Genomic DNA, 72,089 nt, shown 5'->3' on the forward strand with positions numbered 1-72,089 from the left:
GTGATAGAGTGTAGTACTACATGTCAGTGAAGTGTAAGGCTTTCCAAAGATGCCGATCGTGTTTCTTTCTATATTTCAATGGTATTCTGCCTTGTATAACACACATTTACCACTCTAGTTTCCTTTAAGGAAAGAATATAGGATTCATACAGTGTTTCATGTGATCTTAACTGGAATTAAGTATTTCCCTTATCTTACCTACCTTTTCTACACTAAGAACTGACTTGGAGATCTCTTTCAGCTGTTCTAAACAAGTTCTCATCTGTTTACAGTCATTTTCACTGAATTATTCATGTTTTCATGTAGTTTCCTATATTCTGCCTTCTGGCCCAAGTATAAGCTTTGCCCACTTTATCAAACAACTTCCTACACACTGTTATGAACTGAGGGAGCTAGGGAACATTGTCTCTCAACTGTGTTATATAAAGTGTAGTACTACATTTCAGTGAAGTGTAAGGCTTTCCAAAGCTGCCGAACGTGTTTCTTTCTCTATTTCAATGGTATTCTGCCTTGTATAACACACATTTACCACTCTAGTCTCCTTTAAGTAAAGAATATAGGATTCATACAGTGTTTCATGTAATCTTAACTCGAATTAAGGATTTCCCGGATCTTAGCTACCTTTTCTACACTAAGAACTGACTTGGAGAATCTCTTTCAGCTGTTCTAAACAAGTTCACATCTTTTTACAGTCATTTTCACTGAATTAATCATGTTTTCATGTAGTTTCCTATATTCTGCCTTCTGGTCCAAGTATAAGCTTTGCCCACTTTATCAAATAACTTCCTACACACTGTTAAGTACTGAGGCAGCTATTGAACATTGTCTCTCAACTGTGTTATAGAGTGTAGTACTACATTTCAGTGAAGTGTAAGGCTTTCCAAAGCTGCCGAACGTGTTTCTTTCTCTATTTCAATGGTATTCTTCCTTGTATAACACACATTTACCACTCTAGTCTCCTTTAAGTAAAGAATATAGGATTCATACAGTGTTTCATGTAATCTTAACTCGAATTAAGGATTTCCCAGATCTTAGCTACCTTTTCTACACTAAGAACTGACTTGGAGAATCTCTTTCAGCTGTTCTAAACAAGTTCACATCTGTTTACAGTCATTTTCACTGAATTAATCATGTTTTCATGTAGTTTCCTATATTCTGCCTTCTGGTCCAAGTATCAGCTTTGCCCACTTTATCAAACAACTTCCTACACACTGTTATGAACTGAGGCAGCTCGGGAACATTGTCTCTCAACTCTGTTATAGAGTGTAGTACTACATTTCAGTGAAGTGTAAGGCTTTCCAAAGCTGCCGAACGTGTTTCTTTCTCTATTTCAATGGTATTCTGCCTTGTATAACACACATTTACCACTCTAGTCTCCTTTAAGTAAAGAATATAGGATTCATACAGTGTTAGATGTGATCTTCACTGGAATTAAGTATTTCCCTTATCTTACCTACCTTTTCTACACTAAGAACTGACTTGGAGATTTTCTTTCAGCTGTTCTAAACAAGTTCTCATCTGTTTACAGTCATTTTCACTGAATTATTCATGTTTTCATGTAGTTTCCTATATTCTGCCTTCTGGCCCAAGTATAAGCTTTGCCCACTTTATCAAACAACTTCCTACACACTGTTATGAACTGAGGCAGCTCAGGAACATTGTCTCTCAACTGTGTTATAGAGTGTAGTACTACATTTCAGTGAAGTGTAAGGCTTTCCAAAGCTGCCGAACGTGTTTCTTTCTCTATTTCAATGGTATTCTGCCTTGTATAACACACATTTACCACTCTAGTCTCCTTTAAGTAAAGAATATAGGATTCATACAGTGTTTCATGTGATCTTAACTGGAATTAAGGATTTTCCTTCTCTTAGCTACCTTTTCTACACTAAGAACTGACTTGGAGATTCTCTTTCAGCTGTTCTAAACAAGTTCTCATCTGTTTACAGTCATTTTCACTGAATTATTCATGTTTTCATGTAGTTTCCTATATTCTGCTTTCTGGCCCAAGTATAAGCTTTGCCCACTTTATCAAACAACTTCCTACACACTGTTATGAACTGAGCGAGCTAGGGAACATTGTCTCTCAACTGTGTTATAGAGTGTAGTACTACATTTCAGTGAAGTGTAAGGCTTTTCAAAGCTGCCGAACGTGTTTCTTTCTCTATTTCAATGGTATTCTGCCTTGTATAACACACATTTACCACTCTAGTCTCCTTTAAGTAAAGAATATAGGATTCATACAGTGTTTCATGTGATCTTAACTGGAATTAAGGATTTTCCTTATCTTAGCTACCTTTTCTACACTAAGAACTGACTTGGAGATTCTCTTTCAGCTGTTCTAAACAAGTTCTCATCTGTTTACAGTCATTTTCACTGAATTATTCATGTTCTCATGTAGTTTCCTATATTCGGCCTTCTTGCCCAAGTATAAGCTTTGCCCACTTTATCAAACAACTTCCTACACACTGTTATGAAATGAGGGAGCTAGGGAACATTGTCTCTCAACTGTGTGATAGAGTGTAGTACTACATGTCAGTGAAGTGTAAGGCTTTCCAAAGATGCCGATCGTGTTTCTTTCTATATTTCAATGGTATTCTGCCTTGTATAACACACATTTACCACTCTAGTTTCCTTTAAGGAAAGAATATAGGATTCATACAGTGTTTCATGTGATCTTAACTGGAATTAAGTATTTCCCTTATCTTACCTACCTTTTCTACACTAAGAACTGACTTGGAGATCTCTTTCAGCTGTTCTAAACAAGTTCTCATCTGTTTACAGTCATTTTCACTGAATTATTCATGTTTTCATGTAGTTTCCTATATTCTGCCTTCTGGTCCAAGTATAAGCTTTGCCCACTTTATCAAACAACTTCCTACACAGTGTCATGCACTGAGGCATCTCGGGAACATTGTCTCTCAACTGTGTTATAGAGTGTAGTACTACATTTCAGTGAAGTGTAAGGCTTTCCAAAGCTGCCGAACGTGTTTCTTCCTCTATTTCAATGGTATTCTGCCTTGTATAACACACATTTACCACTCTAGTCTCCTTTAAGTAAAGAATATAGGATTCATACAGTGTTTCATGTGATCTTAACTGGAATTAAGGATTTTCCTTATCTTAGCTACCTTTTCTACACTAAGAACTGACTTGGAAAATCTCTTTCAGCTGTTCTAAACAAGTTCTCATCTGTTTACAGTCATTTTCACTGAATTATTCATGTTCTCATGTAGTTTCCTATATTCGGCCTTCTGGCCCAAGTATAAGCTTTGCCCACTTTATCAAACAACTTCCTACACACTGTTATGAACTGAGGGAGCTAGGGAACATTGTCTCTCAACTGTGTTATATAAAGTGTAGTACTACATTTCAGTGAAGTGTAAGGCTTTCCAAAGCTGCCGAACGTGTTTCTTTCTCTATTTCAATGGTATTCTGCCTTGTATAACACACATTTACCACTCTAGTCTCCTTTAAGTAAAGAATATAGGATTCATACAGTGTTTCATGTAATCTTAACTCGAATTAAGGATTTCCCGGATCTTAGCTACCTTTTCTACACTAAGAACTGACTTGGAGAATCTCTTTCAGCTGTTCTAAACAAGTTCACATCTTTTTACAGTCATTTTCACTGAATTAATCATGTTTTCATGTAGTTTCCTATATTCTGCCTTCTGGTCCAAGTATAAGCTTTGCCCACTTTATCAAATAACTTCCTACACACTGTTAAGTACTGAGGCAGCTATTGAACATTGTCTCTCAACTGTGTTATAGAGTGTAGTACTACATTTCAGTGAAGTGTAAGGCTTTCCAAAGCTGCCGAACGTGTTTCTTTCTCTATTTCAATGGTATTCTTCCTTGTATAACACACATTTACCACTCTAGTCTCCTTTAAGTAAAGAATATAGGATTCATACAGTGTTTCATGTAATCTTAACTCGAATTAAGGATTTCCCAGATCTTAGCTACCTTTTCTACACTAAGAACTGACTTGGAGAATCTCTTTCAGCTGTTCTAAACAAGTTCACATCTGTTTACAGTCATTTTCACTGAATTAATCATGTTTTCATGTAGTTTCCTATATTCTGCCTTCTGGTCCAAGTATCAGCTTTGCCCACTTTATCAAACAACTTCCTACACACTGTTATGAACTGAGGCAGCTCGGGAACATTGTCTCTCAACTCTGTTATAGAGTGTAGTACTACATTTCAGTGAAGTGTAAGGCTTTCCAAAGCTGCCGAACGTGTTTCTTTCTCTATTTCAATGGTATTCTGCCTTGTATAACACACATTTACCACTCTAGTCTCCTTTAAGTAAAGAATATAGGATTCATACAGTGTTTCATGTGATCTTAACTGGAATTAAGTATTTCCCTTATCTTACCTACCTTTTCTACACTAAGAACTGACTTGGAGATTCTCTTTCAGCTGTTCTAAACAAGTTCTCATCTGTTTACAGTCATTTTCACTGAATTATTCATGTTTTCATGTAGTTTCCTATATTCTGCCTTCTGGCCCAAGTATAAGCTTTGCCCACTTTATCAAACAACTTCCTACACACTGTTATGAACTGAGGCAGCTCGGGAACATTGTCTCTCAACTGTGTTATAGAGTGTAGTACTACATTTCAGTGAAGTATAAGGCTTTCCAAAGCTGCCGAACGTGTTTCTTTCTCTATTTCAATGGTATTCTGCCTTGTATAACACACATTTACCACTCTAGTCTCCTTTAAGTAAAGAATATAGGATTCATACAGTGTTTCATGTGATCTTAACTGGAATTAAGGATTTTCCTTCTCTTAGCTACCTTTTCTACAGTAAGAACTGACTTGGAGATTCTCTTTCAGCTGTTCTAAACAAGTTCTCATCTGTTTACAGTCATTTTCACTGAATTATTCATGTTTTCATGTAGTTTCCTATATTCTGCCTTCTGGCCCAAGTATAAGCTTTGCCCACTTTATCAAACAACTTCCTACACACTGTTATGAACTGAGCGAGCTATTGAACATTTCTCTCAACTGTGTTATATAAAGTGTAGTACTACATTTCAGTGAAGTGTAAGGCTTTCCAAAGCTGCTGAACGTGTTTCTTTCTCTATTTCAATGGTATTCTGCCTTGTATAACACACATTTACCACTCTAGTCTCCTTTAAGTAAAGAATATAGGATTCATACAGTGTTTCATGTGATCTTAACTGGAATTAAGGATTTCCCTTATCTTAGCTACCTTTTCTACAATAAGAACTGACTTGGAGATTCTCTTTCAGCTGTTCTAGAAAAGTTCTCATCTGTTTACCGTCATTTTCACTGAATTAATCATGTTTTCATGTAGTTTCCTATATTCTGCCTTCTGGCCCAAGTATAAGCTTTGCCCACTTTATCAAACAACTTCCTACACACTGTTAAGTACTGAGGCAGCTATTGAACATTGTCTCTCAACTGTGTTATAGAGTGTAGTACTACATTTCAGTGAAGTGTAAGGCTTTCCAAAGCTGCCGAACGTGTTTCTTTCTCTATTTCAATGGTATTCTGCCTTGTATAACACACATTTACCACTCTAGTCTCCTTTAAGTAAAGAATATAGGATTCATACAGTGTTTCATGTAATCTTAACTCGAATTAAGGATTTCCCAGATCTTAGCTACCTTTTCTACACTAAGAACTGACTTGGAGAATCTCTTTCAGCTGTTCTAAACAAGTTCACATCTGTTTACAGTCATTTTCACTGAATTAATCATGTTTTCATGTAGTTTCCTATATTCTGCCTTCTGGTCCAAATATCAGCTTTGCCCACTTTATCAAACAACTTCCTACACACTGTTAAGTCCTGAGGCAGGTATTGAACATTGTCTCTCAACTGTGTTATAGAGTGTAGTACTACATTTCAGTGAAGTGTAAGGCTTTCCAAAGCTGCCGAACATGTTTCTTTCTTTATTTTAATGGTATTCTGCCTTGTATAACACACATTTACCACTCTAGTCTCCTTTAAGTAAAGAATATAGGATTCATACAGTGTTTCATGTAATCTTAACTCGAATTAAGGATTTCTCGGATCTTAGATACCTTTTCTACACTAAGAACTGACTTGGAGAATCTCTTTCAGCTGTTCTAAAGAAGTTCACATCTGTTTACAGTCATTTTCACTGAATTAATCATGTTTTCATGTAGTTTCCTACATTCTGCCTTCTGGTCCAAGTATCAGCTTTGCCCACTTTATCAAACAACTTCCTACACACTGTTATGAACTGAGGCAGCTCGGGAACATTGTCTCTCAACTCTGTTATAGAGTGTAGTACTACATTTCAGTGAAGTGTAAGGCTTTCCAAAGCTGCCGAACGTGTTTCTTTCTCTATTTCAATGGTATTCTGCCTTGTATAACACACATTTACCACTCTAGTCTCCTTTAAGTAAAGAATATAGGATTCATACAGTGTTTCATGTGATCTTAACTGGAATTAAGGATTTTCCTTCTCTTAGCTACCTTTTCTACAGTAAGAACTGACTTGGAGATTCTCTTTCAGCTGTTCTAAACAAGTTCTCATCTGTTTACAGTCATTTTCACTGAATTATTCATGTTTTCATGTAGTTTCCTATATTCTGCCTTCTGGCCCAAGTATAAGCTTTGCCCACTTTATCAAACAACTTCCTACACACTGTTATGAACTGAGCGAGCTATTGAACATTTCTCTCAACTGTGTTATATAAAGTGTAGTACTACATTTCAGTGAAGTGTAAGGCTTTCCAAAGCTGCTGAACGTGTTTCTTTCTCTATTTCAATGGTATTCTGCCTTGTATAACACACATTTACCACTCTAGTCTCCTTTAAGTAAAGAATATAGGATTCATACAGTGTTTCATGTGATCTTAACTGGAATTAAGGATTTCCCTTATCTTAGCTACATTTTCTACAATAAGAACTGACTTGGAGATTCTCTTTCAGCTGTTCTAGACAAGTTCTCATCTGTTTACCGTCATTTTCACTGAATTAATCATGTTTTCATGTAGTTTCCTATATTCTGCCTTCTGGTCCAAGTATAAGCTTTGCCCACTTTATCAAACAACTTCCTACACACTGTTAAGTACTGAGGCAGCTATTAAACATTGTCTCTCAACTGTGTTATAGAGTGTAGTACTACATTTCAGTGAAGTGTAAGGCTTTCCAAAGCTGCCGAACGTGTTTCTTTCTCTATTTCAATGGTATTCTGCCTTGTATAACACACATTTACCACTCTAGTCTCCTTTAAGTAAAGAATATAGAATTCATACAGTGTTTCATGTGATCTTAACTGGAATTAAGGATTTCCCTTGTCTTAGCTACCTTTTCTACAATAAGAACTGACTTGGAGATTGTCTTTCAGCTGTTCTAGACAAGTTCTCATCTGTTTACAGTCATTTTCACTGAATTAATCATGTTTTCATGTAGTTTCCTATATTCTGCCTTCTGGCCCAAGTATAAGCTTTGCCCACTTTATCAAACAACTTCCTACACACTGTTATGAACTGAGGCAGCTTGAGAACATTGTCTCTCAACTGTGTTATAGAGTGTAGTACTACATTTCAGTGAAGTGTAAGGCTTTCCAAAGCTGCCGAACGTGTTTCTTTCTCTATTTCAATGGTATTCTTCCTTGTATAACACACATTTACCACTCTAGTCTCCTTTAAGTAAAGAATATAGGATTCATACAGTGTTTCATGTAATCTTAACTCGAATTAAGGATTTCCCAGATCTTAGCTACCTTTTCTACACTAAGAACTGACTTGGAGAATCTCTTTCAGCTGTTCTAAACAAGTTCACATCTGTTTACAGTCATTTTCACTGAATTAATCATGTTTTCATGTAGTTTCCTATATTCTGCCTTCTGGTCCAAGTATCAGCTTTGCCCACTTTATCAAACAACTTCCTACACACTGTTATGAACTGAGGCAGCTCGGGAACATTGTCTCTCAACTCTTTATAGAGTGTAGTACTACATTTCAGTGAAGTGTAAGGCTTTCCAAAGCTGCCGAACGTGTTTCTTTCTCTATTTCAATGGTATTCTGCCTTGTATAACACACATTTACCACTCTAGTCTCCTTTAAGTAAAGAATATAGGATTCATACAGTGTTAGATGTGATCTTCACTGGAATTAAGTATTTCCCTTATCTTACCTACCTTTTCTACACTAAGAACTGACTTGGAGATTTTCTTTCAGCTGTTCTAAACAAGTTCTCATCTGTTTACAGTCATTTTCACTGAATTATTCATGTTTTCATGTAGTTTCCTATATTCTGCCTTCTGGCCCAAGTATAAGCTTTGCCCACTTTATCAAACAACTTCCTACACACTGTTATGAACTGAGGCAGCTTGAGAACATTGTCTCTCAACTGTGTTATAGAGTGTAGTACTACATTTCAGTGAAGTGTAAGGCTTTCCAAAGCTGCCGAACGTGTTTCTTTCTCTATTTCAATGGTATTCTTCCTTGTATAACACACATTTACCACTCTAGTCTCCTTTAAGTAAAGAATATAGGATTCATACAGTGTTTCATGTAATCTTAACTCGAATTAAGGATTTCCCAGATCTTAGCTACCTTTTCTACACTAAGAACTGACTTGGAGAATCTCTTTCAGCTGTTCTAAACAAGTTCACATCTGTTTACAGTCATTTTCACTGAATTAATCATGTTTTCATGTAGTTTCCTATATTCTGCCTTCTGGTCCAAGTATCAGCTTTGCCCACTTTATCAAACAACTTCCTACACACTGTTATGAACTGAGGCAGCTCGGGAACATTGTCTCTCAACTCAGTTATAGAGTGTAGTACTACATTTCAGTGAAGTGTAAGGCTTTCCAAAGCTGCCGAACGTGTTTCTTTCTCTATTTCAATGGTATTCTGCCTTGTATAACACACATTTACCACTCTAGTCTCCTTTAAGTAAAGAATATAGGATTCATACAGTGTTAGATGTGATCTTCACTGGAATTAAGTATTTCCCTTATCTTACCTACCTTTTCTACACTAATAACTGACTTGGAGATTTTCTTTCAGCTGTTCTAAACAAGTTCTCATCTGTTTACAGTCATTTTCACTGAATTATTCATGTTTTCATGTAGTTTCCTATATTCTGCCTTCTGGCCCAAGTATAAGCTTTGCCCACTTTATCAAACAACTTCCTACACACTGTTATGAACTGAGGCAGCTCAGGAACATTGTCTCTCAACTGTGTTATAGAGTGTAGTACTACATTTCAGTGAAGTGTAAGGCTTTCCAAAGCTGCCGAACGTGTTTCTTTCTCTATTTCAATGGTATTCTGCCTTGTATAACACACATTTACCACTCTAGTCTCCTTTAAGTAAAGAATATAGGATTCATACAGTGTTTCATGTGATCTTAACTGGAATTAAGGATTTTCCTTCTCTTAGCTACCTTTTCTACAGTAAGAACTGACTTGGAGATTCTCTTTCAGCTGTTCTAAACAAGTACTCATCTGTTTACAGTCATTTTCACTGAATTATTCATGTTTTCATGTAGTTTCCTATATTCTGCCTTCTGGCCCAAGTATAAGCTCTGCCCACTTTATCAAACAACTTCCTACACACTGTTATGAACTGAGCTAGCTAGGGAACATTGTCTCTCAACTGTGTTATATAAAGTGTAGTACTACATTTCAGTGAAGTGTAAGGCTTTCCAAAGCTACCTAACGTGTTTCTTTCTCTCTTTCAATGGTATTCTGCCTTGTATAACACACATTTACCACTCTAGTCTCCTTTAAGTAAAGAATATAGGATTCATACAGTGTTTCATGTGATCTTAACTGGAATTAAGGATTTTCCTTATCTTAGCTACCTTTTCTACACTAAGAACTGACTTGGAGATTCTCTTTCAGCTGTTCTAAACAAGTTCTCATCTGTTTACAGTCATTTTCACTGAATTATCCATGTTCTCATGTAGTTTCCTATATTTGGCCTTCTGGCCCAAGTATAAGCTTTGCCCACTTTATCAAACAACTTCCTACACACTGTTATGAACTGAGGGAGCTAGGGAACATTGTCTCTCAACTGTGTGATAGAGTGTAGTACTACATGTCAGTGAAGTGTAAGGCTTTCCAAAGCTGCCGAACGTGTTTCTTTCTCTATTTCAATGGTATTCTGCCTTGTATAACACACATTTACCACTCTAGTCTCCTTTAAGTAAAGAATATAGGATTCATACAGTGTTTCATGTAATCTTAACTCGAATTTAAGGATTTCCCGGATCTTAGCTACCTTTTCTACACTAAGAACTGACTTCTAGAATCTCTTTCAGCTGTTATAAACAAGTTCACATCTGTTTACAGTCATTTTCACTGAATTAATCATGTTTTCATGTAGTTTCCTATATTCTGCCTTCTGGTCCAAGTATAAGCTTTGCCCACTTTATCAAACAACTTCCTACACACTGTTAAGTACTGAGGCAGCTATTGAACATTGTCTCTCAACTGTGTTATAGAGTGTAGTACTACATTTCAGTGAAGTGTAAGGCTTTCCAAAGCTGCCGAACGTGTTTCTTTCTCTATTTCAATGGTATTCTTCCTTGTATAACACACATTTAGCACTCTAGTCTCCTTTAAGTAAAGAATATAGGATTCATACAGTGTTTCATGTAATCTTAACTCGAATTAAGGATTTCCCAGATCTTAGCTACCTTTTCTACACTAAGAACTGACTTGGAGAATCTCTTTCAGCTGTTCTAAACAAGTTCACATCTGTTTACAGTCATTTTCACTGAATTAATCATGTTTTCATGTAGTTTCCTATATTCTGCCTTCTGGTCCAAGTATCAGCTTTGCCCACTTTATCAAACAACTTCCTACACACTGTTATGAACTGAGGCAGCTCGGGAACATTGTCTCTCAACTGTGTTATAGAGTGTAGTACTACATTTCAGTGAAGTGTAAGGCTTTCCAAAGCTGCCGAACGTGTTTCTTTCTCTATTTCAATGGTATTCTGCCTTGTATAACACACATTTACCACTCTAGTCTCCTTTAAGTAAAGAATATAGGATTCATACAGTGTTTCATGTGATCTTAACTGGAATTAAGGATTTTCCTTATCTTAGCTACCTTTTCTACACTAAGAACTGACTTGGAGATTCTCTTTCAGCTGTTCTAAACAAGTTCTCATCTGTTTACAGTCATTTTCACTGAATTATTCATGTTCTCATGTAGTTTCCTATATTCTGCCTTCTGGCCCAAGTATAAGCTCTGCCCACTTTATCAAACAACTTCCTACACACTGTTATGAACTGAGCGAGCTAGGGAACATTGTCTATCAACTGTGTTATATAAAGTGTAGTACTACATTTCAGTGAAGTGTAAGGCTTTCCAAAGCTACCGAACGTGTTTCTTTCTCTATTTCAATGGTATTCTGCCTTGTATAACACACATTTACCACTCTAGTCTCCTTTAAGTAAAGAATATAGGATTCATACAGTGTTTCAGGTGATCTTAACTGGAATTAAGGATTTCCCTTATCTTAGCTACCTTTTCTACAATAAGAACTGACTTGGAGATTCTCTTTCAGCTGTTCTAAACAAGTTCTCATCTATTTACAGTCATTTTCACTGAATTATTCATGTTCTCATGTAGTTTCCTATATTCGGCCATCTGGCCCAAGTATAAGCTTTGCCCACTTTATCAAACAACTTCCTACACACTGTTATGAACTGAGGGAGCTAGGGAACATTGTCTCTCAACTGTGTGATTGAGTGTAGTACTACATGTCAGTGAAGTGTAAGGCTTTCCAAAGCTGCCGAATGTCTTTTTTTCTCTATTTCAATGGTATTCTGCCTTGTATAACACACATTTACAACTCTAGTTTCCTTTAAGTAAAGAATATAGGATTCATACAGTGTTTCATGTAATCTTAACTCGAATTAAAGATTTCCCCAATCTTAGCTACCTTTTCTACATTAAGAACTGACTAGGAGAATCTCTTTCAGCTGTTCTAAACAAGTTCTAATCTGTTTACAGTCATTTTCACTGAATTAATCATGTTTTCATGTAGTTTCCTATATTCTGCCTTCTGGTCCAAGTATAAGCTTTGCCAACTTTATCAAACAACTTCCTACACACTGTTAAGTACTGAGGGAGCTCGGGAACATTGTCTCTCAACTGTGTTATAGAGTGTAGTACTACATTTCAGTGAAGTGTAAGGCTTTCCAAAGCTGCCGATCGTGTTTCTTTCTATATTTCAATGGTATTCTGCCTTGTATAACACACATTTAACACTCTAGTTTCCTTTAAGTAAAGAATATAGGATTCATACAGTGTTTCATGTGATCTTAACAGGAATTAAGTATTTCCCTTATCTTACCTACCTTTTCTACACTAAGAACTGACTTGGAGAATCTCTTTCAGGTGTTCTAAACAAGTTCTAATCTGTTTACAGTCATTTTCACTGAATTAATCATGTTTTCATGTAGTTTCCTATATTCTGCCTTCTCGTCCAAGTATAAGCTTTGCCAACTTTATCGAACAACTTCCTACACACTGTTAAGTACTGAGGGAGCTCGGGAACATTGTCTCTCAACTGTGTTATAGAGTGTAGTACTATATTTCAGTGAAGTGTAAGGCTTTCCAAAGCTGCCGAACGTGTTTCTTTCTCTATTTCAATGGTATTCTGCCTTGTATAACACACATTTACCACTCTAGTCTCCTTTAAGTAAAGAATATAGGATTCATACAGTGTTTCATGTGATCTTAACTGGAATTAAGGATTTTCCTTCTCTTAGCTACCTTTTCTACAGTAAGAACTGACTTGGAGATTCTCTTTCAGCTGTTCTAAACAAGTACTCATCTGTTTACAGTCATTTTCACTGAATTATTCATGTTTTCATGTAGTTTCCTATATTCTGCCTTCTGGCCCAAGTATAAGCTCTGCCCACTTTATCAAACAACTTCCTACACACTGTTATGAACTGAGCTAGCTAGGGAACATTGTCTCTCAACTGTGTTATATAAAGTGTAGTACTACATTTCAGTGAAGTGTAAGGCTTTCCAAAGCTACCTAACGTGTTTCTTTCTCTCTTTCAATGGTATTCTGCCTTGTATAACACACATTTACCACTCTAGTCTCCTTTAAGTAAAGAATATAGGATTCATACAGTGTTTCATGTGATCTTAACTGGAATTAAGGATTTTCCTTATCTTAGCTACCTTTTCTACACTAAGAACTGACTTGGAGATTCTCTTTCAGCTGTTCTAAACAAGTTCTCATCTGTTTACAGTCATTTTCACTGAATTATCCATGTTCTCATGTAGTTTCCTATATTTGGCCTTCTGGCCCAAGTATAAGCTTTGCCCACTTTATCAAACAACTTCCTACACACTGTTATGAACTGAGGGAGCTAGGGAACATTGTCTCTCAACTGTGTGATAGAGTGTAGTACTACATGTCAGTGAAGTGTAAGGCTTTCCAAAGCTGCCGAACGTGTTTCTTTCTCTATTTCAATGGTATTCTGCCTTGTATAACACACATTTACCACTCTAGTCTCCTTTAAGTAAAGAATATAGGATTCATACAGTGTTTCATGTAATCTTAACTCGAATTTAAGGATTTCCCGGATCTTAGCTACCTTTTCTACACTAAGAACTGACTTCTAGAATCTCTTTCAGCTGTTATAAACAAGTTCACATCTGTTTACAGTCATTTTCACTGAATTAATCATGTTTTCATGTAGTTTCCTATATTCTGCCTTCTGGTCCAAGTATAAGCTTTGCCCACTTTATCAAACAACTTCCTACACACTGTTAAGTACTGAGGCAGCTATTGAACATTGTCTCTCAACTGTGTTATAGAGTGTAGTACTACATTTCAGTGAAGTGTAAGGCTTTCCAAAGCTGCCGAACGTGTTTCTTTCTCTATTTCAATGGTATTCTTCCTTGTATAACACACATTTAGCACTCTAGTCTCCTTTAAGTAAAGAATATAGGATTCATACAGTGTTTCATGTAATCTTAACTCGAATTAAGGATTTCCCAGATCTTAGCTACCTTTTCTACACTAAGAACTGACTTGGAGAATCTCTTTCAGCTGTTCTAAACAAGTTCACATCTGTTTACAGTCATTTTCACTGAATTAATCATGTTTTCATGTAGTTTCCTATATTCTGCCTTCTGGTCCAAGTATCAGCTTTGCCCACTTTATCAAACAACTTCCTACACACTGTTATGAACTGAGGCAGCTCGGGAACATTGTCTCTCAACTGTGTTATAGAGTGTAGTACTACATTTCAGTGAAGTGTAAGGCTTTCCAAAGCTGCCGAACGTGTTTCTTTCTCTATTTCAATGGTATTCTGCCTTGTATAACACACATTTACCACTCTAGTCTCCTTTAAGTAAAGAATATAGGATTCATACAGTGTTTCATGTGATCTTAACTGGAATTAAGGATTTTCCTTATCTTAGCTACCTTTTCTACACTAAGAACTGACTTGGAGATTCTCTTTCAGCTGTTCTAAACAAGTTCTCATCTGTTTACAGTCATTTTCACTGAATTATTCATGTTCTCATGTAGTTTCCTATATTCTGCCTTCTGGCCCAAGTATAAGCTCTGCCCACTTTATCAAACAACTTCCTACACACTGTTATGAACTGAGCGAGCTAGGGAACATTGTCTATCAACTGTGTTATATAAAGTGTAGTACTACATTTCAGTGAAGTGTAAGGCTTTCCAAAGCTACCGAACGTGTTTCTTTCTCTATTTCAATGGTATTCTGCCTTGTATAACACACATTTACCACTCTAGTCTCCTTTAAGTAAAGAATATAGGATTCATACAGTGTTTCAGGTGATCTTAACTGGAATTAAGGATTTCCCTTATCTTAGCTACCTTTTCTACAATAAGAACTGACTTGGAGATTCTCTTTCAGCTGTTCTAAACAAGTTCTCATCTATTTACAGTCATTTTCACTGAATTATTCATGTTCTCATGTAGTTTCCTATATTCGGCCATCTGGCCCAAGTATAAGCTTTGCCCACTTTATCAAACAACTTCCTACACACTGTTATGAACTGAGGGAGCTAGGGAACATTGTCTCTCAACTGTGTGATTGAGTGTAGTACTACATGTCAGTGAAGTGTAAGGCTTTCCAAAGCTGCCGAATGTCTTTTTTTCTCTATTTCAATGGTATTCTGCCTTGTATAACACACATTTACAACTCTAGTTTCCTTTAAGTAAAGAATATAGGATTCATACAGTGTTTCATGTAATCTTAACTCGAATTAAAGATTTCCCCAATCTTAGCTACCTTTTCTACATTAAGAACTGACTAGGAGAATCTCTTTCAGCTGTTCTAAACAAGTTCTAATCTGTTTACAGTCATTTTCACTGAATTAATCATGTTTTCATGTAGTTTCCTATATTCTGCCTTCTGGTCCAAGTATAAGCTTTGCCAACTTTATCAAACAACTTCCTACACACTGTTAAGTACTGAGGGAGCTCGGGAACATTGTCTCTCAACTGTGTTATAGAGTGTAGTACTACATTTCAGTGAAGTGTAAGGCTTTCCAAAGCTGCCGATCGTGTTTCTTTCTATATTTCAATGGTATTCTGCCTTGTATAACACACATTTAACACTCTAGTTTCCTTTAAGTAAAGAATATAGGATTCATACAGTGTTTCATGTGATCTTAACAGGAATTAAGTATTTCCCTTATCTTACCTACCTTTTCTACACTAAGAACTGACTTGGAGAATCTCTTTCAGGTGTTCTAAACAAGTTCTAATCTGTTTACAGTCATTTTCACTGAATTAATCATGTTTTCATGTAGTTTCCTATATTCTGCCTTCTCGTCCAAGTATAAGCTTTGCCAACTTTATCGAACAACTTCCTACACACTGTTAAGTACTGAGGGAGCTCGGGAACATTGTCTCTCAACTGTGTTATAGAGTGTAGTACTATATTTCAGTGAAGTGTAAGGCTTTCCAAAGCTGCCGAACGTGTTTCTTTCTCTATTTCAATGGTATTCTGCCTTGTATAACACACATTTACCACTCTAGTCTCCTTTAAGTAAAGAATATAGGATTCATACAGTGTTTCATGTGATCTTAACTGGAATTAAGGATTTTCCTTCTCTTAGCTACCTTTTCTACAGTAAGAACTGACTTGGAGATTCTCTTTCAGCTGTTCTAAACAAGTACTCATCTGTTTACAGTCATTTTCACTGAATTATTCATGTTTTCATGTAGTTTCCTATATTCTGCCTTCTGGCCCAAGTATAAGCTCTGCCCACTTTATCAAACAACTTCCTACACACTGTTATGAACTGAGCGAGCTAGGGAACATTGTCTCTCAACTGTGTTATATAAAGTGTAGTACTACATTTCAGTGAAGTGTAAGGCTTTCCAAAGCTACCTAACGTGTTTCTTTCTCTATTTCAATGGTATTCTGCCTTGTATAACACACATTTACCACTCTAGTCTTCTTTAAGTAAAGAATATAGGATTCATACAGTGTTTCATGTGATCTTAACTGGAATTAAGGATTTCCCTTATCTTAGCTACCTTTTCTACAATAAGAACTGACTTGGAGATTCTCTTTCAGCTGTTCTAGACAAGTTCTCATCTGTTTACAGTCATTTTCACTGAATTATTCATGTTTTCATGTAGTTTCCTATATTCTGCCTTCTGGCCCAAGTATAAGCTTTGCCCACTTTATCAAACAACTTCCTACACACTGTTATGAACTGAGGCAGCTCGGGAACATTGTCTCTCAACTGTGTTATAGAGTGTAGTACTACATTTCAGTGAAGTGTAAGGCTTTCCAAAGCTGCCGAACGTGTTTCTTTCTCTATTTCAATGGTATTCTGCCTTGTATAACACACATTTACCACTCTAGTCTCCTTTAAGTAAAGAATATAGGATTCATACAGTGTTTCATGTGATCTTAACTGGAATTAAGGATTTTCCTTATCTTAGCTACCTTTTCTACACTAAGAACTGACTTGGAGATTCTCTTTCAGCTGTTCTAAACAAGTTCTCATCTGTTTACAGTCATTTTCACTGAATTATCCATGTTATCATGTAGTTTCCTATATTCGGCCTTCTGGCCCAAGTATAAGCTTTGCCCACTTTATCAAACAACTTCCTACACACTGTTATGAACTGAGGGAGCTAGGGAACATTGTCTCTCAACTGTGTGATAGAGTGTAGTACTACATGTCAGTGAAGTGTAAGGCTTTCCAAAGCTGCCGAACGTGTTTCTTTCTCTATTTCAATGGTATTCTGCCTTGTATAACACACATTTAGCACTCTAGTCTCCTTTAAGTAAAGAATATAGGATTCATACAGTGTTTCATGTAATCTTAACTCGAATTAAGGATTTCCCAGATCTTAGCTACCTTTTCTACACTAAGAACTGACTTGGAGAATCTCTTTCAGCTGTTCTAAACAAGTTCACATCTGTTTACAGTCATTTTCACTGAATTAATCATGTTTTCATGTAGTTTCCTATATTCTGCCTTCTGGTCCAAGTATCAGCTTTGCCCACTTTATCAAACAACTTCCTACACACTGTTATGAACTGAGGCAGCTCGGGAACATTGTCTCTCAACTGTGTTATAGAGTGTAGTACTACATTTCAGTGAAGTGTAAGGCTTTCCAAAGCTGCCGAACGTGTTTCTTTCTCTATTTCAATGGTATTCTGCCTTGTATAACACACATTTACCACTCTAGTCTCCTTTAAGTAAAGAATATAGGATTCATACAGTGTTTCATGTGATCTTAACTGGAATTAAGGATTTTCCTTATCTTAGCTACCTTTTCTACACTAAGAACTGACTTGGAGATTCTCTTTCAGCTGTTCTAAACAAGTTCTCATCTGTTTACAGTCATTTTCACTGAATTATTCATGTTCTCATGTAGTTTCCTATATTCTGCCTTCTGGCCCAAGTATAAGCTCTGCCCACTTTATCAAACAACTTCCTACACACTGTTATGAACTGAGCGAGCTAGGGAACATTGTCTATCAACTGTGTTATATAAAGTGTAGTACTACATTTCAGTGAAGTGTAAGGCTTTCCAAAGCTACCGAACGTGTTTCTTTCTCTATTTCAATGGTATTCTGCCTTGTATAACACACATTTACCACTCTAGTCTCCTTTAAGTAAAGAATATAGGATTCATACAGTGTTTCAGGTGATCTTAACTGGAATTAAGGATTTCCATTATCTTAGCTACCTTTTCTACAATAAGAACTGACTTGGAGATTATCTTTCAGCTGTTCTAGACAAGTTCTCATCTGTTTACAGTCATTTTCACTGAATTATTCATGTTTTCATGTAGTTTCCTATATTCTGCCTTCTGGCCCAAGTATAAGCTTTGCCCACTTTATCAAACAACTTCCTACACACTGTTATGAACTGAGGCAGCTCGGGAACATTGTCTCTCAACTGTGTTATAGAGTGTAGTACTACATTTCAGTGAAGTGTAAGGCTTTCCAAAGCTGCCGAACGTGTTTCTTTCTCTATTTCAATGGTATTCTGCCTTGTATAACACACATTTACCACTCTAGTCTCCTTTAAGTAAAGAATATAGGATTCATACAGTGTTTCATGTGATCTTAACTGGAATTAAGGATTTTCCTTATCTTAGCTACCTTTTCTACACTAAGAACTGACTTGGAGATTCTCTTTCAGCTGTTCTAAACAAGTTCTCATCTATTTACAGTCATTTTCACTGAATTATTCATGTTCTCATGTAGTTTCCTATATTCGGCCTTCTGGCCCAAGTATAAGCTTTGCCCACTTTATCAAACAACTTCCTACACACTGTTATGAACTGAGGGAGCTAGGGAACATTGTCTCTCAACTGTGTGATTGAGTGTAGTACTACATGTCAGTGAAGTGTAAGGCTTTCCAAAGCTGCCGAATGTCTTTTTTTCTCTATTTCAATGGTATTCTGCCTTGTATAACACACATTTACAACTCTAGTTTCCTTTAAGTAAAGAATATAGGATTCATACAGTGTTTCATGTGATCTTAACAGGAATTAAGTATTTCCCTTATCTTACCTACCTTTTCTACACTAAGAACTGACTTGGAGAATCTCTTTCAGGTGTTCTAAACAAGTTCTAATCTGTTTACAGTCATTTTCACTGAATTAATCATGTTTTCATGTAGTTTCCTATATTCTGCCTTCTCGTCCAAGTATAAGCTTTGCCAACTTTATCAAACAACTTCCTACACACTGTTAAGTACTGAGGGAGCTCGGGAACATTGTCTCTCAACTGTGTTATAGAGTGTAGTACTACATTTCAGTGAAGTGTAAGGCTTTCCAAAGCTGCCGAACGTGTTTCTTTCTCTATTTCAATGGTATTCTGCCTTGTATAACACACATTTACCACTCTAGTCTCCTTTAAGTAAAGAATATAGGATTCATACAGTGTTTCATGTGATCTTAACTGGAATTAAGGATTTTCCTTATCTTAGCTACCTTTTCTACACTAAGAACTGACTTGGAGATTCTCTTTCAGCTGTTCTAAACAAGTTCTCATCTGTTTACAGTCATTTTCACTGAATTATTCATGTTCTCATGTAGTTTCCTATATTCTGCCTTCTGGCCCAAGTATAAGCTTTGCCCACTTTATCAAACAACTTCCTACACACTGTTATGAACTGAGGCAGCTCAGGAACATTGTCTCTCAACTGTGTTATAGAGTGTAGTACTATATTTCAGTGAAGTGTAAGGCTTTCCAAAGCTGCCGAACGTGTTTCTTTCTCTATTTCAATGGTATTCTGCCTTGTATAACACACATTTACCACTCTAGTCTCCTTTAAGTAAAGAATATAGGATTCATACAGTGTTTCATGTGATCTTAACTGGAATTAAGGATTTTCATTCTCTTAGCTACCTTTTCTACAGTAAGAACTGACTTGGAGATTCTCTTTCAGCTGTTCTAAACAAGTACTCATCTGTTTACAGTCATTTTCACTGAATTATTCATGTTTTCATGTAGTTTCCTATATTCTGCCTTCTGGCCCAAGTATAAGCTCTGCCCACTTTATCAAACAACTTCCTACACACTGTTATGAACTGAGCGAGCTAGGGAACATTGTCTCTCAACTGTGTTATATAAAGTGTAGTACTACATTTCAGTGAAGTGTAAGGCTTTCCAAAGCTACCTAACGTGTTTCTTTCTCTATTTCAATGGTATTCTGCCTTGTATAACACACATTTACCACTCTAGTCTCCTTTAAGTAAAGAATATAGGATTCATACAGTGTTTCATGTGATCTTAACTGGAATTAAGGATTTCCCTTATCTTAGCTACCTTTTCTACAATAAGAACTGACTTGGAGATTCTCTTTCAGCTGTTCTAGACAAGTTCTCATCTGTTTACAGTCATTTTCACTGAATTATTCATGTTTTCATGTAGTTTCCTATATTCTGCCTTCTGGCCCAAGTATAAGCTTTGCCCACTTTATCAAACAACTTCCTACACACTGTTATGAACTGAGGCAGCTCGGGAACATTGTCTCTCAACTGTGTTATAGAGTGTAGTACTACATTTCAGTGAAGTGTAAGGCTTTCCAAAGCTGCCGAACGTGTTTCTTTCTCTATTTCAATGGTATTCTGCCTTGTATAACACACATTTACCACTCTAGTCTCCTTTAAGTAAAGAATATAGGATTCATACAGTGTTTCATGTGATCTTAACTGGAATTAAGGATTTTCCTTATCTTAGCTACCTTTTCTACACTAAGAACTGACTTGGAGATTCTCTTTCAGCTGTTCTAAACAAGTTCTCATCTGTTTACAGTCATTTTCACTGAATTATCCATGTTATCATATAGTTTCCTATATTCGGCCTTCTGGCCCAAGTATAAGCTTTGCCCACTTTATCAAACAACTTCCTACACACTGTTATGAACTGAGGGAGCTAGGGAACATTGTCTCTCAACTGTGTGATAGAGTGTAGTACTACATGTCAGTGAAGTGTAAGGCTTTCCAAAGCTGCCGAACGTGTTTCTTTCTCTATTTCAATGGTATTCTGCCTTGTATAACACACATTTACCACTCTAGTCTCCTTTAAGTAAAGAATATAGGATTCATACAGTGTTTCATGTAATCTTAACTCGAATTTAAGGATTTCCCGGATCTTAGCTACCTTTTCTACACTAAGAACTGACTTGGAGAATCTCTTTCAGCTGTTCTAAACAAGTTCACATCTGTTTACAGTCATTTTCACTGAATTAATCATGTTTTCATGTAGTTTCCTATATTCTGCCTTCTGGTCCAAGTATAAGCTTTGCCCACTTTATCAAACAACTTCCTACACACTGTTAAGTACTGAGGCAGCTATTGAACATTGTCTCTCAACTGTGTTATAGAGTGTAGTACTACATTTCAGTGAAGTGTAAGGCTTTCCAAAGCTGCCGAACGTGTTTCTTTCTCTATTTCAATGGTATTCTTCCTTGTATAACACACATTTACCACTCTAGTCTCCTTTAAGTAAAGAATATAGGATTCATACAGTGTTTCATGTAATCTTAACTCGAATTAAGGATTTCCCAGATCTTAGCTACCTTTTCTACACTAAGAACTGACTTGGAGAATCTCTTTCAGCTGTTCTAAACAAGTTCACATCTGTTTACAGTCATTTTCACTGAATTAATCATGTTTTCATGTAGTTTCCTATATTCTGCCTTCTGGTCCATGTATCAGCTTTGCCCACATTATCAAACAACTTCCTACACACTGTTATGAACTGAGGCAGCTCGGGAACATTGTCTCTCAACTGTGTTATAGAGTGTAGTACTACATTTCAGTGAAGTGTAAGGCTTTCTAAAGCTGCCGAACGTGTTTCTTTCTCTATTTCAATGGTATTCTGCCTTGTATAACACACATTTACCACTCTAGTCTCCTTTAAGTAAAGAATATAGGATTCATACAGTGTTTCAGGTGATCTTAACTGGAATTAAGGATTTCCCTTATCTTACCTACCTTTTCTACACTAAGAACTGACTTGAAGATCTCTTTCAGCTGTTCTAAACAAGTTCTCATCTGTTTACAGTCATTTTCACTGAATTATTCATGTTTTCATGTAGTTTCCTATATTCTGCCTTCTGGCCCAAGTATAAGCTTTGCCCACTTTATCAAACAACTTCCTACACACTGTTAAGTACTGAGGGAGCTCGGGAACATTGTCTCTCAACTGTGTTATAGAGTGTAGTACTACATTTCAGTGAAGTGTAAGGCTTTCCAAAGCTGCCGATCGTGTTTCTTTCTATATTTCAATGGTATTCTGCCTTGTATAACACACATTTACCACTCTAGTTTCCTTTAAGTAAAGAATATAGGATTCATACAGTGTTTCATGTGATCTTAACTGGAATTAAGTATTTCCCTTATCTTACCTACCTTTTCTACACTAAGAACTGACTTGAAGATCTCTTTCAGCTGTTCTAAACAAGTTCTCATCTGTTTACAGTCATTTTCACTGAATTATTCATGTTTTCATGTAGTTTCCTATATTCTGCCTTCTGGCCCAAGTATAAGCTTTGCCCACTTTATCAAACAACTTCCTACACAGTGTCATGAAATGAGGCAGCTCGGGAACATTGTCTCTCAACTGTGTTATAGAGTGTAGTACTACATTTCAGTGAAGTGTAAGGCTTTCCAAAGCTGCCGAACGTGTTTCTTCCTCTATTTCAATGGTATTCTGCCTTGTATAACACACATTTACCACTCTAGTCTCCTTTAAGTAAAGAATATAGGATTCATACAGTGTTTCATGTGATCTTAACTGGAATTAAGGATTTTCCTTATCTTAGCTACCTTTTCTACACTAAGAACTGACTTGGAGATTCTCTTTCAGCTGTTCTAAACAAGTTCTCATCTGTTTACAGTCATTTTCACTGAATTATTCATGTTCTCATGTAGTTTCCTATATTCGGCCTTCTGGCCCAAGTATAAGCTTTGCCCACTTTATCAAACAACTTCCTACACACTGTTATGAACTGAGGGAGCTAGGGAACATTGTCTCTCAACTGTGTGATAGAGTGTAGTACTACATGTCAGTGAAGTGTAAGGCTTTCCAAAGCTGCCGAATGTCTTTTTTTCTCTATTTCAATGGTATTCTGCCTTGTATAACACACATTTACAACTCTAGTTTCCTTTAAGTAAAGAATATAGGATTCATACAGTGTTTCATGTAATCTTAACTCGAATTAAGGATTTCCCGAATCTTAGCTACCTTTTCTACATTAAGAACTGACTTGGAGAATCTCTTTCAGCTGTTCTAAACAAGTTCTAATCTGTTTACAGTCATTTTCACTGAATTAATCATGTTTTCATGTAGTTTCCTATATTCTGCCTTCTGGTCCAAGTATAAGCTTTGCCAACTTTATCAAACAACTTCCTACACACTGTTAAGTACTGAGGGAGCTCGGGAACATTGTCTGTCAACTGTGTTATAGAGTGTAGTACTACATTTCAGTGAAGTGTAAGGCTTTCCAAAGCTGCCGATCGTGTTTCTTTCTATATTTCAATGGTATTCTGCCTTGTATAACACACATTTACCACTCTAGTTTTCTTTAAGTAAAGAATATAGGATTCATACAGTGTTTCATGTGATCTTAACAGGAATTAAGTATTTCCCTTATCTTACCTACCTTTTCTACACTAAGAACTGACTTGGAGAATCTCTTTCAGCTGTTCTAAACAAGTTCTAATCTGTTTACAGTCATTTTCACTGAATTAATCATGTTTTCATGTAGTTTCCTATATTCTGCCTTCTGGTCCAAGTATAAGCTTTGCCCACTTTATCAAACAACTTCCTACACACTGTTAAGTACTGAGGGAGCTCGGGAACATTGTCTCTCAACTGTGTTATAGAGTGTAGTACTACATTTCAGTGAAGTGTAAGGCTTTCCAAAGCTGCCGATCATGTTTCTTTCTATATTTCAATGGTATTCTGCCTTGTATAACACACATTTACCACTCTAGTTTCCTTTAAGTAAAGAATATAGGATTCATACATTGTTTCATGTGATCTTAACTGGAATTAAGTATTTCCCTTATCTTACCTACCTTTTCTACACTAAGAACTGACTTGAAGATCTCTTTCAGCTGTTCTAAACAAGTTCTCATCTGTTTACAGTCATTTTCACTGAATTATTCATGTTTTCATGTAGTTTCCTATATTCTGCCTTCTGGCCCAAGTATAAGCTTTGCCCACTTTATCAAACAACTTCCTACACAGTGTCATGAAATGAGGCAGCTCGGGAACATTGTCTCTCAACTGGGTTATAGAGTGTAGTACTACATTTCAGTGAAGTGTAAGGCTTTCCAAAGCTGCCGAACGTGTTTCTTCCTCTATTTCAATGGTATTCTGCCTTGTATAACACACATTTACCACTCTAGTCTCCTTTAAGTAAAGAATATAGGATTCATACAGTGTTTCATGTGATCTTAACTGGAATTAAGGATTTTCCTTATCTTAGCTACCTTTTCTACACTAAGAACTGACTTGGAAAATCTCTTTCAGCTGTTCTAAACAAGTTCTCATCTGTTTACAGTCATTTTCACTGAATTATTCATGTTTTCATGTAGTTTCCTATATTCTGCCTTCTGGCCCAAGTATAAGCTTTGCCCACTTTATCAAACAACTTCCTACACACTGTTAAGTACTGAGGCAGGTATTGAACATTGTCTCTCAACTGTGTTATAGAGTGTAGTACTACATTTCAGTGAAGTGTAAGGCTTTCCAAAGCTGCCGAACATGTTTCTTTCTCTATTTTAATGGTATTCTGCCTTGTATAACACACATTTACCACTGTAGTCTCCTTTAAGTAAAGAATATAGGATTCATACAGTGTTTCATGTAATCTTAACTCGAATTAAGGATTTCCCAGATGTTAGATACCTTTTCTACACTAAGAACTGACTTGGAGAATCTCTTTCAGCTGTTCTAAAGAAGTTCACATCTGTTTACAGTCATTTTCACTGAATTAATCATGTTTTCATGTAGTTTTCTATATTCTGCCTTCTGGCCCAAGTATAAGCTTTGCCCACTTTATCAAACAACTTCGTACACACTGTTATGAACTGAGGCAGCTATTGAACATTGTCTCTCAACTGTGTTATAGAGTGTAGTACTACATTTCAGTGAAGTGTAAGGCTTTCCAAAGCTGCCGAACGTGTTTCTTTCTCTATTTCAATGGTATTCTGCCTTGTATAACACACATTTACCACTCTAGTCTCCTTTAAGTAAAGAATATAGGATTCATACAGTGTTTCATGTGATCTTAACTGGAATTAAGTATTTCCCTTATCTTACCTACCTTTTCTACACTAAGAACTGACTTGGAGATTCTCTTTCAGCTGTTCTAAACCAGTTCTCATCTGTTTACAGTCATTTTCACTGAATTATTCATGTTTTCATGTAGTTTCCTATATTCTGCCTTCTGGCCCAAGTATAAGCTTTGCCCTCTTTATCAAACACCTTCCTCCACACTGTTATGAACTGAGGCAGCTTGGGAACATTGTCTCTCAACTCTGTTATAGAGTGTAGTACTACATTTCAGTGAAGTGTAAGGCTTTCCAAAGCTGCCGAACGTGTTTCTTTCTCTATTTCAATGGTATTCTGCCTTGTATAACACACATTTACCACTCTAATCTCCTTTAAGTAAAGAATATAGGATTCATACAGTGTTAGATGTGATCTTCACTGGAATTAAGTATTTCCCTTATCTTACCTACCTTTTCTACACTAAGAACTGACTTGGAGATTCTCTTTCAGCTGTTCTAAACAAGTTCTCATCTGTTTACAGTCATTTTCACTGAATTATTCATGTTTTCATGTAGTTTCCTATATTCTGCCTTCTGGCCCAAGTATAAGCTTTGCCCACTTTATCAAACAACTTCCTACACACTGTTATGAACTGAGGCAGCTCGGGAACATTGTCTCTCAACTGTGTTATAGAGTGTAGTACTACATTTCAGTGAAGTGTAAGGCTTTCCAAAGCTGCCGAACGTGTTTCTTTCTCTATTTCAATGGTATTCTGCCTTGTATAACACACATTTACCACTCTAGTCTCCTTTAAGTAAAGAATATAGGATTCATACAGTGTTTCATGTGATCTTAACTGGAATTAAGTATTTCCCTTATCTTACCTACCTTTTCTACACTAAGAACTGACTTGGAGAATCTCTTTCAGCTGTTCTAAACAAGTTCTAATCTGTTTACAGTCATTTTCACTAATTAATCATGTTTTCATGTAGTTTCCTATATTCTGCCTTCTGGCCCAAGTATAAGCTTTGCCCACTTTATCAAACAACTTCCTACACAGTGTCATGAACTGAGGCAGCTCGGGAACATTGTCTCTCAACTGTGTTATAGAGTGTAGTACTACATTTCAGTGAAGTGTAAGGCTTTCCAAAGCTGCCGAACATGTTTCTTTCTCTATTTCAATGGTATTCTTCCTTGTATAACACACATTTACCACTCTAGTCTCCTTTAAGTAAAGAATATAGGATTCATACAGTGTTTCATGTAATCTTAACTCGAATTAAGGATTTCCCAGATCTTAGCTACCTTTTCTACACTAATAACTGACTTGGAGAATCTCTTTCAGCTGTTCTAAACAAGTTCACATCTGTTTACAGTCATTTTCACTGAATTAATCATGTTTTCATGTAGTTTCCTATATTCTGCCTTCTGGTCCAAGTATAAGCTTTGCCCACTTTATCAAACAACTTCCTACACACTGTTATGAACTGAGGCAGCTCGGGAACATTGTCTCTCAACTCTGTTATAGAGTGTAGTACTACATTTCAGTGAAGTGTAAGGCTTTCCAAAGCTGCCGAACGTGTTTCTTTCTCTATTTCAATGGTATTCTGCCTTGTATAACACACATTTACCACTCTAGTCTCCTTTAAGTAAAGAATATAGGATTCATACAGTGTTAGATGTGATCTTCACTGGAATTAAGTATTTCCCTTATCTTACCTACCTTTTCTACACTAAGAACTGACTTGGAGATTCTCTTTCAGCTGTTCTAAACAAGTTCTCATCTGTTTACAGTCATTTTCACTGAATTATTCATGTTTTCATGTAGTTTCCTATATTCTGCCTTCTGGCCCAAGTATAAGCTTTGCCCACTTTATCAAACAACTTCCTACACACTGTTATGAACTGAGGCAGCTCGGGAACATTGTCTCTCAACTGTGTTATAGAGTGTAGTACTACATTTCAGTGAAGTGTAAGGCTTTCCAAAGCTGCCGAACGTGTTTCTTTCTCTATTTCAATGGTATTCTGCCTTGTATAACACACATTTACCACTCTAGTCTCCTTTAAGTAAAGAATATAGGATTCATACAGTGTTTCATGTGATCTTAACTGGAATTAAGGATTTTCCTTCTCTTAGCTACCTTTTCTACAGTAAGAACTGACTTGGAGATTCTCTTTCAGCTGTTCTAAACAAGTTCTCATCTGTTTACAGTCATTTTCACTGAATTATTCATGTTTTCATGTAGTTTCCTATATTCTGCCTTCTGGCCCAAGTATAAGCTTTGCCCACTTTATCAAACAACTTCCTACACACTGTTATGAACTGAGGCAGCTCGGGAACATTGTCTCTCAACTGTGTTATAGAGTGTAGTACTACATTTCAGTGAAGTGTAAGGCTTTCCAAAGCTGCCGAACGTGTTTCTTTCTCTATTTCAATGGTATTCTGCCTTGTATAACACACATTTACCACTCTAGTCTCCTTTAAGTAAAGAATATAGGATTCATACAGTGTTTCATGTGATCTTAACTGGAATTAAGTATTTCCCTTATCTTACCTACCTTTTCTACACTAAGAACTGACTTGGAGAATCTCTTTCAGCTGTTCTAAACAAGTTCTAATCTGTTTACAGTCATTTTCACTAATTAATCATGTTTTCATGTAGTTTCCTATATTCTGCCTTCTGGCCCAAGTATAAGCTTTGCCCACTTTATCAAACAACTTCCTACACAGTGTCATGAACTGAGGCAGCTCGGGAACATTGTCTCTCAACTGTGTTATAGAGTGTAGTACTACATTTCAGTGAAGTGTAAGGCTTTCCAAAGCTGCCGAACATGTTTCTTTCTCTATTTCAATGGTATTCTTCCTTGTATAACACACATTTACCACTCTAGTCTCCTTTAAGTAAAGAATATAGGATTCATACAGTGTTTCATGTAATCTTAACTCGAATTAAGGATTTCCCAGATCTTAGCTAACTTTTCTACACTAATAACTGACTTGGAGAATCTCTTTCAGCTGTTCTAAACAAGTTCACATCTGTTTACAGTCATTTTCACTGAATTAATCATGTTTTCATGTAGTTTCCTATATTCTGCCTTCTGGTCCAAGTATAAGCTTTGCCCACTTTATCAAACAACTTCCTACACACTGTTATGAACTGAGGCAGCTCGGGAACATTGTCTCTCAACTCTGTTATAGAGTGTAGTACTACATTTCAGTGAAGTGTAAGGCTTTCCAAAGCTGCCGAACGTGTTTCTTTCTCTATTTCAATGGTATTCTGCCTTGTATAACACACATTTACCACTCTAGTCTCCTTTAAGTAAAGAATATAGGATTCATACAGTGTTAGATGTGATCTTCACTGGAATTAAGTATTTCCCTTATCTTACCTACCTTTTCTACACTAAGAACTGACTTGGAGATTCTCTTTCAGCTGTTCTAAACAAGTTCTCATCTGTTTACAGTCATTTTCACTGAATTATTCATGTTTTCATGTAGTTTCCTATATTCTGCCTTCTGGCCCAAGTATAAGCTTTGCCCACTTTATCAAACAACTTCCTACACACTGTTATGAACTGAGGCAGCTCGGGAACATTGTCTCTCAACTGTGTTATAGAGTGTAGTACTACATTTCAGTGAAGTGTAAGGCTTTCCAAAGCTGCCGAACGTGTTTCTTTCTCTATTTCAATGGTATTCTGCCTTGTATAACACACATTTACCACTCTAGTCTCCTTTAAGTAAAGAATATAGGATTCATACAGTGTTTCATGTGATCTTAACTGGAATTAAGGATTTTCCTTCTCTTAGCTACCTTTTCTACAGTAAGAACTGACTTGGAGATTCTCTTTCAGCTGTTCTAAACAAGTTCTCATCTGTTTACAGTCATTTTCACTGAATTATTCATGTTTTCATGTAGTTTCCTATATTCTGCCTTCTGGCCCAAGTATAAGCTTTGCCCACTTTATCAAACAACTTCCTACACAGTGTCATGAACTGAGGCAGCTCGGGAACATTGTCTCTCAACTCTGTTATAGAGTGTAGTACTACATTTCAGTGAAGTGTAAGGCTTTCCAAAGCTGCCGAACGTGTTTCTTTCTCTATTTCAATGGTATTCTGCCTTGTATAACACACATTTACCACTCTAGTCTCCTTTAAGTAAAGAATATAGGATTCATACAGTGTTTCATGTGATCTTAACTGGAATTAAGGATTTTCCTTATCTTAGCTACCTTTTCTACACTAAGAACTGACTTGGAAAATCTCTTTCAGCTGTTCAAAACAAGTTCTAATCTGTTTACAGTCATTTTCACTAATTAATCATGTTTTCATGTAGTTTCCTATATTCTGCCTTCTGGCCCAAGTATAAGCTTTGCCCACTTTATCAAACAACTTCCTACACAGTGTCATGAACTGAGGCAGCTCGGGAACATTGTCTCTCAACTGTGTTATAGATTGTAGTACTACATTTCAGTGAAGTGTAAGGCTTTCCAAAGCTGCCGAACATGTTTCTTTCTCTATTTCAATGGTATTCTTCCTTGTATAACACACATTTACACTCTAGTCTCCTTTAAGGAAAGAATATAGGATTCATACAGTGTTTCATGTAATCTTAACTCGAATTAAGGATTTCCCAGATCTTAGCTACCTTTTCTACACTAATAACTGACTTGGAGAATCTCTTTCAGCTGTTCTAAACAAGTTCACATCTGTTTACAGTCATTTTCACTGAATTATTCATGTTTTCATGTAGTTTCCTAGATTCTGCCTTCTGGCCCAAGTATATGCTTTGCCCACTTTATCAAACAACTTCCTACACACTGTTAAGTACTGAGGCAGGTATTGAACATTGTCTCTCAACTGTGTTATAGAGTGTAGTACTACATTTCAGTGAAGTGTAAGGCTTTCCAAAGCTGCCGAACATGTTTCTTTCTCTATTTTAATGGTATTCTGCCTTGTATAACACACATTTACCACTGTAGTCTCCTTTAAGTAAAGAATATAGGATTCATACAGTGTTTCATGTAATCTTAACTCGAATTAAGGATTTCCCGGATCTTAGATACCTTTTCTACACTAAGAACTGACTTGGAGAATCTCTTTCAGCTATTCTAAAGAAGTTCACATCTGTTTACAGTCATTTTCACTGAATTAATCATGTTTTCATGTAGTTTTCTATAGTCTGCCTTCTGGCCCAAGTATAAGCTTTGCCCACTTTATCAAACAACTTCGTAAACACTGTTATGAACTGAGGCAGCTATTGAACATTGTCTCTCAACTGTGTTATAGAGTGTAGTACTACATTTCAGTGAAGTGTAAGGCTTTCCAAAGCTGCCGAATGTGTTTCTTTCTCTATTTCAATGGTATTCTGCCTTGTATAACACACATTTACCACTCTAGTCTCCTTTAAGTAAAGAATATAGGATTCATACAGTGTTTCATGTGATCTTAACTGGAATTAAGTATTTCCCTTATCTTACCTACCTTTTCTACACTAAGAACTGACTTGGAGATTCTCTTTCAGCTGTTCTAAACCAGTTCTCATCTGTTTACAGTCATTTTCACTGAATTATTCATGTTTTCATGTAGTTTCCTATATTCTGCCTTCTGGCCCAAGTATAAGCTTTGCCCTCTTTATCAAACACCTTCCTCCACACTGTTATGAACAGAGGCAGCTTGGGAACATTGTCTCTCAACTGTGTTATAGAGTGTAGTACTACATTTCAGTGAAGTGTAAGGCTTTCCAAAGCTGCCGAACGTGTTTCTTTCTCTATTTCAATGGTATTCTGCCTTGTATAACACACATTTACCACTCTAGTCTCCTTTAAGTAAACAATATAGGATTCATACAGTGTTTCATGTGATCTTAACTGGAATTAAGGATTTTCCTTCTCTTAGCTACCTTTTCTACACTAAGAACTGACTTGGAGATTCTCTTTCAGCTGTTCTAAACAAGTTCTCATCTGTTTACAGTCATTTTCACTGAATTATTCATGTTTTCATGTAGTTTTCTATATTCTGCTTTCTGGCCCAAGTATAAGCTTTGCCCACTTTATCAAACAACTTCCTACACACTGTTATGAACTGAGCGAGCTAGGGAACATTGTCTCTCAACTGTGTTATATAAAGTGTAGTACTACATTTCAGTGAAGTGTAAGGCTTTCCAAAGCTGCTGAACGTGTTTCTTTCTCTATTTCAATGGTATTCTGCCTTGTATAACACACATTTACCACTCTAGTCTCCTTTAAGTAAAGAATATAGGATTCATACAGTGTTTCATGTGATCTTAACTGGAATTAAGGATTTCCCTTATCTTAGCTACATTTTCTACAATAAGAACTGACTTGGAGATTCTCTTTCAGCTGTTCTAGACAAGTTCTCATCTGTTTACAGTCATTTTCACTGAATTAATCATGTTTTCATGTAGTTTCCTATATTCTGCCTTCTGGTCCAAGTATCAGCTTTGCCCACTTTATCAAACAACTTCCTACACACTGTTATGAACTGAGGCATCTCGGGAACATTGTCTCTCAACTCTGTTATAGAGTGTAGTACTACATTTCAGTGAAGTGTAAGGCTTTCCAAAGCTGCCGAACGTGTTTCTTTCTCTATTTCAATGGTATTCTGCCTTGTATAACACACATTTACCACTCTAGTCTCCTTTAAGTAAAGAATATAGGATTCATACAGTGTTAGATGTGATCTTCACTGGAATTAAGTATTTCCCTTATCTTACCTACCTTTTCTACACTAAGAACTGACTTGGAGATTCTCTTTCAGCTGTTCTAAACAAGTTCTCATCTGTTTACAGTCATTTTCACTGAATTATTCATGTTTTCATGTAGTTTCCTATATTCTGCCTTCTGGCCCAAGTATAAGCTTTGCCCACTTTATCAAACAACTTCCTACACACTGTTATGAACTGAGGCAGCTCGGGAACATTGTCTCTCAACTGTGTTATAGAGTGTAGTACTACATTTCAGTGAAGTGTAAGGCTTTCCAAAGCTGCCGAACGTGTTTCTTTCTCTATTTCAATGGTATTCTGCCTTGTATAACACACATTTACCACTCTAGTCTCCTTTAAGTAAAGAATATAGGATTCATACAGTGTTTCATGTGATCTTAACTGGAATTAAGGATTTTCCTTCTCTTAGCTACCTTTTCTACAGTAAGAACTGACTTGGAGATTCTCTTTCAGCTGTTCTAAACAAGTTCTCATCTGTTTACAGTCATTTTCACTGAATTATTCATGTTTTCATGTAGTTTCCTATATTCTGCCTTCTGGCCCAAGTATAAGCTTTGCCCACTTTATCAAACAACTTCCTACACACTGTTATGAACTGAGGCAGCTCGGGAACATTGTCTCTCAACTGTGTTATAGAGTGTAGTACTACATTTCAGTGAAGTGTAAGGCTTTCCAAAGCTGCCGAACGTGTTTCTTTCTCTATTTCAATGGTATTCTGCCTTGTATAACACACATTTACCACTCTAGTCTCCTTTAAGTAAAGAATATAGGATTCATACAGTGTTTCATGTGATCTTAACTGGAATTAAGGATTTTCCTTATCTTAGCTACCTTTTCTACACTAAGAACTGACTTGGAGATTCTCTTTCAGCTGTTCTAAACAAGTTCTCATCTGTTTACAGTCATTTTCACTGAATTATTCATGTTCTCATGTAGTTTCCTATATTCGGCCTTCTGGCCCAAGTATAAGCTTTGCCCACTTTATCAAACAACTTCCTACACACTGTTATGAACTGAGGGAGCTAGGGAACATTGTCTCTCAACTGTGTGATAGAGTGTAGTACTACATGTCAGTGAAGTGTAAGGCTTTCCAAAGCTGCCGAATGTCTTTTTTTCTCTATTTCAATGGTATTCTGCCTTGTATAACACACATTTACAACTCTAGTTTCCTTTAAGTAAAGAATATAGGATTCATACAGTGTTTCATGTAATCTAAACTCGAATTAAGGATTTCCCGAATCTTAGCTACCTTTTCTACATTAAGAACTGACTTGGAGAATCTCTTTCAGCTGTTCTAAACAAGTTCTAATCTGTTTACAGTCATTTTCACTGAATTAATCATGTTTTCATGTAGTTTCCTATATTCTGCCTTCTGGTCCAAGTATAAGCTTTGCCAACTTTATCAAACAACTTCCTACACACTGTTAAGTACTGAGGGAGCTCGGGAACATTGTCTGTCAACTGTGTTATAGAGTGTAGTACTACATTTCAGTGAAGTGTAAGGCTTTCCAAAGCTGCCGATCGTGTTTCTTTCTATATTTCAATGGTATTCTGCCTTGTATAACACACATTTACCACTCTAGTTTTCTTTAAGTAAAGAATATAGGATTCATACAGTGTTTCATGTGATCTTAACAGGAATTAAGTATTTCCCTTATCTTACCTACCTTTTCTACACTAAGAACTGACTTGGAGAATCTCTTTCAGCTGTTCTAAACAAGTTCTAATCTGTTTACAGTCATTTTCACTGAATTAATCATGTTTTCATGTAGTTTCCTATATTCTGCCTTCTGGTCCAAGTATAAGCTTTGCCCACTTTATCAAACAACTTCCTACACACTGTTAAGTACTGAGGGAGCTCGGGAACATTGTCTCTCAACTGTGTTATAGAGTGTAGTACTACATTTCAGTGAAGTGTAAGGCTTTCCAAAGCTGCCGATCGTGTTTCTTTCTATATTTCAATGGTATTCTGCCTTGTATAACACACATTTACCACTCTAGTTTCCTTTAAGTAAAGAATATAGGATTCATACAGTGTTTCATGTGATCTTAACTGGAATTAAGTATTTCCCTTATCTTACCTACCTTTTCTACACTAAGAACTGACTTGAAGATCTCTTTCAGCTGTTCTAAACAAGTTCTCATCTGTTTACAGTCATTTTCACTGAATTATTCATGTTTTCATGTAGTTTCCTATATTCTGCCTTCTGGCCCAAGTATAAGCTTTGCCCACTTTATCAAACAACTTCCTACACAGTGTCATGAAATGAGGCAGCTCGGGAACATTGTCTCTCAACTGGGTTATAGAGTGTAGTACTACATTTCAGTGAAGTGTAAGGCTTTCCAAAGCTGCCGAACGTGTTTCTTCCTCTATTTCAATGGTATTCTGCCTTGTATAACACACATTTACCACTCTAGTCTCCTTTAAGTAAAGAATATAGGATTCATACAGTGTTTCATGTGATCTTAACTGGAATTAAGGATTTTCCTTATCTTAGCTACCTTTTCTACACTAAGAACTGACTTGGAAAATCTCTTTCAGCTGTTCTAAACAAGTTCTCATCTGTTTACAGTCATTTTCACTGAATTATTCATGTTTTCATGTAGTTTCCTATATTCTGCCTTCTGGCCCAAGTATAAGCTTTGCCCACTTTATCAAACAACTTCCTACACACTGTTAAGTACTGAGGCAGGTATTGAACATTGTCTCTCAACTGTGTTATAGAGTGTAGTACTACATTTCAGTGAAGTGTAAGGCTTTCCAAAGCTGCCGAACATGTTTCTTTCTCTATTTTAATGGTATTCTGCCTTGTATAACACACATTTACCACTGTAGTCTCCTTTAAGTAAAGAATATAGGATTCATACAGTGTTTCATGTAATCTTAACTCGAATTAAGGATTTCCCAGATCTTAGATACCTTTTCTACACTAAGAACTGACTTGGAGAATCTCTTTCAGCTGTTCTAAAGAAGTTCACATCTGTTTACAGTCATTTTCACTGAATTAATCATGTTTTCATGTAGTTTTCTATATTCTGCCTTCTGGCCCAAGTATAAGCTTTGCCCACTTTATCAAACAACTTCGTACACACTGTTATGAACTGAGGCAGCTATTGAACATTGTCTCTCAACTGTGTTATAGAGTGTAGTACTACATTTCAGTGAAGTGTAAGGCTTTCCAAAGCTGCCGAACGTGTTTCTTTCTCTATTTCAATGGTATTCTGCCTTGTATAACACACATTTACCACTCTAGTCTCCTTTAAGTAAAGAATATAGGATTCATACAGTGTTTCATGTGATCTTAACTGGAATTAAGTATTTCCCTTATCTTACCTACCTTTTCTACACTAAGAACTGACTTGGAGATTCTCTTTCAGCTGTTCTAAACCAGTTCTCATCTGTTTACAGTCATTTTCACTGAATTATTCATGTTTTCATGTAGTTTCCTATATTCTGCCTTCTGGCCCAAGTATAAGCTTTGCCCTCTTTATCAAACACCTTCCTCCACACTGTTATGAACTGAGGCAGCTTGGGAACATTGTCTCTCAACTCTGTTATAGAGTGTAGTACTACATTTCAGTGAAGTGTAAGGCTTTCCAAAGCTGCCGAACGTGTTTCTTTCTCTATTTCAATGGTATTCTGCCTTGTATAACACACATTTACCACTCTAATCTCCTTTAAGTAAAGAATATAGGATTCATACAGTGTTAGATGTGATCTTCACTGGAATTAAGTATTTCCCTTATCTTACCTACCTTTTCTACACTAAGAACTGACTTGGAGATTCTCTTTCAGCTGTTCTAAACAAGTTCTCATCTGTTTACAGTCATTTTCACTGAATTATTCATGTTTTCATGTAGTTTCCTATATTCTGCCTTCTGGCCCAAGTATAAGCTTTGCCCACTTTATCAAACAACTTCCTACACACTGTTATGAACTGAGGCAGCTCGGGAACATTGTCTCTCAACTGTGTTATAGAGTGTAGTACTACATTTCAGTGAAGTGTAAGGCTTTCCAAAGCTGCCGAACGTGTTTCTTTCTCTATTTCAATGGTATTCTGCCTTGTATAACACACATTTACCACTCTAGTCTCCTTTAAGTAAAGAATATAGGATTCATACAGTGTTTCATGTGATCTTAACTGGAATTAAGTATTTCCCTTATCTTACCTACCTTTTCTACACTAAGAACTGACTTGGAGAATCTCTTTCAGCTGTTCTAAACAAGTTCTAATCTGTTTACAGTCATTTTCACTAATTAATCATGTTTTCATGTAGTTTCCTATATTCTGCCTTCTGGCCCAAGTATAAGCTTTGCCCACTTTATCAAACAACTTCCTACACAGTGTCATGAACTGAGGCAGCTCGGGAACATTGTCTCTCAACTGTGTTATAGAGTGTAGTACTACATTTCAGTGAAGTGTAAGGCTTTCCAAAGCTGCCGAACATGTTTCTTTCTCTATTTCAATGGTATTCTTCCTTGTATAACACACATTTACCACTCTAGTCTCCTTTAAGTAAAGAATATAGGATTCATACAGTGTTTCATGTAATCTTAACTCGAATTAAGGATTTCCCAGATCTTAGCTACCTTTTCTACACTAATAACTGACTTGGAGAATCTCTTTCAGCTGTTCTAAACAAGTTCACATCTGTTTACAGTCATTTTCACTGAATTAATCATGTTTTCATGTAGTTTCCTATATTCTGCCTTCTGGTCCAAGTATAAGCTTTGCCCACTTTATCAAACAACTTCCTACACACTGTTATGAACTGAGGCAGCTCGGGAACATTGTCTCTCAACTCTGTTATAGAGTGTAGTACTACATTTCAGTGAAGTGTAAGGCTTTCCAAAGCTGCCGAACGTGTTTCTTTCTCTATTTCAATGGTATTCTGCCTTGTATAACACACATTTACCACTCTAGTCTCCTTTAAGTAAAGAATATAGGATTCATACAGTGTTAGATGTGATCTTCACTGGAATTAAGTATTTCCCTTATCTTACCTACCTTTTCTACACTAAGAACTGACTTGGAGATTCTCTTTCAGCTGTTCTAAACAAGTTCTCATCTGTTTACAGTCATTTTCACTGAATTATTCATGTTTTCATGTAGTTTCCTATATTCTGCCTTCTGGCCCAAGTATAAGCTTTGCCCACTTTATCAAACAACTTCCTACACACTGTTATGAACTGAGGCAGCTCGGGAACATTGTCTCTCAACTGTGTTATAGAGTGTAGTACTACATTTCAGTGAAGTGTAAGGCTTTCCAAAGCTGCCGAACGTGTTTCTTTCTCTATTTCAATGGTATTCTGCCTTGTATAACACACATTTACCACTCTAGTCTCCTTTAAGTAAAGAATATAGGATTCATACAGTGTTTCATGTGATCTTAACTGGAATTAAGGATTTTCCTTCTCTTAGCTACCTTTTCTACAGTAAGAACTGACTTGGAGATTCTCTTTCAGCTGTTCTAAACAAGTTCTCATCTGTTTACAGTCATTTTCACTGAATTATTCATGTTTTCATGTAGTTTCCTATATTCTGCCTTCTGGCCCAAGTATAAGCTTTGCCCACTTTATCAAACAACTTCCTACACACTGTTATGAACTGAGGCAGCTCGGGAACATTGTCTCTCAACTGTGTTATAGAGTGTAGTACTACATTTCAGTGAAGTGTAAGGCTTTCCAAAGCTGCCGAACGTGTTTCTTTCTCTATTTCAATGGTATTCTGCCTTGTATAACACACATTTACCACTCTAGTCTCCTTTAAGTAAAGAATATAGGATTCATACAGTGTTTCATGTGATCTTAACTGGAATTAAGTATTTCCCTTATCTTACCTACCTTTTCTACACTAAGAACTGACTTGGAGAATCTCTTTCAGCTGTTCTAAACAAGTTCTAATCTGTTTACAGTCATTTTCACTAATTAATCATGTTTTCATGTAGTTTCCTATATTCTGCCTTCTGGCCCAAGTATAAGCTTTGCCCACTTTATCAAACAACTTCCTACACAGTGTCATGAACTGAGGCAGCTCGGGAACATTGTCTCTCAACTGTGTTATAGAGTGTAGTACTACATTTCAGTGAAGTGTAAGGCTTTCCAAAGCTGCCGAACATGTTTCTTTCTCTATTTCAATGGTATTCTTCCTTGTATAACACACATTTACCACTCTAGTCTCCTTTAAGTAAAGAATATAGGATTCATACAGTGTTTCATGTAATCTTAACTCGAATTAAGGATTTCCCAGATCTTAGCTACCTTTTCTACACTAATAACTGACTTGGAGAATCTCTTTCAGCTGTTCTAAACAAGTTCACATCTGTTTACAGTCATTTTCACTGAATTAATCATGTTTTCATGTAGTTTCCTATATTCTGCCTTCTGGTCCAAGTATAAGCTTTGCCCACTTTATCAAACAACTTCCTACACACTGTTATGAACTGAGGCAGCTCGGGAACATTGTCTCTCAACTCTGTTATAGAGTGTAGTACTACATTTCAGTGAAGTGTAAGGCTTTCCAAAGCTGCCGAACGTGTTTCTTTCTCTATTTCAATGGTATTCTGCCTTGTATAACACACATTTACCACTCTAGTCTCCTTTAAGTAAAGAATATAGGATTCATACAGTGTTAGATGTGATCTTCACTGGAATTAAGTATTTCCCTTATCTTACCTACCTTTTCTACACTAAGAACTGACTTGGAGATTCTCTTTCAGCTGTTCTAAACAAGTTCTCATCTGTTTACAGTCATTTTCACTGAATTATTCATGTTTTCATGTAGTTTCCTATATTCTGCCTTCTGGCCCAAGTATAAGCTTTGCCCACTTTATCAAACAACTTCCTACACACTGTTATGAACTGAGGCAGCTCGGGAACATTGTCTCTCAACTGTGTTATAGAGTGTAGTACTACATTTCAGTGAAGTGTAAGGCTTTCCAAAGCTGCCGAACGTGTTTCTTTCTCTATTTCAATGGTATTCTGCCTTGTATAACACACATTTACCACTCTAGTCTCCTTTAAGTAAAGAATATAGGATTCATACAGTGTTTCATGTGATCTTAACTGGAATTAAGGATTTTCCTTCTCTTAGCTACCTTTTCTACAGTAAGAACTGACTTGGAGATTCTCTTTCAGCTGTTCTAAACAAGTTCTCATCTGTTTACAGTCATTTTCACTGAATTATTCATGTTTTCATGTAGTTTCCTATATTCTGCCTTCTGGCCCAAGTATAAGCTTTGCCCACTTTATCAAACAACTTCCTACACAGTGTCATGAACTGAGGCAGCTCGGGAACATTGTCTCTCAACTGTGTTATAGAGTGTAGTACTACATTTCAGTGAAGTGTAAGGCTTTCCAAAGCTGCCGAACGTGTTTCTTTCTCTATTTCAATGGTATTCTGCCTTGTATAACACACATTTACCACTCTAGTCTCCTTTAAGTAAAGAATATAGGATTCATACAGTGTTTCATGTGATCTTAACTGGAATTAAGGATTTTCCTTATCTTAGCTACCTTTTCTACACTAAGAACTGACTTGGAAAATCTCTTTCAGCTGTTCTAAACAAGTTCTAATCTGTTTACAGTCATTTTCACTAATTAATCATGTTTTCATGTAGTTTCCTATATTCTGCCTTCTGGCCCAAGTATAAGCTTTGCCCACTTTATCAAACAACTTCCTACACAGTGTCATGAACTGAGGCAGCTCGGGAACATTGTCTCTCAACTGTGTTATAGATTGTAGTACTACATTTCAGTGAAGTGTAAGGCTTTCCAAAGCTGCCGAACATGTTTCTTTCTCTATTTCAATGGTATTCTTCCTTGTATAACACACATTTACACTCTAGTCTCCTTTAAGGAAAGAATATAGGATTCATACAGTGTTTCATGTAATCTTAACTCGAATTAAGGATTTCCCATATCTTAGCTACCTTTTCTACACTAATAACTGACTTGGAGAATCTCTTTCAGCTGTTCTAAACAAGTTCACATCTGTTTACAGTCATTTTCACTGAATTATTCATGTTTTCATGTAGTTTCCTAGATTCTGCCTTCTGGCCCAAGTATATGCTTTGCCCACTTTATCAAACAACTTCCTACACACTGTTAAGTACTGAGGCAGGTATTGAACATTGTCTCTCAACTGTGTTATAGAGTGTAGTACTACATTTCAGTGAAGTGTAAGGCTTTCCAAAGCTGCCGAACATGTTTCTTTCTCTATTTTAATGGTATTCTGCCTTGTATAACACACATTTACCACTGTAGTCTCCTTTAAGTAAAGAATATAGGATTCATACAGTGTTTCATGTAATCTTAACTCGAATTAAGGATTTCCCGGATCTTAGATACCTTTTCTACACTAAGAACTGACTTGGAGAATCTCTTTCAGCTATTCTAAAGAAGTTCACATCTGTTTACAGTCATTTTCACTGAATTAATCATGTTTTCATGTAGTTTTCTATACTCTGCCTTCTGGCCCAAGTATAAGCTTTGCCCACTTTATCAAACAACTTCGTAAACACTGTTATGAACTGAGGCAGCTATTGAACATTGTCTCTCAACTGTGTTATAGAGTGTAGTACTACATTTCAGTGAAGTGTAAGGCTTTCCAAAGCTGCCGAATGTGTTTCTTTCTCTATTTCAATGGTATTCTGCCTTGTATAACACACATTTACCACTCTAGTCTCCTTTAAGTAAAGAATATAGGATTCATACAGTGTTTCATGTGATCTTAACTGGAATTAAGTATTTCCCTTATCTTACCTACCTTTTCTACACTAAGAACTGACTTGGAGATTCTCTTTCAGCTGTTCTAAACCAGTTCTCATCTGTTTACAGTCATTTTCACTGAATTATTCATGTTTTCATGTAGTTTCCTATATTCTGCCTTCTGGCCCAAGTATAAGCTTTGCCCTCTTTATCAAACACCTTCCTCCACACTGTTATGAACAGAGGCAGCTTGGGAACATTGTCTCTCAACTGTGTTATAGAGTGTAGTACTACATTTCAGTGAAGTGTAAGGCTTTCCAAAGCTGCCGAACGTGTTTCTTTCTCTATTTCAATGGTATTCTGCCTTGTATAACACACATTTACCACTCTAGTCTCCTTTAAGTAAACAATATAGGATTCATACAGTGTTTCATGTGATCTTAACTGGAATTAAGGATTTTCCTTCTCTTAGCTACCTTTTCTACACTAAGAACTGACTTGGAGATTCTCTTTCAGCTGTTCTAAACAAGTTCTCATCTGTTTACAGTCATTTTCACTGAATTATTCATGTTTTCATGTAGTTTTCTATATTCTGCTTTCTGGCCCAAGTATAAGCTTTGCCCACTTTATCAAACAACTTCCTACACACTGTTATGAACTGAGCGAGCTAGGGAACATTGTCTCTCAACTGTGTTATATAAAGTGTAGTACTACATTTCAGTGAAGTGTAAGGCTTTCCAAAGCTGCTGAACGTGTTTCTTTCTCTATTTCAATGGTATTCTGCCTTGTATAACACACATTTACCACTCTAGTCTCCTTTAAGTAAAGAATATAGGATTCATACAGTGTTTCATGTGATCTTAACTGGAATTAAGGATTTCCCTTATCTTAGCTACATTTTCTACAATAAGAACTGACTTGGAGATTCTCTTTCAGCTGTTCTAGACAAGTTCTCATCTGTTTACAGTCATTTTCACTGAATTAATCATGTTTTCATGTAGTTTCCTATATTCTGCCTTCTGGTCCAAGTATCAGCTTTGCCCACTTTATCAAACAACTTCCTACACACTGTTATGAACTGAGGCAGCTCGGGAACATTGTCTCTCAACTCTGTTATAGAGTGTAGTACTACATTTCAGTGAAGTGTAAGGCTTTCCAAAGCTGCCGAACGTGTTTCTTTCTCTATTTCAATGGTATTCTGCCTTGTATAACACACATTTACCACTCTAATCTCCTTTAAGTAAAGAATATAGGATTCATACAGTGTTAGATGTGATCTTCACTGGAATTAAGTATTTCCCTTATCTTACCTACCTTTTCTACACTAAGAACTGACTTGGAGATTCTCTTTCAGCTGTTCTAAACAAGTTCTCATCTGTTTACAGTCATTTTCACTGAATTATTCATGTTTTCATGTAGTTTCCTATATTCTGCCTTCTGGCCCAAGTATAAGCTTTGCCCACTTTATCAAACAACTTCCTACACACTGTTATGAACTGCTGCAGCTCGGGAACATTGTCTCTCAACTGTGTTATAGAGTGTAGTACTACATTTCAGTGAAGTGTAAGGCTTTCCAAAGCTGCCGAACGTGTTTCTTTCTCTATTTCAATGGTATTCTGCCTTGTATAACACACATTTACCACTCTAGTCTCCTTTAAGTAAAGAATATAGGATTCATACAGTGTTTCATGTGATCTTAACTGGAATTAAGTATTTCCCTTATCTTACCTACCTTTTCTACACTAAGAACTGACTTGGAGAATCTCTTTCAGCTGTTCTAAACAAGTTCTAATCTGTTTACAGTCATTTTCACTAATTAATCATGTTTTCATGTAGTTTCCTATATTCTGCCTTCTGGCCCAAGTATAAGCTTTGCCCACTTTATCAAACAACTTCCTACACAGTGTCATGAACTGAGGCAGCTCGGGAACATTGTCTCTCAACTGTGTTATAGAGTGTAGTACTACATTTCAGTGAAGTGTAAGGCTTTCCAAAGCTGCCGAACATGTTTCTTTCTCTATTTCAATGGTATTCTTCCTTGTATAACACACATTTACCACTCTAGTCTCCTTTAAGTAAAGAATATAGGATTCATACAGTGTTTCATGTAATCTTAACTCGAATTAAGGATTTCCCAGATCTTAGCTACCTTTTCTACACTAATAACTGACTTGGAGAATCTCTTTCAGCTGTTCTAAACAAGTTCACATCTGTTTACAGTCATTTTCACTGAATTAATCATGTTTTCATGTAGTTTCCTATATTCTGCCTTCTGGTCCAAGTATAAGCTTTGCCCACTTTATCAAACAACTTCCTACACACTGTTATGAACTGAGGCAGCTCGGGAACATTGTCTCTCAACTCTGTTATAGAGTGTAGTACTACATTTCAGTGAAGTGTAAGGCTTTCCAAAGCTGCCGAACGTGTTTCTTTCTCTATTTCAATGGTATTCTGCCTTGTATAACACACATTTACCACTCTAGTCTCCTTTAAGTAAAGAATATAGGATTCATACAGTGTTAGATGTGATCTTCACTGGATTAAGTATTTCCCTTATCTTACCTACCTTTTCTACACTAAGAACTTACTTGGAGATTCTCTTTCAGCTGTTCTAAACAAGTTCTCATCTGTTTACAGTCATTTTCACTGAATTATTCATGTTTTCATGTAGTTTCCTATATTCTGCCTTCTGGCCCAAGTATAAGCTTTGCCCTCTTTATCAAACACCTTCCTCCACACTGTTATGAACTGAGGCAGCTTGGGAACATTGTCTCTCAACTGTGTTATAGAGTGTAGTACTACATTTCAGTGAAGTGTAAGGCTTTCCAAAGCTGCCGAACGTGTTTCTTTCTCTATTTCAATGGTATTCTGGCTTGTATAACACACATTTACCACTCTAGTCTCCTTTAAGTAAACAATATAGGATTCATACAGTGTTTCATGTGATCTTAACTGGAATTAAGGATTTTCCTTCTCTTAGCTACCTTTTCTACACTAAGAACTGACTTGGAGATTCTCTTTCAGCTGTTCTAAACAAGTTCTCATCTGTTTACAGTCATTTTCACTGAATTATTCATGTTTTCATGTAGTTTTCTATATTCTGCTTTCTGGCCCAAGTATAAGCTTTGCCCACTTTATCAAACAACTTCCTACACAGTGTCATGAACTGAGGCAGCTCGGGAACATTGTCTCTCAACTGTGTTATAGAGTGTAGTACTACATTTCAGTGAAGTGTAAGGCTTTCCAAAGCTGCCGAACATGTTTCTTTCTCTATTTCAATGGTATTCTTCCTTGTATAACACACATTTACCACTCTAGTCTCCTTTAAGTAAAGAATATAGGATTCATACAGTGTTTCATGTAATCTTAACTCGAATTAAGGATTTCCCAGATCTTAGCTACCTTTTCTACACTAATAACTGACTTGGAGAATCTCTTTCAGCTGTTCTAAACAAGTTCACATCTGTTTACAGTCATTTTCACTGAATTATTCATGTTTTCATGTAGTTTCCTATATTCTGCCTTCTGGCCCAAGTATAAGCTTTGCCCACTTTATCAAACAACTTCCTACACACTGTTAAGTACTGAGGCAGGTATTGAACATTGTCTCTCAACTGTGTTATAGAGTGTAGTACTACATTTCAGTGAAGTGTAAGGCTTTCCAAAGCTGCCGAACATGTTTCTTTCTCTATTTTAATGGTATTCTGCCTTGTATAACACACATTTACCACTGTAGTCTCCTTTAAGTAAAGAATATAGGATTCATACAGTGTTTCATGTAATCTTAACTCGAATTAAGGATTTCCCGGATCTTAGATACCTTTTCTACACTAAGAACTGACTTGGAGAATCTCTTTCAGCTGTTCTAAAGAAGTTCACATCTGTTTACAGTCATTTTCACTGAATTAATCATGTTTTCATGTAGTTTTCTATACTCTGCCTTCTGGCCCAAGTATAAGCTTTGCCCACTTTATCAAACAACTTCGTAAACACTGTTATGAACTGAGGCAGCTATTGAACATTGTCTCTCAACTGTGTTATAGAGTGTAGTACTACATTTCAGTGAAGTGTAAGGCTTTCCAAAGCTGCCGAATGTGTTTCTTTCTCTATTTCAATGGTATTCTGCCTTGTATAACACACATTTACCACTCTAGTCTCCTTTAAGTAAAGAATATAGGATTCATACAGTGTTTCATGTGATCTTAACTGGAATTAAGTATTTCCCTTATCTTACCTACCTTTTCTACACTAAGAACTGACTTGGAGATTCTCTTTCAGCTGTTCTAAACCAGTTCTCATCTGTTTACAGTCATTTTCACTGAATTATTCATGTTTTCATGTAGTTTCCTATATTCTGCCTTCTGGCCCAAGTATAAGCTTTGCCCTCTTTATCAAACACCTTCCTCCACACTGTTATGAACAGAGGCAGCTTGGGAACATTGTCTCTCAACTGTGTTATAGAGTGTAGTACTACATTTCAGTGAAGTGTAAGGCTTTCCAAAGCTGCCGAACGTGTTTCTTTCTCTATTTCAATGGTATTCTGCCTAGTATAACACACATTTACCACTCTAGTCTCCTTTAAGTAAACAATATAGGATTCATACAGTGTTTCATGTGATCTTAACTGGAATTAAGGATTTTCCTTCTCTTAGCTACCTTTTCTACACTAAGAACTGACTTGGAGATTCTCTTTCAGCTGTTCTAAACAAGTTCTCATCTGTTTACAGTCATTTTCACTGAATTATTCATGTTTTCATGTAGTTTTCTATATTCTGCTTTCTGGCCCAAGTATAAGCTTTGCCCACTTTATCAAACAACTTCCTACACACTGTTATGAACTGAGCGAGCTAGGGAACATTGTCTCTCAACTGTGTTATATAAAGTGTAGTACTACATTTCAGTGAAGTGTAAGGCTTTCCAAAGCTGCTGAACGTGTTTCTTTCTCTATTTCAATGGTATTCTGCCTTGTATAACACACATTTACCACTCTAGTCTCCTTTAAGTAAAGAATATAGGATTCATACAGTGTTTCATGTGATCTTAACTGGAATTAAGGATTTCCCTTATCTTAGCTACATTTTCTACAATAAGAACTGACTTGGAGATTCTCTTTCAGCTGTTCTAGACAAGTTCTCATCTGTTTACAGTCATTTTCACTGAATTAATCATGTTTTCATGTAGTTTCCTATATTCTGCCTTCTGGTCCAAGTATCAGCTTTGCCCACTTTATCAAACAACTTCCTACACACTGTTATGAACTGAGGCAGCTCGGGAACATTGTCTCTCAACTCTGTTATAGAGTGTAGTACTACATTTCAGTGAAGTGTAAGGCTTTCCAAAGCTGCCGAACGTGTTTCTTTCTCTATTTCAATGGTATTCTGCCTTGTATAACACACATTTACCACTCTAATCTCCTTTAAGTAAAGAATATAGGATTCATACAGTGTTAGATGTGATCTTCACTGGAATTAAGTATTTCCCTTATCTTACCTACCTTTTCTACACTAAGAACTGACTTGGAGATTCTCTTTCAGCTGTTCTAAACAAGTTCTCATCTGTTTACAGTCATTTTCACTGAATTATTCATGTTTTCATGTAGTTTCCTATATTCTGCCTTCTGGCCCAAGTATAAGCTTTGCCCACTTTATCAAACAACTTCCTACACACTGTTATGAACTGCTGCAGCTCGGGAACATTGTCTCTCAACTGTGTTATAGAGTGTAGTACTACATTTCAGTGAAGTGTAAGGCTTTCCAAAGCTGCCGAACGTGTTTCTTTCTCTATTTCAATGGTATTCTGCCTTGTATAACACACATTTACCACTCTAGTCTCCTTTAAGTAAAGAATATAGGATTCATACAGTGTTTCATGTGATCTTAACTGGAATTAAGTATTTCCCTTATCTTACCTACCTTTTCTACACTAAGAACTGACTTGGAGAATCTCTTTCAGCTGTTCTAAACAAGTTCTAATCTGTTTACAGTCATTTTCACTAATTAATCATGTTTTCATGTAGTTTCCTATATTCTGCCTTCTGGCCCAAGTATAAGCTTTGCCCACTTTATCAAACAACTTCCTACACAGTGTCATGAACTGAGGCAGCTCGGGAACATTGTCTCTCAACTGTGTTATAGAGTGTAGTACTACATTTCAGTGAAGTGTAAGGCTTTCCAAAGCTGCCGAACATGTTTCTTTCTCTATTTCAATGGTATTCTTCCTTGTATAACACACATTTACCACTCTAGTCTCCTTTAAGTAAAGAATATAGGATTCATACAGTGTTTCATGTAATCTTAACTCGAATTAAGGATTTCCCAGATCTTAGCTACCTTTTCTACACTAATAACTGACTTGGAGAATCTCTTTCAGCTGTTCTAAACAAGTTCACATCTGTTTACAGTCATTTTCACTGAATTAATCATGTTTTCATGTAGTTTCCTATATTCTGCCTTCTGGTCCAAGTATAAGCTTTGCCCACTTTATCAAACAACTTCCTACACACTGTTATGAACTGAGGCAGCTCGGGAACATTGTCTCTCAACTCTGTTATAGAGTGTAGTACTACATTTCAGTGAAGTGTAAGGCTTTCCAAAGCTGCCGAACGTGTTTCTTTCTCTATTTCAATGGTATTCTGCCTTGTATAACACACATTTACCACTCTAGTCTCCTTTAAGTAAAGAATATAGGATTCATACAGTGTTAGATGTGATCTTCACTGGATTAAGTATTTCCCTTATCTTACCTACCTTTTCTACACTAAGAACTTACTTGGAGATTCTCTTTCAGCTGTTCTAAACAAGTTCTCATCTGTTTACAGTCATTTTCACTGAATTATTCATGTTTTCATGTAGTTTCCTATATTCTGCCTTCTGGCCCAAGTATAAGCTTTGCCCTCTTTATCAAACACCTTCCTCCACACTGTTATGAACTGAGGCAGCTTGGGAACATTGTCTCTCAACTGTGTTATAGAGTGTAGTACTACATTTCAGTGAAGTGTAAGGCTTTCCAAAGCTGCCGAACGTGTTTCTTTCTCTATTTCAATGGTATTCTGGCTTGTATAACACACATTTACCACTCTAGTCTCCTTTAAGTAAACAATATAGGATTCATACAGTGTTTCATGTGATCTTAACTGGAATTAAGGATTTTCCTTCTCTTAGCTACCTTTTCTACACTAAGAACTGACTTGGAGATTCTCTTTCAGCTGTTCTAAACAAGTTCTCATCTGTTTACAGTCATTTTCACTGAATTATTCATGTTTTCATGTAGTTTTCTATATTCTGCTTTCTGGCCCAAGTATAAGCTTTGCCCACTTTATCAAACAACTTCCTACACAGTGTCATGAACTGAGGCAGCTCGGGAACATTGTCTCTCAACTGTGTTATAGAGTGTAGTACTACATTTCAGTGAAGTGTAAGGCTTTCCAAAGCTGCCGAACATGTTTCTTTCTCTATTTCAATGGTATTCTTCCTTGTATAACACACATTTACCACTCTAGTCTCCTTTAAGTAAAGAATATAGGATTCATACAGTGTTTCATGTAATCTTAACTCGAATTAAGGATTTCCCAGATCTTAGCTACCTTTTCTACACTAATAACTGACTTGGAGAATCTCTTTCAGCTGTTCTAAACAAGTTCACATCTGTTTACAGTCATTTTCACTGAATTATTCATGTTTTCATGTAGTTTCCTATATTCTGCCTTCTGGCCCAAGTATAAGCTTTGCCCACTTTATCAAACAACTTCCTACACACTGTTAAGTACTGAGGCAGGTATTGAACATTGTCTCTCAACTGTGTTATAGAGTGTAGTACTACATTTCAGTGAAGTGTAAGGCTTTCCAAAGCTGCCGAACATGTTTCTTTCTCTATTTTAATGGTATTCTGCCTTGTATAACACACATTTACCACTGTAGTCTCCTTTAAGTAAAGAATATAGGATTCATACAGTGTTTCATGTAATCTTAACTCGAATTAAGGATTTCCCGGATCTTAGATACCTTTTCTACACTAAGAACTGACTTGGAGAATCTCTTTCAGCTGTTCTAAAGAAGTTCACATCTGTTTACAGTCATTTTCACTGAATTAATCATGTTTTCATGTAGTTTTCTATATTCTGCGTTCTGGCCCAAGTATAAGCTTTGCCACTTTATCAAACAACTTCGTACACACTGTTATGAACTGAGGCAGCTATTGAACATTGTCTCTCAACTGTGTTATAGAGTGTAGTACTACATTTCAGTGAAGTGTAAGGCTTTCCAAAGCTGCCGAACATGTTTCTTTCTCTATTTTAATGGTATTCTGCCTTGTATAACACACATTTACCACTGTAGTCTCCTTTAAGTAAAGAATATAGGATTCATACAGTGTTTCATGTAATCTTAACTCGAATTAAGGATTTCCCGGATCTTAGATACCTTTCCTACACTAAGAACTGACTTGGAGAATCTCTTTCAGCTATTCTAAAGAAGTTCACATCTGTTTACAGTCATTTTCACTGAATTAATCATGTTTTCATGTAGTTTTCTATACTCTGCCTTCTGGCCCAAGTATAAGCTTTGCCCACTTTATCAAACAACTTCGTAAACACTGTTATGAACTGAGGCAGCTATTGAACATTGTCTCTCAACTGTGTTATAGAGTGTAGTACTACATTTCAGTGAAGTGTAAGGCTTTCCAAAGCTGCCGAATGTGTTTCTTTCTCTATTTCAATGGTATTCTGCCTTGTATAACACACATTTACCACTCTAGTCTCCTTTAAGTAAAGAATATAGGATTCATACAGTGTTTCATGTGATCTTAACTGGAATTAAGTATTTCCCTTATCTTACCTACCTTTTCTACACTAAGAACTGACTTGGAGATTCTCTTTCAGCTGTTCTAAACCAGTTCTCATCTGTTTACAGTCATTTTCACTGAATTATTCATGTTTTCATGTAGTTTCCTATATTCTGCCTTCTGGCCCAAGTATAAGCTTTGCCCTCTTTATCAAACACCTTCCTCCACACTGTTATGAACAGAGGCAGCTTGGGAACATTGTCTCTCAACTGTGTTATAGAGTGTAGTACTACATTTCAGTGAAGTGTAAGGCTTTCCAAAGCTGCCGAACGTGTTTCTTTCTCTATTTCAATGGTATTCTGCCTTGTATAACACACATTTACCACTCTAGTCTCCTTTAAGTAAACAATATAGGATTCATACAGTGTTTCATGTGATCTTAACTGGAATTAAGGATTTTCCTTCTCTTAGCTACCTTTTCTACACTAAGAACTGACTTGGAGATTCTCTTTCAGCTGTTCTAAACAAGTTCTCATCTGTTTACAGTCATTTTCACTGAATTCTTCATGTTTTCATGTAGTTTTCTATATTCTGCTTTCTGGCCCAAGTATAAGCTTTGCCCACTTTATCAAACAACTTCCTACACACTGTTATGAACTGAGCGAGCTAGGGAACATTGTCTCTCAACTGTGTTATATAAAGTGTAGTACTACATTTCAGTGAAGTGTAAGGCTTTCCAAAGCTGCTGAACGTGTTTCTTTCTCTATTTCAATGGTATTCTGCCTTGTATAACACACATTTACCACTCTAGTCTCCTTTAAGTAAAGAATATAGGATTCATACAGTGTTTCATGTGATCTTAACTGGAATTAAGGATTTCCCTTATCTTAGCTACATTTTCTACAATAAGAACTGACTTGGAGATTCTCTTTCAGCTGTTCTAGACAAGTTCTCATCTGTTTACAGTCATTTTCACTGAATTAATCATGTTTTCATGTAGTTTCCTATATTCTGCCTTCTGGTCCAAGTATCAGCTTTGCCCACTTTATCAAACAACTTCCTACACACTGTTATGAACTGAGGCAGCTCGGGAACATTGTCTCTCAACTCTGTTATAGAGTGTAGTACTACATTTCAGTGAAGTGTAAGGCTTTCCAAAGCTGCCGAACGTGTTTCTTTCTCTATTTCAATGGTATTCTGCCTTGTATAACACACATTTACCACTCTAATCTCCTTTAAGTAAAGAATATAGGATTCATACAGTGTTAGATGTGATCTTCACTGGAATTAAGTATTTCCCTTATCTTACCTACCTTTTCTACACTAAGAACTGACTTGGAGATTCTCTTTCAGCTGTTCTAAACAAGTTCTCATCTGTTTACAGTCATTTTCACTGAATTATTCATGTTTTCATGTAGTTTCCTATATTCTGCCTTCTGGCCCAAGTATAAGCTTTGCCCACTTTATCAAACAACTTCCTACACACTGTTATGAACTGCTGCAGCTCGGGAACATTGTCTCTCAACTGTGTTATAGAGTGTAGTACTACATTTCAGTGAAGTGTAAGGCTTTCCAAAGCTGCCGAACGTGTTTCTTTCTCTATTTCAATGGTATTCTGCCTTGTATAACACACATTTACCACTCTAGTCTCCTTTAAGTAAAGAATATAGGATTCATACAGTGTTTCATGTGATCTTAACTGGAATTAAGTATTTCCCTTATCTTACCTACCTTTTCTACACTAAGAACTGACTTGGAGAATCTCTTTCAGCTGTTCTAAACAAGTTCTAATCTGTTTACAGTCATTTTCACTAATTAATCATGTTTTCATGTAGTTTCCTATATTCTGCCTTCTGGCCCAAGTATAAGCTTTGCCCACTTTATCAAACAACTTCCTACACAGTGTCATGAACTGAGGCAGCTCGGGAACATTGTCTCTCAACTGTGTTATAGAGTGTAGTACTACATTTCAGTGAAGTGTAAGGCTTTCCAAAGCTGCCGAACATGTTTCTTTCTCTATTTCAATGGTATTCTTCCTTGTATAACACACATTTACCACTCTAGTCTCCTTTAAGTAAAGAATATAGGATTCATACAGTGTTTCATGTAATCTTAACTCGAATTAAGGATTTCCCAGATCTTAGCTACCTTTTCTACACTAATAACTGACTTGGAGAATCTCTTTCAGCTGTTCTAAACAAGTTCACATCTGTTTACAGTCATTTTCACTGAATTAATCATGTTTTCATGTAGTTTCCTATATTCTGCCTTCTGGTCCAAGTATAAGCTTTGCCCACTTTATCAAACAACTTCCTACACACTGTTATGAACTGAGGCAGCTCGGGAACATTGTCTCTCAACTCTGTTATAGAGTGTAGTACTACATTTCAGTGAAGTGTAAGGCTTTCCAAAGCTGCCGAACGTGTTTCTTTCTCTATTTCAATGGTATTCTGCCTTGTATAACACACATTTACCACTCTAGTCTCCTTTAAGTAAAGAATATAGGATTCATACAGTGTTAGATGTGATCTTCACTGGATTAAGTATTTCCCTTATCTTACCTACCTTTTCTACACTAAGAACTTACTTGGAGATTCTCTTTCAGCTGTTCTAAACAAGTTCTCATCTGTTTACAGTCATTTTCACTGAATTATTCATGTTTTCATGTAGTTTCCTATATTCTGCCTTCTGGCCCAAGTATAAGCTTTGCCCTCTTTATCAAACACCTTCCTCCACACTGTTATGAACTGAGGCAGCTTGGGAACATTGTCTCTCAACTGTGTTATAGAGTGTAGTACTACATTTCAGTGAAGTGTAAGGCTTTCCAAAGCTGCCGAACGTGTTTCTTTCTCTATTTCAATGGTATTCTGGCTTGTATAACACACATTTACCACTCTAGTCTCCTTTAAGTAAACAATATAGGATTCATACAGTGTTTCATGTGATCTTAACTGGAATTAAGGATTTTCCTTCTCTTAGCTACCTTTTCTACACTAAGAACTGACTTGGAGATTCTCTTTCAGCTGTTCTAAACAAGTTCTCATCTGTTTACAGTCATTTTCACTGAATTATTCATGTTTTCATGTAGTTTCCTATATTCTGCTTTCTGGCCCAAGTATAAGCTTTGCCCACTTTATCAAACAACTTCCTACACACTGTTAAGTACTGAGGCAGGTATTGAACATTGTCTCTCAACTGTGTTATAGAGTGTAGTACTACATTTCAGTGAAGTGTAAGGCTTTCCAAAGCTGCCGAACATGTTTCTTTCTCTATTTTAATGGTATTCTGCCTTGTATAACACACATTTACCACTGTAGTCTCCTTTAAGTAAAGAATATAGGATTCATACAGTGTTTCATGTAATCTTAACTCGAATTAAGGATTTCCCGGATCTTAGATACCTTTTCTACACTAAGAACTGACTTGGAGAATCTCTTTCAGCTGTTCTAAAGAAGTTCACATCTGTTTACAGTCATTTTCACTGAATTAATCATGTTTTCATGTAGTTTTCTATATTCTGCGTTCTGGCCCAAGTATAAGCTTTGCCACTTTATCAAACAACTTCGTACACACTGTTATGAACTGAGGCAGCTATTGAACATTGTCTCTCAACTGTGTTATAGAGTGTAGTACTACATTTCAGTGAAGTGTAAGGCTTTCCAAAGCTGCCGAACGTGTTTCTTTCTCTATTTCAATGGTATTCTGCCTTGTATAACACACATTTACCACTCTAGTCTCCTTTAAGTAAAGAATATAGGATTCATACAGTGTTTCATGTGATCTTAACTGGAATTAAGTATTTCCCTTATCTTACCTACCTTTTCTACACTAAGAACTGACTTGGAGATTCTCTTTCAGCTGTTCTAAACCAGTTCTCATCTGTTTACAGTCATTTTCACTGAATTATTCATGTTTTCATGTAGTTTCCTATATTCTGCCTTCTGGCCCAAGTATAAGCTTTGCCCTCTTTATCAAACACCTTCCTCCACACTGTTATGAACTGAGGCAGCTTGCGAACATTGTCTCTCAACTGTGTTATAGAGTGTAGTACTACATTTCAGTGAAGTGTAAGGCTTTCCAAAGCTGCCGAACGTGTTTCTTTCTCTATTTCAATGGTATTCTGCCTTGTATAACACACATTTACCACTCTAGTCTCCTTTAAGTAAACAATATAGGATTCATACAGTGTTTCATGTGATCTTAACTGGAATTAAGGATTTTCCTTCTCTTAGCTACCTTTTCTACACTAAGAACTGACTTGGAGATTCTCTTTCAGCTGTTCTAAACAAGTTCTCATCTGTTTACAGTCATTTTCACTGAATTATTCATGTTTTCATGTAGTTTTCTATATTCTGCTTTCTGGCCCAAGTATAAGCTTTGCCCACTTTATCAAACAACTTCCTACACACTGTTATGAACTGAGCGAGCTAGGGAACATTGTCTCTCAACTGTGTTATATAAATTGTAGTACTACATTTCAGTGAAGTGTAAGGCTTTCCAAAGCTGCTGAACGTGTTTCTTTCTCTATTTCAATGGTATTCTGCCTTGTATAACACACATTTACCACTCTAGTCTCCTTTAAGTAAAGAATATAGGATTCAAACAGTGTTTCATGTGATCTTAACTGGAATTAAGGATTTCCCTTTTCTTAGCTACATTTTCTACAATAAGAACTGACTTGGAGATTCTCTTTCAGCTGTTCTAGACAAGTTCTCATCTGTTTACAGTCATTTTCACTGAATTAATCATGTTTTCATGTAGTTTCCTATATTCTGCCTTCTGGTCCAAGTATCAGCTTTGCCCACTTTATCAAACAACTTCCTACACACTGTTATGAACTGAGGCAGCTCGGGAACATTGTCTCTCAACTCTGTTATAGAGTGTAGTACTACATTTCAGTGAAGTGTAAGGCTTTCCAAAGCTGCCGAACGTGTTTCTTTCTCTATTTCAATGGTATTCTGCCTTGTATAACACACATTTACCACTCTAATCTCCTTTAAGTAAAGAATATAGGATTCATACAGTGTTAGATGTGATCTTCACTGGAATTAAGTATTTCCCTTATCTTAGCTACCTTTTCTACACTAAGAACTGACTTGGAGATTCTCTTTCAGCTGTTCTAAACAAGTTCTCATCTGTTTACAGTCATTTTCACTGAATTATTCATGTTTTCATGTAGTTTCCTATATTCTGCCTTCTGGCCCAAGTATAAGCTTTGCCCACTTTATCAAACAACTTCCTACACACTGTTATGAACTGAGGCAGCTCGGGAACATTGTCTCTCAACTGTGTTATAGAGTGTAGTACTACATTTCAGTGAAGTGTAAGGCTTTCCAAAGCTGCCGAACGTGTTTCTTTCTCTATTTCAATGGTATTCTGCCTTGTATAACACACATTTACCACTCTAGTCTCCTTTAAGTAAAGAATATAGGATTCATACAGTGTTTCATGTGATCTTAACTGGAATTAAGGATTTTCCTTCTCTTAGCTACCTTTTCTACAGTAAGAACTGACTTGGAGATTCTCTTTCAGCTGTTCTAAACAAGTTCTCATCTGTTTACAGTCATTTTCACTGAATTATTCATGTTTTCATGTAGTTTCCTATATTCTGCCTTCTGGCCCAAGTATAAGCTTTGCCCACTTTATCAAACAACTTCCTACACAGTGTCATGAACTGAGGCAGCTTGGGAACATTGTCTCTCAACTGTGTTATAGAGTGTAGTACTACATTTCAGTGAAGTGTAAGGCTTTCCAAAGCTGCCGAACGTGTTTCTTTCTCTATTTCAATGGTATTCTGCCTTGTATAACACACATTTACCACTCTAGTCTCCTTTAAGTAAAGAATATAGGATTCATACAGTGTTTCATGTAATCTAAACTCGAATTAAGGATTTCCCGGATCTTAGCTACCTTTTCTACACTAAGAACTGACTTGGAGAATCTCTTTCAGCTGTTCTAAACAAGTTCACATCTGTTTACAGTCATTTTCACTGAATTAATCATGTTTTCATGTAGTTTCCTATATTCTGCCTTCTGGTCCAAGTATAAGCTTTGCCCACTTTATCAAACAACTTCCTACACACTGTTAAGTACTGAGGCAGCTATTGAACATTGTCTCTTAACTGTGTTATAGAGTGTAGTACTACATTTCAGTGAAGTGTAAGGCTTTCCAAAGATGCCGAACGTGTTTCTTTCTCTATTTCAATGGTATTCTTCCTTGTATAACACACATTTTCCACTCTAGTCTCCTTTAAGTAAAGAATATAGGATTCATACAGTGTTTCATGTAATCTTAACTCGAATTAAGGATTTCCCAGATCTTAGCTACCTTTTCTACACTAATAACTGACTTGGAGAATCTCTTTCAGCTGTTCTAAACAAGTTCACATCTGTTTACAGTCATTTTCACTGAATTAATCATGTTTTCATGTAGTTTCCTATATTCTGCCTTCTGGTCCAAGTATCAGCTTTGCCCACTTTATCAAACAACTTCCTACACACTGTTATGAACTGAGGCATCTCGGGAACATTGTCTCTCAACTCTGTTATAGAGTGTAGTACTACATTTCAGTGAAGTGTAAGGCTTTCCAAAGCTGCCGAACGTGTTTCTTTCTCTATTTCAATGGTATTCTGCCTTGTATAACACACATTTACCACTCTAGTCTCCTTTAAGTAAAGAATATAGGATTCATACAGTGTTTCATGTGATCTTAACTGGAATTAAGTATTTCCCTTATCTTACCTACCTTTTCTACACTAAGAACTGACTTGGAGAATCTCTTTCAGCTGTTCTAAACAAGTTCTAATCTGTTTACAGTCATTTTCACTAATTAATCATGTTTTCATGTAGTTTCCTATATTCTGCCTTCTGGCCCAAGTATAAGCTTTGCCCACTTTATCAAACAACTTCCTACACAGTGTCATGAACTGAGGCAGCTCGGGAACATTGTCTCTCAACTGTGTTATAGAGTGTAGTACTACATTTCAGTGAAGTGTAAGGCTTTCCAAAGCTGCCGAACATGTTTCTTTCTCTATTTCAATGGTATTCTTCCTTGTATAACACACATTTACCACTCTAGTCTCCTTTAAGTAAAGAATATAGGATTCATACAGTGTTTCATGTAATCTTAACTCGAATTAAGGATTTCCCAGATCTTAGCTACCTTTTCTACACTAATAACTGACTTGGAGAATCTCTTTCAGCTGTTCTAAACAAGTTCACATCTGTTTACAGTCATTTTCACTGAATTAATCATGTTTTCATGTAGTTTCCTATATTCTGCCTTCTGGTCCAAGTATAAGCTTTGCCCACTTTATCAAACAACTTCCTACACACTGTTATGAACTGAGGCAGCTCGGGAACATTGTCTCTCAACTCTGTTATAGAGTGTAGTACTACATTTCAGTGAAGTGTAAGGCTTTCCAAAGCTGCCGAACGTGTTTCTTTCTCTATTTCAATGGTATTCTGCCTTGTATAACACACATTTACCACTCTAGTCTCCTTTAAGTAAAGAATATAGGATTCATACAGTGTTTCATGTGATCTTAACTGGAATTAAGGATTTTCCTTCTCTTAGCTACCTTTTCTACAGTAAGAACTGACTTGGAGATTCTCTTTCAGCTGTTCTAAACAAGTTCTCATCTGTTTACAGTCATTTTCACTGAATTATTCATGTTTTCATGTAGTTTCCTATATTCTGCCTTCTGGCCCAAGTATAAGCTTTGCCCACTTTATCAAACAACTTCCTACACAGTGTCATGAACTGAGGCAGCTCGGGAACATTGTCTCTCAACTGTGTTATAGAGTGTAGTACTACATTTCAGTGAAGTGTAAGGCTTTCCAAAGCTGCCGAACGTGTTTCTTTCTCTATTTCAATGGTATTCTGCCTTGTATAACACACATTTACCACTCTAGTCTCCTTTAAGTAAAGAATATAGGATTCATACAGTGTTTCATGTGATCTTAACTGGAATTAAGGATTTTCCTTATCTTAGCTACCTTTTCTACACTAAGAACTGACTTGGAAAATCTCTTTCAGCTGTTCTAAACAAGTTCTCATCTGTTTACAGTCATTTTCACTGAATTATTCATGTTTTCATGTAGTTTCCTATATTCTGCCTTCTGGCCCAAGTATAAGCTTTGCCCACTTTATCAAACAACTTCCTCCACACTGTTATGAACTGAGGGAGCTAGGGAACATTGTCTCTCAACTGTGTTATATAAAGTGTAGTACTACATTTCAGTGAAGTGTAAGGCTTTCCAAAGCTGCCGAACGTGTTTCTTTCTCTATTTCAATGGTATTCTGCCTTGTATAACACACATTTACCACTCTAGTCTACTTTAAGTAAAGAATATAGGATTCATACAGTGTTTCATGTAATCTAAACTCGAATTAAGGATTTCCCGGATCTTAGCTACCTTTTCTACACTAAGAACTGACTTGGAGAATCTCTTTCAGCTGTTCTAAACAAGTTCACATCTGTTTACAGTCATTTTCACTGAATTAATCATGTTTTCATGTAGTTTCCTATATTCTGCCTTCTGGTCCAAGTATAAGCTTTGCCCACTTTATCAAACAACTTCCTACACACTGTTAAGTACTGAGGCAGCTATTGAACATTGTCTCTTAACTGTGTTATAGAGTGTAGTACTACATTTCAGTGAAGTGTAAGGCTTTCCAAAGCTGCCGAACGTGTTTCTTTCTCTATTTCAATGGTATTCTTCCTTGTATAACACACATTTTCCACTCTAGTCTCCTTTAAGTAAAGAATATAGGATTCATACAGTGTTTCATGTAATCTTAACTCGAATTAAGGATTTCCCAGATCTTAGCTACCTTTTCTACACTAATAACTGACTTGGAGAATCTCTTTCAGCTGTTCTAAACAAGTTCACATCTGTTTACAGTCATTTTCACTGAATTAATCATGTTTTCATGTAGTTTCCTATATTCTGCCTTCTGGTCCAAGTATCAGCTTTGCCCACTTTATCAAACAACTTCCTACACACTGTTATGAACTGAGGCATCTCGGGAACATTGTCTCTCAACTCTGTTATAGAGTGTAGTACTACATTTCAGTGAAGTGTAAGGCTTTCCAAAGCTGCCGAACGTGTTTCTTTCTCTATTTCAATGGTATTCTGCCTTGTATAACACACATTTACCACTCTAGTCTCCTTTAAGTAAAGAATATAGGATTCATACAGTGTTAGATGTGATCTTCACTGGAATTAAGTATTTCCCTTATCTTACCTACCTTTTCTACACTAAGAACTGACTTGGAGATTCTCTTTCAGCTGTTCTAAACAAGTTCTCATCTGTTTACAGTCATTTTCACTGAATTATTCATGTTTTCATGTAGTTTCCTATATTCTGCCTTCTGGCCCAAGTATAAGCTTTGCCCACTTTATCAAACAACTTCCTACACACTGTTATGAACTGAGGCAGCTCGGGAACATTGTCTCTCAACTGTGTTATAGAGTGTAGTACTACATTTCAGTGAAGTGTAAGGCTTTCCAAAGCTGCCGAACGTGTTTCTTTCTCTATTTCAATGGTATTCTGCCTTGTATAACACACATTTACCACTCTAGTCTCCTTTAAGTAAAGAATATAGGATTCATACAGTGTTTCATGTGATCTTAACTGGAATTAAGTATTTCCCTTATCTTACCTACCTTTTCTACACTAAGAACTGACTTGGAGAATCTCTTTCAGCTGTTCTAAACAAGTTCTAATCTGTTTACAGTCATTTTCACTAATTAATCATGTTTTCATGTAGTTTCCTATATTCTGCCTTCTGGCCCAAGTATAAGCTTTGCCCACTTTATCAAACAACTTCCTACACAGTGTCATGAACTGAGGCAGCTCGGGAACATTGTCTCTCAACTGTGTTATAGAGTGTAGTACTACATTTCAGTGAAGTGTAAGGCTTTCCAAAGCTGCCGAACATGTTTCTTTCTCTATTTCAATGGTATTCTTCCTTGTATAACACACATTTACCACTCTAGTCTCCTTTAAGTAAAGAATATAGGATTCATACAGTGTTTCATGTAATCTTAACTCGAATTAAGGATTTCCCAGATCTTAGCTACCTTTTCTACACTAATAACTGACTTGGAGAATCTCTTTCAGCTGTTCTAAACAAGTTCACATCTGTTTACAGTCATTTTCACTGAATTAATCATGTTTTCATGTAGTTTCCTATATTCTGCCTTCTGGTCCAAGTATAAGCTTTGCCCACTTTATCAAACAACTTCCTACACACTGTTATGAACTGAGGCAGCTCGGGAACATTGTCTCTCAACTCTGTTATAGAGTGTAGTACTACATTTCAGTGAAGCGTAAGGCTTTCCAAAGCTGCCGAACGTGTTTCTTTCTCTATTTCAATGGTATTCTGCCTTGTATAACACACATTTACCACTCTAGTCTCCTTTAAGTAAAGAATATAGGATTCATACAGTGTTTCATGTGATCTTAACTGGAATTAAGGATTTTCCTTCTCTTAGCTACCTTTTCTACAGTAAGAACTGACTTGGAGATTCTCTTTCAGCTGTTCTAAACAAGTTCTCATCTGTTTACAGTCATTTTCACTGAATTATTCATGTTTTCATGTAGTTTCCTATATTCTGCCTTCTGGCCCAAGTATAAGCTTTGCCCACTTTATCAAACAACTTCCTACACAGTGTCATGAACTGAGGCAGCTCGGGAACATTGTCTCTCAACTGTGTTATAGAGTGTAGTACTACATTTCAGTGAAGTGTAAGGCTTTCCAAAGCTGCCGAACGTGTTTCTTTCTCTATTTCAATGGTATTCTGCCTTGTATAACACACATTTACCACTCTAGTCTCCTTTAAGTAAAGAATATAGGATTCATACAGTGTTTCATGTGATCTTAACTGGAATTAAGGATTTTCCTTATCTTAGCTACCTTTTCTACACTAAGAACTGACTTGGAAAATCTCTTTCAGCTGTTCTAAACAAGTTCTCATCTGTTTACAGTCATTTTCACTGAATTATTCATGTTTTCATGTAGTTTCCTATATTCTGCCTTCTGGCCCAAGTATAAGCTTTGCCCACTTTATCAAGCAACTTCCTCCACACTGTTATGAACTGTGGGAGCTAGGGAACATTGTCTCTCAACTGTGTTATATAAAGTGTAGTACTACATTTCAGTGAAGTGTAAGGCTTTCCAAAGCTGCCGAACGTGTTTCTTTCTCTATTTCAATGGTATTCTGCCTTGTATAACACACATTTACCACTCTAGTCTCCTTTAAGTAAAGAATATAGGATTCATACAGTGTTTCATGTGATCTTAACTGGAATTAAGTATTTCCCTTATCTTACCTACCTTTTCTACACTAAGAACTGACTTGGAGAATCTCTTTCAGCTGTTCTAAACAAGTTCTAATCTGTTTACAGTCATTTTCACTAATTAATCATGTTTTCATGTAGTTTCCTATATTCTGCCTTCTGGCCCAAGTATAAGCTTTGCCCACTTTATCAAACAACTTCCTACACAGTGTCATGAACTGAGGCAGCTCGGGAACATTGTCTCTCAACTGTGTTATAGAGTGTAGTACTACATTTCAGTGAAGTGTAAGGCTTTCCAAAGCTGCCGAACATGTTTCTTTCTCTATTTCAATGGTATTCTTCCTTGTATAACACACATTTACCACTCTAGTCTCCTTTAAGTAAAGAATATAGGATTCATACAGTGTTTCATGTAATCTTAACTCGAATTAAGGATTTCCCAGATCTTAGCTACCTTTTCTACACTAATAACTGACTTGGAGAATCTCTTTCAGCTGTTCTAAACAAGTTCACATCTGTTTACAGTCATTTTCACTGAATTAATCATGTTTTCATGTAGTTTCCTATATTCTGCCTTCTGGTCCAAGTATAAGCTTTGCCCACTTTATCAAACAACTTCCTACACACTGTTATGAACTGAGGCAGCTCGGGAACATTGTCTCTCAACTCTGTTATAGAGTGTAGTACTACATTTCAGTGAAGTGTAAGGCTTTCCAAAGCTGCCGAACGTGTTTCTTTCTCTATTTCAATGGTATTCTGCCTTGTATAACACACATTTACCACTCTAGTCTCCTTTAAGTAAAGAATATAGGATTCATACAGTGTTTCATGTGATCTTAACTGGAATTAAGGATTTTCCTTCTCTTAGCTACCTTTTCTACAGTAAGAACTGACTTGGAGATTCTCTTTCAGCTGTTCTAAACAAGTTCTCATCTGTTTACAGTCATTTTCACTGAATTATTCATGTTTTCATGTAGTTTCCTATATTCTGCCTTCTGGCCCAAGTATAAGCTTTGCCCACTTTATCAAACAACTTCCTACACAGTGTCATGAACTGAGGCAGCTCGGGAACATTGTCTCTCAACTGTGTTATAGAGTGTAGTACTACATTTCAGTGAAGTGTAAGGCTTTCCAAAGCTGCCGAACGTGTTTCTTTCTCTATTTCAATGGTATTCTGCCTTGTATAACACACATTTACCACTCTAGTCTCCTTTAAGTAAAGAATATAGGATTCATACAGTGTTTCATGTGATCTTAACTGGAATTAAGGATTTTCCTTATCTTAGCTACCTTTTCTACACTAAGAACTGACTTGGAAAATCTCTTTCAGCTGTTCTAAACAAGTTCTCATCTGTTTACAGTCATTTTCACTGAATTATTCATGTTTTCATGTAGTTTCCTATATTCTGCCTTCTGGCCCAAGTATAAGCTTTGCCCACTTTATCAAGCAACTTCCTCCACACTGTTATGAACTGTGGGAGCTAGGGAACATTGTCTCTCAACTGTGTTATATAAAGTGTAGTACTACATTTCAGTGAAGTGTAAGGCTTTCCAAAGCTGCCGAACGTGTTTCTTTCTCTATTTCAATGGTATTCTGCCTTGTATAACACACATTTACCACTCTAGTCTACTTTAAGTAAAGAATATAGGATTCATACAGTGTTTCATGTAATCTAAACTCGAATTAAGGATTTCCCGGATCTTAGCTACCTTTTCTACACTAAGAACTGACTTGGAGAATCTCTTTCAGCTGTTCTAAACAAGTTCACATCTGTTTACAGTCATTTTCACTGAATTAATCATGTTTTCATGTAGTTTCCTATATTCTGCCTTCTGGTCCAAGTATAAGCTTTGCCCACTTTATCAAACAACTTCCTACACACTGTTAAGTACTGAGGCAGCTATTGAACATTGTCTCTTAACTGTGTTATAGAGTGTAGTACTACATTTCAGTGAAGTGTAAGGCTTTCCAAAGCTGCCGATCGTGTTTCTTTCTATATTTCAATGGTATTCTGCCTTGTATAACACACATTTACCACTCTAGTTTCCTTTAAGTAAAGAATATAGGATTCATACAGTGTTTCATGTGATCTTTACAGGAATTAAGTATTTCCCTTATCTTACCTACCTTTTCTACACTAAGAACTGACTTGGAGAATCTCTTTCAGCTGTTCTAAACAAGTTCTAATCTGTTTACAGTCATTTTCACTGAATTAATCATGTTTTCATGTAGTTTCCTATATTCTGCCTTCTGGTCCAAGTATAAGCTTTGCCAACTTTATCAAACAACTTCCTACACACTGTTAAGTACTGAGGGAGCTCGGGAACATTGTCTCTCAACTGTGTTATAGAGTGTAGTACTACATTTCAGTGAAGTGTAAGGCTTTCCAAAGCTGCCGATCGTGTTTCTTTCTATATTTCAATGGTATACTGCCTTGTATAACACACATTTACCACTCTAGTTTCCTTTAAGTAAAGAATATAGGATTCATACAGTGTTTCATGTGATCTTAACTGGAATTAAGTATTTCCCTTATCTTACCTACCTTTTCTACACTAAGAACTGACTTGAAGATCTCTTTCTGCTGTTCTAAACAAGTTCTCATCTGTTTACAGTCATTTTCACTGAATTATTCATGTTTTCATGTAGTTTCCTGTATTCTGCCTTCTGGCCCAAGTATAAGCTTTGCCCACTTTATCAAACAACTTCCTACACAGTGTCATGAAATGAGGCAGCTCGGGAACATTGTCTCTCAACTGTGTTATAGAGTGTAGTACTACATTTCAGTGAAGTGTAAGGCTTTCCAAAGCTGCCGAACGTGTTTCTTCCTCTATTTCAATGGTATTCTGCCTTGTATAACACACATTTACCACTCTAGTCTCCTTTAAGTAAAGAATATAGGATTCATACAGTGTTTCATGTGATCTTAACTGGAATTAAGGATTTTCCTTATCTTAGCTACCTTTTCTACACTAAGAACTGACTTGGAAAATCTCTTTCAGCTGTTCTAAACAAGTTCTCATCTGTTTACAGTCATTTTCACTGAATTATTCATGTTTTCATGTAGTTTCCTATATTCTGCCTTCTGGCCCAAGTATAAGCTTTGCCCACTTTATCAAACAACTTCCTACACACTGTTAAGTACTGAGGCAGGTATTTAACATTGTCTCTCAACTGTGTTATAGAGTGTAGTACTACATTTCAGTGAAGTGTAAGGCTTTCCAAAGCTGCCGAACATGTTTCTTTCTCTATTTTAATGGTATTCTGCCTTGTATAACACACATTTACCACTGTAGTCTCCTTTAAGTAAAGAATATAGGATTCATACAGTGTTTCATGTAATCTTAACTCGAATTAAGGATTTCCCGGATCTTAGATACCTTTTCTACACTAAGAACTGACTTGGAGAATCTCTTTCAGCTGTTCTAAAGAAGTTCACATCTGTTTACAGTCATTTTCACTGAATTAATCATGTTTTCATGTAGTTTTCTATATTCTGCCTTCTGGCCCAAGTATAAGCTTTGCCCACTTTATCAAACAACTTCGTACACACTGTTATGAACTGAGGCAGCTATTGAACATTGTCTCTCAACTGTGTTATAGAGTGTAGTACTACATTTCAGTGAAGTGTAAGGCTTTCCAAAGCTGCCGAACGTGTTTCTTTCTCTATTTCAATGGTATTCTGCCTTGTATAACACACATTTACCACTCTAGTCTCCTTTAAGTAAAGAATATAGGATTCATACAGTGTTTCATGTGATCTTAACTGGAATTAAGTATTTCCCTTATCTTACCTACCTTTTCTACACTAAGAACTGACTTGGAGATTCTCTTTCAGCTGTTCTAAACCAGTTCTCATCTGTTTACAGTCATTTTCACTGAATTATTCATGTTTTCATGTAGTTTCCTATATTCTGCCTTCTGACCCAAGTATAAGCTTTGCCCTCTTTATCAAACACCTTCCTACACACTGTTATGAACTGAGGCAGCTTGGGAACATTGTCTCTCAACTGTGTTATGGAGTGTAGTACTACATTTCAGTGGAGTGTAAGGCTTTCCAAAGCTGCCGAACGTGTTTCTTTCTCTATTTCAATGGTATTCTGCCTTGTATAACACACATTTACCACTCTAGTCTCCTTTAAGTAAACAATATAGGATTCATACAGTGTTTCATGTGATCTTAACTGGAATTAAGGATTTTCCTTCTCTTAGCTACCTTTTCTACACTAAGAACTGACTTGGAGATTCTCTTTCAGCTGTTCTAAACAAGTTCTCATCTGTTTACAGTCATTTTCACTGAATTATTCATGTTTTCATGTAGTTTTCTATATTCTGCTTTCTGGCCCAAGTATAAGCTTTGCCCACTTTATCAAACAACTTCCTACACACTGTTATGAACTGAGCGAGCTAGGGAACATTGTCTCTCAACTGTGTTATATAAAGTGTAGTACTACATTTCAGTGAAGTGTAAGGCTTTCCAAAGCTGCTGAACGTGTTTCTTTCTCTATTTCAATGGTATTCTGCCTTGTATAACACACATTTACCACTCTAGTCTCCTTTAAGTAAAGAATATAGGATTCATACAGTGTTTCATGTGATCTTAACTGGAATTAAGGATTTCCCTTATCTTAGCTACATTTTCTACAATAAGAACTGACTTGGAGATTCTCTTTCAGCTGTTCTAGACAAGTTCTCATCTGTTTACCGTCATTTTCACTGAATTAATCATGTTTTCATGTAGTTTCCTATATTCTGCCTTCTGGTCCAAGTATAAGCTTTGCCCACTTTATCAAACAACTTCCTACACACTGTTAAGTACTGAGGCAGCTATTGAACATTGTCTCTCAACTGTGTTATAGAGTGTAGTACTACATTTCAGTGAAGTGTAAGGCTTTCCAAAGCTGCCGAACATGTTTCTTTCTCTATTTTAATGGTATTCTGCCTTGTATAACACACATTTACCACTGTAGTCTCCTTTAAGTAAAGAATATAGGATTCATACAGTGTTTCATGTAATCTTAACTCGAATTAAGGATTTCTCGGATCTTAGATACCTTTTCTACACTAAGAACTGACTTGGAGAATCTCTTTCAGCTGTTCTAAAGAAGTTCACATCTGTTTACAGTCATTTTCACTGAATTAATCATGTTTTCATGTAGTTTTCTATATTCTGCCTTCTGGCCCAAGTATAAGCTTTGCCCACTTTATCAAACAACTTCGTACACACTGTTATGAACTGAGGCAGCTATTGAACATTGTCTCTCAACTGTGTTATAGAGTGTAGTACTACATTTCAGTGAAGTGTAAGGCTTTCCAAAGCTGCCGAACGTGTTTCTTTCTCTATTTCAATGGTATTCTGCCTTGTATAACACACATTTACCACTCTAGTCTCCTTTAAGTAAAGAATATAGGATTCATACAGTGTTTCATGTGATCTTAACTGGAATTAAGTATTTCCCTTATCTTACCTACCTTTTCTACACTAAGAACTGACTTGGAGATTCTCTTTCAGCTGTTCTAAACCAGTTCTCATCTGTTTACAGTCATTTTCACTGAATTATTCATGTTTTCATGTAGTTTCCTATATTCTGCCTTCTGGCCCAAGTATAAGCTTTGCCCTCTTTATCAAACACCTTCCTACACACTGTTATGAACTGAGGCAGCTTGGGAACATTGTCTCTCAACTGTGTTATAGAGTGTAGTACTACATTTCAGTGAAGTGTAAGGCTTTCCAAAGCTGCCGAACGTGTTTCTTTCTCTATTTCAATGGTATTCTGCCTTGTATAACACACATTTACCACTCTAGTCTCCTTTAAGTAAACAATATAGGATTCATACAGTGTTTCATGTGATCTTAACTGGAATTAAGGATTTTCCTTCTCTTAGCTACCTTTTCTACACTAAGAACTGACTTGGAGATTCTCTTTCAGCTGTTCTAAACAAGTTCTCATCTGTTTACAGTCATTTTCACTGAATTATTCATGTTTTCATGTAGTTTTCTATATTCTGCTTTCTGGCCCAAGTATAAGCTTTGCCCACTTTATCAAACAACTTCCTACACACTGTTATGAACTGAGCGAGCTAGGGAACATTGTCTCTCAACTGTGTTATATAAAGTGTAGTACTACATTTCAGTGAAGTGTAAGGCTTTCCAAAGCTGCTGAACGTGTTTCTTTCTCTATTTCAATGGTATTCTGCCTTGTATAACACACATTTACCACTCTAGTCTCCTTTAAGTAAAGAATATAGGATTCATACAGTGTTTCATGTAATCTTAACTCGAATTAAGGATTTCCCAGGTCTTAGCTACCTTTTCTACACTAAGAACTGACTTGGAGAATATCTTTCAGCTGTTCTAAACAAATTCACATCTGTTTACAGTCATTTTCACTGAATTAATCATGTTTTCATGTAGTTTCCTATATTCTGCCTTCTGGTCCAAATATCAGCTTTGCCCACTTTATCAAACAACTTCCTACACACTGTTAAGTACTGAGGCAGGTATTGAACATTGTCTCTCAACTGTGTTATAGAGTGTAGTACTACATTTCAGTGAAGTGTAAGGCTTTCCAAAGCTGCTGAACATGTTTCTTTCTTTATTTTAATGGTATTCTGCCTTGTATAACACACATTTACCACTCTAGTCTCCTTTAAGTAAAGAATATAGGATTCATACAGTGTTTCATGTAATCTTAACTCGAATTAAGGATTTCCCGGATCTTAGATACCTTTTCTACACTAAGAACTGACTTGGAGAATCTCTTTCAGCTGTTCTAAAGAAGTTCACATCTGTTTACAGTCATTTTCACTGAATTAATCATGTTTTCATGTAGTTTCCTACATTCTGCCTTCTGGTCCAAGTATCAGCTTTGCCCACTTTATCAAACAACTTCCTACACACAGTTATGAACTGAGGCAGCTCGGGAACATTGTCTCTCAACTCTGTTATAGAGTGTAGTACTACATTTCAGTGGAGTGTAAGGCTTTCCAAAGCTGCCGAACGTGTTTCTTTCTCTATTTCAATGGTATTCTGCCTTGTATAACACACATTTACCACTCTAGTCTCCTTTAAGTAAAGAATATAGGATTCATACAGTGTTTCATGTGATCTTAACTGGAATTAAGGATTTTCCTTCTCTTAGCTACCTTTTCTACAGTAAGAACTGACTTGGAGATTCTCTTTCAGCTGTTCTAAACAAGTTCTCATCTGTTTACAGTCATTTTCACTGAATTATTCATGTTTTCATGTAGTTTCCTATATTCTGCCTTCTGGCCCAAGTATAAGCTTTGCCCACTTTATCAAACAACTTCCTACACACTGTTATGAACTGAGGCAGCTTGGGAACATTGTCTCTCAACTGTGTTATAGAGTGTAGTACTACATTTCAGTGAAGTGTAAGGCTTTCCAAAGCTGCCGAACGTGTTTCTTTCTCTATTTCAATGGTATTCTGCCTTGTATAACACACATTTACCACTCTAGTCTCCTTTAAGTAAACAATATAGGATTCATACAGTGTTTCATGTGATCTTAACTGGAATTAAGGATTTTCCTTCTCTTAGCTACCTTTTCTACACTAAGAACTGACTTGGAGATTCTCTTTCAGCTGTTCTAAACAAGTTCTCATCTGTTTACAGTCATTTTCACTGAATTATTCATGTTTTCATGTAGTTTTCTATATTCTGCTTTCTGGCCCAAGTATAAGCTTTGCCCACTTTATCAAACAACTTCCTACACACTGTTATGAACTGAGCGAGCTAGGGAACATTGTCTCTCAACTGTGTTATATAAAGTGTAGTACTACATTTCAGTGAAGTGTAAGGCTTTCCAAAGCTGCTGAACGTGTTTCTTTCTCTATTTCAATGGTATTCTGCCTTGTATAACACACATTTACCACTCTAGTCTCCTTTAAGTAAAGAATATAGGATTCATACAGTGTTTCATGTGATCTTAACTGGAATTAAGGATTTCCCTTATCTTAGCTACATTTTCTACAATAAGAACTGACTTGGAGATTCTCTTTCAGCTGTTCTAGACAAGTTCTCATCTGTTTACCGTCATTTTCACTGAATTAATCATGTTTTCATGTAGTTTCCTATATTCTGCCTTCTGGTCCAAGTATAAGCTTTGCCCACTTTATCAAACAACTTCCTACACACTGTTAAGTACTGAGGCAGCTATTGAACATTGTCTCTCAACTGTGTTATAGAGTGTAGTACTACATTTCAGTGAAGTGTAAGGCTTTCCAAAGCTGCCGAACATGTTTCTTTCTCTATTTTAATGGTATTCTGCCTTGTATAACACACATTTACCACTGTAGTCTCCTTTAAGTAAAGAATATAGGATTCATACAGTGTTTCATGTAATCTTAACTCGAATTAAGGATTTCTCGGATCTTAGATACCTTTTCTACACTAAGAACTGACTTGGAGAATCTCTTTCAGCTGTTCTAAAGAAGTTCACATCTGTTTACAGTCATTTTCACTGAATTAATCATGTTTTCATGTAGTTTTCTATATTCTGCCTTCTGGCCCAAGTATAAGCTTTGCCCACTTTATCAAACAACTTCGTACACACTGTTATGAACTGAGGCAGCTATTGAACATTGTCTCTCAACTGTGTTATAGAGTGTAGTACTACATTTCAGTGAAGTGTAAGGCTTTCCAAAGCTGCCGAACGTGTTTCTTTCTCTATTTCAATGGTATTCTGCCTTGTATAACACACATTTACCACTCTAGTCTCCTTTAAGTAAAGAATATAGGATTCATACAGTGTTTCATGTGATCTTAACTGGAATTAAGTATTTCCCTTATCTTACCTACCTTTTCTACACTAAGAACTGACTTGGAGATTCTCTTTCAGCTGTTCTAAACCAGTTCTCATCTGTTTACAGTCATTTTCACTGAATTATTCATGTTTTCATGTAGTTTCCTATATTCTGCCTTCTGGCCCAAGTATAAGCTTTGCCCTCTTTATCAAACACCTTCCTACACACTGTTCTGAACTGAGGCAGCTTGGGAACATTGTCTCTCAACTGTGTTATAGAGTGTAGTACTACATTTCAGTGAAGTGTAAGGCTTTCCAAAGCTGCCGAACGTGTTTCTTTCTCTATTTCAATGGTATTCTGCCTTGTATAACACACATTTACCACTCTAGTCTCCTTTAAGTAAACAATATAGGATTCATACAGTGTTTCATGTGATCTTAACTGGAATTAAGGATTTTCCTTCTCTTAGCTACCTTTTCTACACTAAGAACTGACTTGGAGATTCTCTTTCAGCTGTTCTAAACAAGTTCTCATCTGTTTACAGTCATTTTCACTGAATTATTCATGTTTTCATGTAGTTTTCTATATTCTGCTTTCTGGCCCAAGTATAAGCTTTGCCCACTTTATCAAACAACTTCCTACACACTGTTATGAACTGAGCGAGCTAGGGAACATTGTCTCTCAACTGTGTTATATAAAGTGTAGTACTACATTTCAGTGAAGTGTAAGGCTTTCCAAAGCTGCTGAACGTGTTTCTTTCTCTATTTCAATGGTATTCTGCCTTGTATAACACACATTTACCACTCTAGTCTCCTTTAAGTAAAGAATATAGGATTCATACAGTGTTTCATGTGATCTTAACTGGAATTAAGGATTTCCCTTATCTTAGCTACATTTTCTACAATAAGAACTGACTTGGAGATTCTCTTTCAGCTGTTCTAGACAAGTTCTCATCTGTTTACCGTCATTTTCACTGAATTAATCATGTTTTCATGTAGTTTCCTATATTCTGCCTTCTGGTCCAAGTATAAGCTTTGCCCACTTTATCAAACAACTTCCTACACACTGTTAAGTACTGAGGCAGCTATTGAACATTGTCTCTCAACTGTGTTATAGAGTGTAGTACTACATTTCAGTGAAGTGTAAGGCTTTCCAAAGCTGCCGAACGTGTTTCTTTCTCTATTTCAATGGTATTCTGCCTTGTATAACACACATTTACCACTCTAGTCTCCTTTAAGTAAAGAATATAGGATTCATACAGTGTTTCATGTAATCTTAACTCGAATTAAGGATTTCCCAGATCTTAGCTACCTTTTCTACACTAAGAACTGACTTGGAGAATCTCTTTCAGCTGTTCTAAACAAGTTCACATCTGTTTACAGTCATTTTCACTGAATTAATCATGTTTTCATGTAGTTTCCTATATTCTGCCTTCTGGTCCAAATATAAGCTTTGCCCACTTTATCAAACAACTTCCTACACACTGTTAAGTACTGAGGCAGGTATTGAACATTGTCTCTCAACTGTGTTATAGAGTGTAGTACTACATTTCAGTGAAGTGTAAGGCTTTCCAAAGCTGCCGAACATGTTTCTTTCTTTATTTTAATGGTATTCTGCCTTGTATAACACACATTTACCACTCTAGTCTCCTTTAAGTAAAGAATATAGGATTCATACAGTGTTTCATGTAATCTTAACTCGAATTAAGGATTTCCCGGATCTTAGATACCTTTTCTACACTAAGAACTGACTTGGAGAATCTCTTTCAGCTGTTCTAAAGAAGTGCACATCTGTTTACAGTCATTTTCACTGAATTAATCATGTTTTCATGTAGTTTCCTACATTCTGCCTTCTGGTCCAAGTATCAGCTTTGCCCACTTTATCAAACAACTTCCTACACACTGTTATGAACTGAGGCAGCTCGGGAACATTGTCTCTCAACTCTGTTATAGAGTGTAGTACTACATTTCAGTGGAGTGTAAGGCTTTCCAAAGCTGCCGAACGTGTTTCTTTCTCTATTTCAATGGTATTCTGCCTTGTATCACACACATTTACCACTCTAGTCTCCTTTAAGTAAAGAATATAGGATTCATACAGTGTTTCATGTGATCTTAACTGGAATTAAGTATTTCCCTTATCTTACCTACCTTTACTACACTAAGAACTGACTTGGAGATTCTCTTTCAGCTGTTCTAAACCAGTTCTCATCTGTTTACAGTCATTTTCACTGAATTATTCATGTTTTCATGTAGTTTCCTATATTCTGCCTTCTGGCCCAAGTATAAGCTTTGCCCTCTTTATCAAACACCTTCCTACACACTGTTATGAACTGAGGCAGCTTGGGAACATTGTCTCTCAACTGTGTTATAGAGTGTAGTACTACATTTCAGTGAAGTGTAAGGCTTTCCAAAGCTGCCGAACGTGTTTCTTTCTCTATTTCAATGGTATTCTGCCTTGTATAACACACATTTACCACCCTAGTCTCCTTTAAGTAAACAATATAGGATTCATACAGTGTTTCATGTGATCTTAACTG

This window comes from Pipistrellus hanaki (genome assembly GCF_964339955.1).
Source record: "Pipistrellus hanaki genome assembly, contig: scaffold_23, whole genome shotgun sequence".
In the NCBI taxonomy this organism is placed as follows: Eukaryota; Metazoa; Chordata; class Mammalia; order Chiroptera; family Vespertilionidae; genus Pipistrellus; species Pipistrellus hanaki.